Genomic DNA, 68088 nt, shown 5'->3' with positions numbered 1-68088 from the left:
CTTAGGAGGCACTTTCTGTTTACCAGACACCACGTCAGCCCTTAACATGCCTCTGCCCACTAATTGCACAACAATCCCATGAGGTAATTGCTACTATTAGGTTCATTTTATAGCTGGAGAAACAAGTTGGGAGCCGCGGGCTCATTTGCATGGGGCTCACTAGTAGAAGGCTGCCTGGTGGGCCAGGCCAGCCACATTCAGGCTCCTCCTGCAGCCAGCCAGGCCAAGAGGGAGAGGCAGGTCGGAAGACAGATGGGCAAGACAGTAGGAGAAAAGTCAGTGAGAGAATGAAGACTTGGAGAAGGGGAAAGGAGAGAGGTTTGAGGCATAGGGAAAAGCATACACGAAGACCTAGTGGCTGAAAACCTAGCACATGAGCCATCCTGCAACCTGAATGTGCATGCAAGCAGAGCACCACCACCACCCAAGCCATCAGCCCACAGCACAGCAGCCAGTGAGCACCACAGCTAAGCCTCTGCTGGGGATGAGCCCCAGACCAGGGTGCCAGGGTGGGCAGCCCAGTGACAGGTACAGGCAGCATCCCCTCCAATGAGGATGGGCTGAGAAAGCCCAGGGTGCTGGTGGTCGGGGGGAGAGGGGTATGCAGTGCGGAGGGGGATAGAGGGGGCACTGTGGGAACCAGGGGGAGAAAGCAGCAGTTTGGTGAGGGGAGGAAGAGAATATGTTCTGAAAGTACGGACGAACACACAAGGCCTCAAAAATGACCCTGATTGATTGTGCAGCTACTGTGTGCTGTATGCCGAACAGGAACAGGACCCAGAGTCTGGCCACCAGGGGCTCCCAGGGCACTGTCACCCCTGGCAGTGACAGTGCCAACCTCTGGGAGAAAGAGACAGCTGAACTCAATCCTGTAAGACCCAGAGGCACCAGCAGCAGATGAGGGCAGCACTGCCCATAGCCCAAGGGGAGGCCCACGTGGTTATAGGGTCACACAACAGATTGTGAAGGATATTTTTTTGTAAGATTTTTTTTTCTTTTTTAAAGATTTACTTTACTTGAGAGGCAGAGTTTATTTATTTTACCTGAGAGGCAGAGTTAGAGAAGAGGCAGAAGAATAGACAGAATTGAGAGAGAAACAGATCTTCCATCCTCTGGTTCACCCGCAGCCAGGGCTGAGCCCGGCCCAAGCCAGGAGCTCCATCGATGTCTCCCACAGAGGTGCAGGGGCCCATGCTCCTCTGCTTTGCAAGGCACATTAGCAGGAAGTTGGATTGGAAATAGAATGGCCAGGACTTGAACCAGTGTGCATATGTGATGCTGGTGTACAGAGCCAGCCCAAGATTTTTTTTTTTAATTAATGTAATTGAAAGGCAAAAACTGACAGGACACACACACACACACACACACACACACACACACACACACATGGTGGTGGGGAGATGAGATTCCAACTACTGATTCATTCCCCAGGTGACCACGACACACAGGGCTGACTAGGCCACAGCCAGGAGCCTAGACCTCCACCCAGGTCTCCCATATGGACACCAGCACTTGTGCCATCATCTGCTGCTTTCCCAGACACATTAGCAGGGAGCTAGATCATAAGTGGAGCAGCCAGGACTGCAAGTGGAGCTCATCTGGGATGCCAGCATGGCAGCTTGGTGGCTCAACCCACTGTGCCAGCCCCTACAATCAGATTTTTTAAAAAATCATCTTTCTGAGAGCTGGTGCCATGGTATAGCCAGTCAAGCCTCTGCCTGTGGACTGGTGCAATAGCTCAATGGCTAAATCCTCATCTTGCAAGCGCCAGGATCCCATATGGGGCTGGTTCGAATCCTGGCTGTTGGAATCCTGTCTATCCTCTCTCTGTAACTTCTGAACAAAAAGAAATCAATTTATATTTTAAAAATTTACTTTTATTGGAAAGGCAGATTTTACAGAGAAAGGACAGAGAGAAAGACCTTCCATCTGCTGGTTCACTCCCCAAGTGGGCACAATGCTCAGAGCTGATCCAAGGTAGGATCTAGGAGCTTCTTCTGGGTCTTCCATGCAGGTGCAGGGTTCCAAGGCTTTCCCAGGCCACAAGCAGGGAGCTGGATTGTAAATGGAGCAGCTGGGACACAAACCAGCATCTCTATGGGATGCCAGCTTGCAGGCAAAGGATTAGCTGCTAGTTGAGCCGTTGCACTAGCCGCCTCCCCCCCCACCCCCGCCACAAAAAAAAAAAAAATCTCTGGCTTTTGTGTGGAGACTGATGTGATGGATGATAGCAGCAAGAGGCAGGAAGTTGGTGAACCTTGGAAATTCTTGGAGGTACAGTTGGGAGGACTTGATGGACAAGGCAGGAGGAAGTTAGGGGAGAATGAGAAGTTATAGAAAGCTCTAGATTTCTGGCTTGAGCAGGCAGGTGAGGGTGATGTCATCCCCCGGAAGCTGGGGGAGGAGCCGGCTTGGGCTGCCGGGGACAGAGCCAGAAGGAAAAACGCAGGACTCCTGGTCCTAAGCCAGCACCTGTTTTCCCTGTGGGAAGGCACAGAAAATTCAGGAACAGAGGAAGAGGGAGGGAGCAGATGGGGCAGAAGCCATCAGGCACTAGGGACGGTTAGCTGTCCAGGGGTGTTCTGCGAACCTGGCCAAGGCAGCCAGCCACCTCCGACCCATCTGCCCCCACTTCCTGTTGTATTTTTGCTTTGCAGCGACCATCGTAACCAGAAAGAACAGCATCTGCCTGCTTGTTTTTTGTTTTGTTTTGTTTTTAAGATTTATTTTTACTACAAAGTCAGATATACAGAGAGGAGGAGAGACAGAGAGGAAGATCTTCCGTCCAATGATTCACTCCCCAAGTGAGCCGCAACGGCTGGTACTGCGCCAATCCGAAGCCCGGAACCAGGAACCTCTTCCAGGTCTCCCACGCGGGTGCAGGGTCCCAATGCATTGGGCCGTCCTCGACTGCTCTCCCAGGCCATAAGCAGGGAGCTGGATGGGAAGTGGAGCTGCCGGATTAGAACTGGCGCCCATATGGGATCCCGGTGCGTTCAAGGCGAAGACTTTAGCCGCTAGGCCACGCCGCCGGGCCCTGCCTGCTTGTTTACCAGCTGCCTCCGGCCCTCTCCCGGGGAAGAGGAGAGACCTTGCCTTGCCAGGTCCCAGTGCCCAGGACCAGGGCTTCCCCTGAGAGAGAAGTGTTAAACTTGCCTTGGGAAGAAGCTATTCCTCTTTCTTTCAGACCCGGGTCAGCTGGGGCCCAAATATCTCAAAAGTGTTCCCAGGGCAGGTATGAAGGGGGCTTTGGGCAGTCTGGAGAGCTGGTCAGAGCCTGCAGGCGGTGGGGAGGGATCTCCCAGGGCTGGGGTGAGGGTGGCGGTTTTCATCCTGCACCAGAAAGAGATGGGGCGTCTCACCGGTCCACCCCGCCCCACCCCCCATGCAGGATGTCTCACCAGTAGCCCCGACGCCAGGTAGGAGTCTGATGTGACGCCAGAAGCCATCTGAGTGGCAGTGTGGCGCCCTAGCTTGCAGGGGCCAGAAGCCCGGGAACCCAGGCTGGGGATGCTCCGGTCACTAGCCTGCATCGCCATCTGGTGGCCAAGTGTCAAAGCTGCGTTCCTTGGAACTTTGCCAGGCAAGAGGCGACCTCCTCAAGCAGCAGGCCTCCCTGCCCACCTCCCTCCCATGCTCTGCCTTCAGAGGGACCCCTGCTCATTCTTCTGGACTCTCTCATGTCCACCCCATCCAAGAAGCCTCCTCAGAATACACCAGTTTCAGCCATCCTTCTCTGAGCACACTCCAGCTGCCACTGTCCATCTCAGAGTCCTGGTCAAACAGCATTGGTATTGGGCTCTGCAGTCTCCTGGTGCCAAATGTGTGACCTAGAAAAGTTGCCTGACCTCTCTGGGCCTCAGGTCTCTCCTGCTAAGCAGAGCCAAGTGGCCAAAAGCATGCTCTAGTGGCACAATCGGTTAGCGTGCGGTACTTATACAGCAGAGGCAAGTGGCAGCTTGGCCGAGTTGCAGAGACAATGCAATGATACCAGGTTTGAAAAGGCCAAGGGAACAAAGTTAAATGCTGAGGTCCCCGAAACCCGTGTGGGATTCCCAGGTCCTGGCTTTGGCCTGGCTGCTGCAAGCATCTGGAAAAGGACACGAGGGGAGGACAGATCTCTGGCTAGTCTCTGCCTTTCGAAGAAAATAAAGCGATTTAAAACAGGGGACGAGAGGGCCCGGCAGTGTGGCCTAGCAGCTAAAGTCCTCGCCTTGAACGCACTGGGATCCCATATGGGCGCCGGTTCTAATCCCGGCAGCTCCACTTCCCATCCAGCTCCCTGCTTGTGGTCTGGGAAGGCAGTTGAGGACGACCCAGAGCATTGGGACCCTGTACCCGCGCGGGAGACCTGGAGGAGGTTCCTAGCTCCTGGCTTCAGATCAGCACAGCACCGGCCGTTGCAGTCATTTGGGGAGTGAATCATTGGATGGAAGATCTTCCTCTCTGTCTCTCCTCCTCTCTGTATATCTGACTTTGTAAATAAAATAAATAAATCTTTAAAAAAAAAAAAAAAACAGGAGACGAGAGCCTGGCACCAAACAGGCACGCAGGAAATAACTGCCATTTGCTGCCTCCTGACTTCCACTTCCGCTTCCAACAAGGGAAGCCAGAAGGGCAGGTGCAGGGCCCTGGGGCTCTGGCCTTGTCTGCTCTGTAACACGAGGTCAGCAGGTAACTGCGGAACTAGATATCCATCCAGCCATCCACTTGCTTACTCATTCGTTCACTTCTCTCCCTGCTCCGGTACGGCACACAGCTGAGTCTCTGACTAGTACCCAGCACAGCGCTGGGCATAGAGAGAGGGACCTGGAAAGAAATCCCTTCCTTCCTCACTTCCTTGCCCCCCAAGAGAACACCCAAGCCTGGCTGGCACCAGGTGCCCTCCCCCTCCCTCATCCCAGCCCACGAAACCAGAGCTGGCGCCACTGGGTGAGGAATCTGGGGACCAACTGTCACAGCTCCAGTATCAGCCGCCTCCTGGATGCCTGGGTGCAGCCCCGAGGCCCATAGGGGCCTTGGCAGCCAGCTGTCCTTAGGGTCTGGGGCCAGGAGGGGGAGTGGCAGGCTCCACCCTAGCCCCTGTGAACTGTTCTCCCCTGTGGGGAAAACCAGACAGTTGAGGGGGCGGGAATCGAGAGGAGGAGGAAGAGGACCAGGTGGTCCCAAAGGAAAAGCAGGGCTGTGTGTCCAGGTGCAGACGGGGCAGCGCCTGCAGATCCACATGCCAAATGGTGATTTCCCAGTCCCCAAGCCTGGGTTACCCGCACACGTCCTCCTTGGCTGGCCACGTTTCTCTGCACCACATGGGCCGGTTCCGTCTTGCTGAGTGCAGGGACCAAGTTGGAGGATTCTCTGGTAGCAGAATTGTACCCAGTGAATCCTCACTGGTTTAAATGAGTGAAGGAAGGAGGTACCAGGCAGCATACAACACTAGCTGGGCCCTGAAGATGACAGCAAGGTGGAATTCCCACCAGGAAGGGGTATTATAAAAGAGGCTGTGCCTCCATCTGTAGTACCAGCATCCCATATGGGCGCTGGTTCGTGTCCCGGCTGTTCTACTTTCCACCCAACTTCCTGAGTACGACCTGGGAAAGTGGTGGAAGATGGCCCAAGTCCTTGGGCCTCCGTACTTGTATGGGAGACTGGGAAGAAGCTCCTGATCAATTCAGCTCCGACCATGATGGCCATTAGGGGAGTGAACCAGCAGATGAAAGATCTGTTTCTGCTTCTCTACAAATCTGCCTTGCCAATAAAGAAAAAAAAAAATTACTACTCCTTTTCCTGAGAAGTGTTAAAGAGAGAAAGAGAAAGAAAGGAAGAAAAGAAATGAAAAGGAAAGAAAGAAAGGAAGGCAGGCAGGAAGAAAAAAAGAAAGAAAGAAAGAAAGAAAGACAGAAAGAAAGAAAGAAAGAAAGAAAGAAAGAAAGAAAGAAAGAAAGAAAGAAAGAAAGAAAAGGAAAAGAAAAGAAAAGAAAAGAAAAGAAAGGAAAGGCCTCACAAAGAAGCATGGAGCAGGAGGCTCAGTGAAGCCAGATGGGCAGATGGTGAGGGTGTCCTGTGGCAGGGAGATAGGCCCTGTCTCTGTCAGAGACGGGGTGGCTTCCCCCTGCCTCCCACCCTGGGGGGCTTTGAGAATGACACTGAGGAAGAGGGAGAAAGCAACAGGGGGAGACCAGCCCCTGGGACCTGCGGATTTACGTGACGCTAATAGGTGCAGGTGCTGGGGCTTACTCCCAGGAGACCCAGCACACAACGTGGTCCTCCCCTGGCGCCACTCCAGTCCCCCCACGCCGGCTCCACACGCAGCCTGCGGGCGTGCCCAGACACAGAGGCATACCTCACGGCTCTTCCACCGGTGCATGGAAAATGGAACCAGAACTTTATTTTTTCAGTGCAAGCATTCTGAAATCCACACATAGTTCTTACATATGGTGTGCCCTTTTGGTGAACATGTTGAAAACGGCGTCATTGAAGGCAGTGATTTCAGCCTTGTTTACACCAAAGCACCCTTTTCATGTCTCTCCCACAAACTTTCCCAAGTGCTTCCTGACAGTCTATGACTCGGAAACTGCAGGGTCCTTTGTCTCAGGTGTGACACCAGGTGAGGCTGCCCTGTGTATGTGTGTGTGTATGTGAGAGAGAGAGACCGGGTTCACTTGCAGCCCAGTATGTAAGAGGGATTATTTTTGGAAGCACCTGCTGTTCACTTGAGATGATCTTATTGCAGCAGGTCTAAGCCTAGAAATGACTCATGAAGGGTTAGAACTTCCCCCAGTGCCAGGCTGCATCCCAGGAGCTCCATGGGAAGTGGTTGGCTGAATGAATGAATGAGCGAACACCATCTGGCTAAAGTCAGCTGCAAAGGAGGAAAAAAAAAAACTACTGCCAGGAAACTGGCACTGATTAAAGACCAGCCATGAGCCAGGAACTTGGTGCTGGCAACTCGGCATACGACGTCCCCTTCCAGGTGAGGCCATCAATGACCATCCGAGTGGCAGAATGGACCAGAGACCTCTTGCTCCCTACTCCTCCACCCTAAAGTTTTGGAAATGCAGTTAGACCCACTGCAGCCTTCCTGAGCCTCATCGTCGCTGGGCAGGGCTTTGTGCTGAGAGCTGGGTGGCTGGCGGTGTCAGGACAACAGTTGAATCTCCTGAAGCGCCACCCACCCACGTTTCTGGCCACAGCGCAGAGCTTGTGCAGTAGTGGTATTCAAGGTCTTCTGTTCTCACAGTCCTCACTCAGGACCGAGCGGCCACAGGCAGGAGGCACAAATCCAGCCTGACCTGGAGGACTGCCAGTGTAGGAAGCGGAACGGGGTGGGGGTCCTGAACAAAGAAGGCCATCAGCCTTGGGGAGACAGAAGGATACCCTTGGGCACCAGCTGGGCACTGTGCATACCCGGTGTGCCCCCCCTCCAGGCGGCAGGCTCCCGTCTGTCTCAGAGAATGTTTGTCTGCAGTCGCTGTGGGACCCTGAGCGTGGACTTGAACGCACCCAGAGGGCTAACCGATCCCAGCTGTTGGTTGGGTCAGCTAAGTGGACGCAGCAGGAAGCTGCCTGGCCGGGTCCCCCTTCCCACAGCCTTGTTTCTGCCCTTGGTTTTCCGCGAGGGCCAAATCTCTGAGGCTTCTCTGGTCATTAACCTGCTACTTTAATTAGTTTGGAGGGGGCAGAGCCAAGGTAGGTTGGGATGTCTGAGGCGACAGCTCCAGCTCCACGACCTGACCTATCCTTTCAGTGGGAATAGAGCCCACAGCTCTCTCTGAAAACAGTCACAGGCACCACACAGTGGCGGGGGGGGGGGGGGGCGGGTCCCCCAGCAGGTTCCTTCCTTCCAAGGGGCTGGAGGCAGACAGCGCTGGGGGGCAAGGATCTTCCCTCTCCACACTCCTGGGCCCTCCTTTCCCACTCTGGCTCCACAGGAGGTGGTAGGGTAGCTGCCCACCAGGGTAAGGTTTGGAGTTATTTTTAGGCTCAATTTCCTATCCAGGGGGGGCACCACTCCCCTTCTAAGGGTTAGGACCAAGAGGCAACCCCCTCCACCCCACCCTAGCTAGCATCCACAGCACAGGTTTCCGCCCTCCGCTTCTTGTGCAAATTCACTCTTTCCAATCATCGGCTTAGGGAAGCGGTTTAGGGAAGCGGGGCTAAACCAGCTCAGCCTTCAGAGCGCCAGGGCGATGAGGTCACCCCATGACTATCCCTCCCGGCTCCAAGGACTCATCTAGGAATTGACAAGCTCGGGTTTTTTCATTTCCAAGGCACCCCACCAAAGGTCTCCTCCCCAACAGTGATTCACCCATCCCTCCTCCTAAAACTCCTGGGGGAAACTTGGCACCTAAAATCGGAATCCCAGCGCTCCGTGCCTTGGTAGGGGGACAACTAAGAAAGGTGACAAAGGAAGCGCTGAAGGTTCGGGCTGAGGCGGCCTGACAAAAGTGCACGACACACCCCAGACTCCCTCGCCAAAAGTGTCCAGCTGTCCAATGCAAGCCTTCAAACTTCTTTTCCACGCTCACGGAATGTGCAGAGCCAAGGGGGCTGGCTTCCCGGTGGCAAAGAGATCGGTGAAGGCGAGTGACCGGATGACCACCACCCCACTGCCATCTCCGCCCCAGCTGCATTCACAGTCCAAAGCCGGGAGAACAGCTTGGGTTCTCCCACCCAAGTCGAGGTCCCGTCTCTCCTCCCGTGACACCCAGAGCTCACACTGCCAAGCCGCACCTCGTCCCGCAGACTTCTCCCGCCTCCGCACGCGCGGGGAGCCCCCCACGCGCTCCTCTCCACGCGGCCTTCCCCGTTCCCCTTCCACCCCCCACCTCCGGCGATCGGAAGGACGGGAACTTAAACTCACCTCCTCCCAGGCGGCGCCTCTGAGATCTCTCCAAGACTGGGGGTGGATGGGGGAAGGGAGGAGGCTCGCGCCGCGGAGACGCGAGGGGACCCCCAGTCCTTTGCCCGGAGTCCCTTCCGGGCCCCCACAGTGCTCTCAGCCCGGCTCTCCACCCCCTCCCCATCCCATCACGGCTGCGGCTTTGTCTGCTTGTGCCGAGAACCCCTCTCCCTGCGGCCCGAAGCGGGGGGATCCACTCGGCGGGCGCGGGTGCGCGGGTGCGCGGCGGGCGCAGTGGAGTGAGTGGTGGTGTGTGGAGATGCGGGGGGGGGGGCGAGGGAGAGCCAAAGCCGCAGTGACCGAGCCGGGGACCGCCGCTCCCCGCCCCCTGCCCTCTCATTACCATAAGAAAGAGGGCCCCGGACCGGCCCGGCTAGGGTGGGAGCCGGTCTTGGAAACAGTGGGGGTTGGGAAGGGGTTGGGGGTGGCGCGCTGCAGGAGCCTTTTTCAAACGCGTTCCTTTTCTGCACACAGTTCCCTTCTTCCCGCCACCCGCCCCTCCAGAAATATTTGGGACCTCGACTTCCATCCCCTCCCCACACACCTCCCTCCCCCTCCAGCTGGGCCTCCGAGCCGCGGGGTAAAGAGCGAAGGGTAACAGCTCTATCCTTCTTCGGGTCAAGGAATTCGTCCCCGCGCCCCCGAGGGCGGGAAACTACAACTCCCGGCATGCCCCGGGCGCCCCCGGCGCGCCCCCCTCCCGTCAGTTCCATGCTGCTCCATCCAGTCCATTTAAAACAAAAGAGTTTGAGCGCTGGAAGGGGCTGGGCTCTATCGGGGGCCACTGAGCGCCGCTCCAGGACGGGGGCCCGGTGCGGGAGCCTGGAGCAGGGGGCGGGGGGGAGGTGGGGCGTCTGGACGGCCGAGGCTAGAGACTCCCGGGTAGCGAGGCGGGCAGGGGTGGGGGCAGAGATCCCGCAGCCCCCGCCCCCCGTCACCCCCGGAGAGGAGAGCAGAGAGATCTGCTTTCTTGGTTTTGCTTCGCTTTTCCCCCCCGCCCCCACCCCGGGGGCTGGGGCAAGGGGAGTCGGGTTACAGGGTGTTTGGGGAGGGGGGCTTAGGGGGAGGGTCTATCTTTCTATCTCGCTTTCTTCCCCCCTCCCCAGTTCTTTGTTCCCCCTCCCCACACACCCCCTCCTCTCCCCTCCCCTCCCCTCCTCTCTCCTCTTTTCCCTTCCACCACCTCTCTCTCTCTCCCTCTCTCTCTCTCCCCCAGCTTTTGTTTCGCCATGCCTAGTCTAGTGGTATCTGGAATAATGGAAAGAAATGGGGGCTTTGGAGAACTGGGATGTTTCGGGGGAAGCGCCAAGGACCGGGGGTTGCTGGAAGACGAGCGCGCCCTTCAGCTGGCTCTCGATCAACTCTGCCTCCTGGGTTTGGGGGAGCCCCCCGCCCCCACGGCGGGCGAGGACGGGGGAGGTGGGGGGGGCGGCGCCCCCTCGCAGCCGGCCGCCCCCCCGCAGCCGGCCCCGCCGCCGCCGCCACCGCCGCCGACTGCGCCCCCGGCCGCCCCGACGGCGGCCCCCGCGGCGCAGACGCCCCAGCCCCCCACCGCCCCCAAAGGGGCGAGCGACGCCAAGCTCTGCGCGCTCTACAAAGAGGCCGAGCTGCGTCTCAAGGGCAGCAGCAACACCACCGAGTGCGTCCCCGTGCCCACCTCCGAGCACGTGGCCGAGATCGTGGGCAGGCAAGGTAAGCCGGCGCCGGGACCGCGGAGAGGGACTGGAGTGGGGGCGGGGAGGGGGCGCCCGTCCCCGGGGCGCGCAAAGTTCATGTCTGCCCTCCGTGCCCACCGCGCACTCGCTCCTTTGCCCCCACAAAGGGGGACCCGCCCCCCTCCCCTGATTTCTGAGTGCCACAAAGTTCCCCGCTAGCCCCGAGTCGGGACGGTTCTCCGGAGCCTTCTCCACCCCCTCTTTCCCCCCACCAGGGCTCTGCCCTTAGACAAAGAAATATCCTCGCACTGGGAGAGGGAAAGGGGAGGGGGGAACTGGTTTCCCAATCCTGGGAGGCTGTCCGGAGGGGGTGTCCGCTCTTAGCTGGGGAAAAAAAAAACAAAAACGTGCGGAATGTGCAAAGAGTTACTTGGAAACCCCTAATCCGGAATCTGCGGGTGGGCTGGGGAGGGGGCACCCCGGGCACCCCACACACACGGTCGCCTGGAGTTAGCAGACTTTGAGGGGAGACCTGGCAGTGTTCGAAGCTGTGTCTCTTTGTTGGGCTGAGTGTTGGAATGGAAGGGGGTGTGGCTCAGGGGAGGGTCCCAGGCTGGCCTAGGAGGCAGCGCAGGGAATGGGGGGTGGGTGGGGGTCTTATGGTCACCCACACACCGAAGTTACACCATCTGGAAGGGGGGGTCTCCGAGGAGCTGCTGTATGCTGTTCTGGAGCTCTCCTCCTCCCGCTCTGGCTTTTGTTCTGGGCTGGCCAGGGCCTGGGGCCCAGAGGCCTAGAAAGGGATGTGTGGCCGTGGAGAGAGTGGGCTGGAGCTGAGCGGGCCAGCTGGGGCAGGGCGGGTGAGAAACCTGCACCTGGAAATTTGGTGGCTGGAGTGTATATCTGGTTGTGTACCGGGTGGTGGGGGGTGCAGAATGTAGAATGAATCCAGTCTGGGATCTGATACCACACCCTCTCATCTCCAGCATCCCTCGGCTGGTTGGCTGGGTAGGTAGGTGGGTGGGGGTGCTGGGGAGGGTCCAAATGAAGCAGACAGGATCTTGGGGGACCCTTCCCTCTCCTGCTTCCCAAAGGGGAGTGGAGGGGGGACTAGCGGGCTTTGGAAATTGTTGAAGGGGCTGGGCTGGGGAGCTGTAGGGTGGGGGAGGAGCTGTCCCACAGTGGGGAACAATAGAGGAGCTACATTCCGGCTGGGAGGGAGGGAGGAGGCTGGCTCCCAGCAGAGGGTAGGGGAGGCTGGCCTGGGGGGTGCCCTACTCCACAGCCCACCTCTCCCACTGGGAGTGCTGGGGGCTAAGGGACTTGTCTTTAGGAGAACCAGGGGCCCAAGGAGGGGACTTGCCATCTCCCTGCACTGCCCATGCTCCCACCCCTCCAACCCCACCAGGGCACTCAGTGTCTTAAGATTTCCCCTTTGGAAAGTTGGGTTTCCTCTTGTTGTCAGACACAGGGGGAGCAGGAGCCCGGGAACTGGGTGGGGGCAGCTGGTGTCTGCTTGGGCGTGGGGGTGGGTGGTCTCGGGAGGGATTCTCCTCTGATCTTCCTCTGCATCCTCTGGGCCTGGCCCTCAAAAGGATAGGTGGGGGTTCTCCCAGGCAGAGAAGAGCAGAGTCCCCTCAGCTCCCTGAAGTTCTGGGGTGGGGGAAGTTCTTCCTGTGTAGCCCCCACCCGCCCTTGCTGCTGTGGTGCCCCATGCTCCTCCATTCGACCTCTAGGAAAGTGAAGCCTAGTGAGCCTGCCCCACAAGAGTGACCCTTTTCAGGGTTCAGAACCAGGGCGAGGTGCACACTGGTCTCCAGCTATCCCTTTATTTGTCCAACCTGGCCTATCCTCACCCAGACACCCTGAACTTTATGTACCCCAAACTTAGCCAGAGGTCGAGCAGGATGCTCATGCTCATCAGACCACGCATGCGTAGTGTGGTAAGAGAGAGGGCTTCAGGGTCCTTATCCTCCTCCCCATCTCACTGCTGCGGACAATCGGAGACTGACACTAGAGCAACAAGGCTGCAGGCTGGACAACAGGTAGGGCTTCACCTGGGCCCAAGGAGCCTGGAGACAAAGGGGGTGGGGCAGATGCTCCCTGCTGGGGTCTCTCACCCCAGCGAGGCCCCACTCCCACCCCCCACATCTGCTAGGGTTGGAGAAGAAGCCAGCTGGAGGACAGGAAAAGGGACTCACCTGGGGCAGAGTTGGGAAAGTAGCACCCTTAGGTGCTAGGAGTGGTGCCTGAGAGGGGTGTGGGCTCAGTTGAAATGAGTGGGGGCAAAAGTTGTGGGTGTGCGTAAGAATGTGGTTGGTGTGTCCGGGAGGGTGGGTGGGGATGGAAGAGGCAGCTCCGAGGTGGCTGGTGCTTAGGAGAGGGTGGGTACCTCCCAGGCTCCAGCAAAGGGTGGGGAGGAGGGCATGGGGAAGGGAGAGGCCGGCTTGCGCACTGGACCGTCTCAGGTTGCATTTGGAAGTGGCCATCCCAGCCTTCCTCTCACTTCCCTCTACCCTTCTCCCTCTGTCTTTGTCTCGCTTTTCTTCTTTCTTTCTTTCTCTTCCCCTGTCCCAACTTGAACCACTTCTACTTCAAAGCCCAACAGTGGGTCCAGAATATAGTCTCTCCTTCCCCTGCTCAGTCCTCCTCCCCCTGCCAGCTCCTCTCTGTCCTTCCATCCCCCCAGGGACTGGAGGGGAAATGAGGGAGGTGTCTTCACACTCTTCCTTCCCCACCCCCCTTGGCTTTCTGGTCCTTAGATCCACTAGCTGCTGCAAACTTGGTATGAATCTGGAATCTGGAATGGTTGGGGAGAGGGACTGCTGGGTGGGAGACGGGGGCGGGGGTGTTGGTTTCGGTTCGCATGGATCCAGTGGCCATGGCCTGGGCAGGGCGCATTTCTGAATGGAGATAGACCCTGGGATTACCCAGTGTGCTAGGAAGAGAGCAGCTTGAGGGCTATTACAGAGAAGGGTAACTGGAAATTAGTGGGTAGCCAGGAAATCAAAAGCAATGGAGGGAACAGCACATTGGGGGGTGACTCGGGGTGCTCCAGGAGAGTCCGCAATTATTTGGGGGCTTCCTGGAGTGCTTGGATTGGGAGGGTCCTGAAGAGAGCACCAGGGGTAGGTAGCTGAGCTCCCTACAATGATTGTGGGGGCTGGAGGGGTGAGGGATGGTGTGTGTGTGTGTGTGTGTGTGTGTGTGTGTGTGTGTGTGTGTAGGTTCATCTTCTGAGCTTTGTATGTATGTCTCTCTATGCACCCCTTCCCACCCGAATCCAGGCTGCAAGATTAAGGCCCTGAGGGCAAAGACCAACACCTACATCAAGACTCCGGTGCGGGGTGAGGAACCGGTGTTTATGGTGACAGGTCGCAGGGAAGATGTGGCCACGGCCCGGCGGGAAATCATATCAGCTGCTGAACATTTCTCTATGATCCGCGCCTCACGCAACAAGTCAGGCGCCGCTTTTGGCGTGGCCCCGGCCCTGCCTGGCCAGGTGACCATCCGCGTACGAGTGCCCTACCGCGTGGTGGGGCTGGTGGTGGGTCCCAAGGGGGCGACCATCAAGCGCATCCAGCAGCAGACCAACACATACATCATCACACCGAGCCGTGACCGCGACCCTGTGTTTGAGATCACAGGCGCCCCGGGCAACGTGGAACGTGCGCGCGAGGAAATTGAGACTCACATCGCGGTGCGCACGGGCAAGATCCTCGAATACAACAATGAAAATGACTTTCTGGCGGGCAGCCCGGACGCGGCACTGGACAGTCGCTACTCAGATGCCTGGCGGGTGCACCCACCGGGCTGCAAGCCCCTCTCCACCTTCCGGCAGAACAGCCTGGGCTGCATCGGCGAGTGCGGAGTGGACTCCGGCTTTGAGGCCCCGCGCCTGGGCGAGCAAAGTGGAGACTTTGGCTACGGCGGCTACTTGTTTCCGGGCTATGGCGTGGGCAAGCAGGACGTATACTACAGCGTGGCCGAGACCAGTCCCCCGCTCTGGGCGGGCCAGGAAAACGCCACACCCACCTCGGTGCTCTTCTCATCCTCCTCATCCTCCTCCTCTTCTGCCAAGGCCCGCGCCACCGGACCTCCTGGTGCGCACCGCTCTCCAGCAGCCTCTGCCGCAGCAGCCGCCTCTTCCTCCTCGGCAGGGTCGGACCTGGCGGGACTCCCGAGGCGCCCGCCTGGAGAACCGCTGCAGGGATTCTCGAAGCTTGGGGGTGGTGGCCTGCGGAGCCCTGGTGGCGGACGGGATTGCATGGTGTGCTTTGAGAGCGAAGTGACTGCCGCCCTAGTGCCCTGTGGACACAACCTGTTCTGCATGGAGTGTGCAGTGCGCATCTGCGAGAGGACGGACCCGGAGTGTCCCGTCTGCCACATCACAGCCACGCAAGCCATCCGAATATTCTCCTAATCGCCCCGTGCCCCATACTTGCTGGGCCTACCTCCCAGGGGCCCCCACTCCCCTCCCCATCCCTGGCGCTGGACTGTTTTCCAGAAAGGCCTTTGGGGCAAGTGGTTATTTTTCTGGGACTAGGTGCTTAGAAATACTCGCTCACTTGGGCCCCGGGTGGGGTGGGGAGAGAGGGAGGCGGTGGTGGCCTGGGGATGTACCACTTCCAGAGCCTCTGGTCACCCTGTCCTGGAAAGATTGGAAGGGGCTAGGCCGGAAATATTACTAGAGTTACAACTCTGATACCTCAACACACCCTTCTATCTGGAAGCAGCTGAGAGAAAGTTTTGTGATTTTTTTTTTTTTTTTGTCTGTCAGAGGTGGCAGCTAGGGCATCCCAACAACCCCCCTGCCCACCTCCCCAGCAGTGTTCCCCTGCTGGAGAGCGAGGCTCACGATTGGCACCCAAAGGTGCTGTTTCCAGTCCCCTAGCCTTCTGGTCCTGATCTCTGACCTCCTCATTTGACCCTTTAGTCCCTGGCCCCTGGCCCCACCTTCCTGCATGGGAACCTGCTGTGGATTTTCCCAAAGGATAAGGGGGGGTGGGGCCCTCCTCAAAGTCTGGGGGGGGATGCAGAAGCATATCAATCAAGGGCTTAAAATCCCCTCCCTTGCCCCACAAAGCTGGGTTAGAGGAGCTGGAGGGTTCCCCCCACTTCCTTTGGGCTTTTCCTTCAGGTCCTTTTGCTGGTTCCCTTTTTCTTGCTGCCCCTTGGTGGCCATTACTTCCCTTGCTCTGTGGTGCTTGCTCCTTCATTTTTTTCCTCCTTTCTGCCTCCTCTCTTCCCAGCCCAGCTTTGGGGACCCCAATGTCCCTGGGAGAAAGTAAGCCCTCCTTCTCCCTCCCCACACCCCCCCGACACTTCTCCAAAGAAACACCTTGAATCCTTGATGGAATGTACCCCTGTTCTCAGTGCAGATTGGAGGCTGGGGCTACCACGGGAGTGCAGGAAGAGGCACCCCCACCTTCGTCAGCTATGGGCATTATGTGGAGGGAGGAGGCGTGGCTGTGTCTGCCACTTCTCCCCTCCCCTGCTCCCCCCTTCTCTCCAGACCCAGGCTGAATCCTCCTCAGCATGCAAATCATGAAATCTCTGCCCACCACCCATTGTGTGGGGGGAGTGAGGGAGCAAGGGCCCCACTGCTTCCCTTTTGCTCGCCAGCCTCCCACCTGCTCTGGTTCCGCTGGCCGGGCCAGGAGTGTGGGTTGGGGGTCCTGGAGCTGGGTGGGGGGGATAGGGTCCCAGGAGATTCTTGTATATAATGGAGTGAGGTTATTCTGAATCACCCTTAGGCGCTTCAGAGCTCCAGAGGGAGAAGGGTGCAGGGATGCTGAGGGGGCTCCCTGCTCTGAGTTCACTCCCCTCTCCTCAACCTCCCCCTCCAGCCCACCAGCCTAGGAGGGAAGAGGACGGAGGTCACAGCCAAGAGAAATGGCCTGTGGCAGTCTCCCTCCTCCCCGCCAACGTGAGCCATCCTAAGATGCTTGTACAATAGAAACCAAACCAAATGGGCACCCTCGGTCGCCGGGGGAGGGGGGCCGGAGGGGAGAGGTGTCCATCCCCTCCCCCCTCGCCACTCCTTACCCACAAAGGCAGAAGACTGTTACACTAGGGGCTCAGCAACTTCAATCCCACCCTTCCCCACGGAGCCAAACCTAGAAATGAAACAACACACGTCATAAAAGATGAAATAGAGGAAAGAGAGCTGGAGAGGGAGCAAGATAGGCGACCAACACAGAGGAGAGAAAACAAAAATAGCAAAAAAAAAAAAAAGCAGTTCTTTATAATTTAATATTCTATTTTAATAAAGGCGTTTATTACCGTATAAATGTAGCAAAGAACCTGGGCTAATATGAAAAAAAAAGACTTTTTATTAGGTAATTTATTATATGAAAAGGATATTTTATTTTATGATAAAGTGATCCTTAAAAAATAAAAAAACTTTAGAAGGTTTAGAATATATGTAGGGAGAGAAGAAGAAAAAAAATACATTTGTATTCAGAGTTAAATCTTAACAGAAAAACAAAGTGTTTTTAATATATGTTCGGGTTTACGTTCCTTTTTTCCCCCACTTTTTTTTGGGGAGGAATATCATTTTGCTTTTCTTGGGGGGAGTATCCTCGGAGGGATAGGAGAGGGGGAGGGGCTGGAGGAGCCAGGTCCCTTTTGGGGCCCCACAAGGAGATCGGATTTCCTCCAGGGGCTCCCCTCCCCCTCCCCGAGGGGACCCGGCAGAGCCAAACAAAGGGATTGAGGAGAAGAGTAGAAGCTGGAGGACCAGAAGGAGGATCCTGGGGTGCGTCCCCTTTCCTTTGCCCTTATCCGGGGCAAGTGAGGAGGGAAAAATCCAGAACAGGCCAGTAGGTCTCTTGGGAGCCCCCAGAGAAGTAGGAGATTTAAGAGAAATAGATTTTTTTTTTAACCAAAAATAAGAGAGTGGAAAAAGAAAAAAAGAAACCGAAGGGTTTAAAAGAAAAAGAGTACTACAAAAATAATTATTAATAATAATAATAATTCAAATCTATTTCATATAATCCTAGAGAGAGAAAGAAAGAGTTACTAGTTACTTAGATGATATTCAGATAGCTTAAAGTTTAGTAGCGTTGAGGGCCCCGGGCTCGGTAGAATGTATAAAAAAATCGTATTGAAAAGACAAATAGAGGAGGGAAATGGTGGGGTTCACCCTGAGCTGCCCAATCTGCAGGTTTCGGGGTCAACTTCGGTTGCTAGTTAAGGGAGCTAGGAGCTTCCACCCACCGGCCTGGGGTTGAGCTAAGGATCCCTGGACTTCGAGGAGTTGTAGGACAAACATGAGAGGGGCTCCCTTCCCAGGGGAAAGGATATATGGCCATTACCTCGATCAGGTGCTGCACAACTCTTCCTTGCCCCGAGTTGGGGAGCTAGGGGCCTGGCTGGGTCCCTCTCCTGATACTCTGGGGGAGGACGGGGGTGGCTGTGTGGTTCCAGATTGGCCAGCTTTGCTAGGGATAGACCTAGAAGCCTGGGAACTTGCCACACAAGCCCTCTTACCTCCTGGGGCTGGGGGCACATCAGGCCACACCTCTGTTTGCATGCAACCTTCCTCAGAGCTGTGGACCTCCGGTGGCATTGAGGGGGAGGGTGGGGATGGGTAACAATCTCAACAGCGGTTCTCCTTTAAAGCCATAAGGTGTTCTGCAGGTTTGCAAAGTGCTTCATTGTCTCTTAGCAATTGGATTGCAAGGACTTCCTGGGGTGGGGTGGAGACACTGTCCCTGAAGGCCTGGTAAAACGGGGTCCCTGAGCCCTCTGTTTTTGTCCACCTGTGAGTGTTCAAGTCAGAGTCATCCACTGGGCTCTTGTCTTGGGGGCACAGGGCCCTTCCCAGAGGGAACTGAGATGTCTGGCTTTCGTGTGAGAGAACTCGAGGTTTGTAAAGCACTTGGCCTCCTACCCACCCCAGCTTAGCATTTGTCCAAGGTGGTGAGGAGGTCCTGCCCTGACCCCAGCTCTTTTGGCAAGAGACACCTGCTACATTACACCAAGTGACTACCATGCCCTTCCCTGGTCCTGGACCCCAAACATACCTCCCTCTCCCCGGATGGACTAGTCACCCCACCCCTGCTCTTTTTGTCCTAGAAACCCCGCTAGTTTGGGATGGTAGCGTCTGGGGTGGGGAAGGCTTCCCCCACTCGAGGGTGCGGGTGGGGTCGGGTGGGTGGGTGGAGACAGCCCTGGGGCAGGGGGGATGGTCTCTCCACTGTAGAAAGTAGAGTAGGATTGTGGTCAGACTTAATTTGAGGCATCTAGTGAAGACACAGACAAATCCACCAAGGCAAAAGATTTCAAAAGCAAACTAAAGGCGGGAAACAAAACGGACCCATGAGTAATCAAAAGTGATGTTGCACAAAACGCAGAGAAACCAAGAAGGGGGAGGGTTAATGTATTAAATGTGCTATTAAGAACTTAATTTTATTAAAAGTATTATTACTTAAGGCTGTGGTTTTCTCTGTATCCGTCAGCTCGGGTGGGCGAGAGCAGGTGCGATGGGTCGGAATTGTGAGATTTTGTCTGGTGTGTTGGGGTGGGTGGTGGCTACACATGTGGGAAGAATTCCCTAGGCCCTGGGGGGCTCCCCCACTCTGCCCTCAAGCACCCTGCCCCATCATTGCTCCCCTTTGTTCCTTTCTCTTCCTCGGAGATGGGACTGTTTCCAGTAGGTTAGGTGATCACGACCTAACCCAGACAACCACCTCGGAGCTCCACGGGGGAGGACCAGACAGCCAGATACCCTCCCCCATTTAGCTGCCAGATTCAAACTGGCTGGAGGAGAGGGAATTGTGAAAACCCCTTCCTCACACTGGCTCCTCCTCTTTCCCTGTGCCCCACCCCCATCACCCCAGCCTCCTCCTCTTGCCCCTGGCATTGGAGTGACCTCAGTTCTTGGCACCAGGGCCCTGGGCACCAGATGGCGCCTGCCGATGGCTTTCTTTGTCTTGCCTTCCAGATACCCCTCCCCTCTACACCACCCTCCCTCCCCCACCTGCCCTGAGGGGGTTGGCAGAGGGAAGGGCGAGCACCTCCTGCCCCCTTGGCACTGTCCCCAGACCACAGAACTCCAGAGGCAGCTGGCTCTGCGGGGGGCGGGGAGTGGTGAGGATGGGTAGTGACAGGAAGGGGGTCAGGGATTCAGGGAGGGGGGAGCTGAAGCATAAGGGGAAGCCCTGAGGGACAGGCAGGCATCAATACAAAACAGCTTTATTCGAGGGCTCTGGTCTGTGGGGAGTAAGATCCTAAGGGCCCCTGAGGGAGGGGTGTGAGGATCTGAGGGTTCTGGGTTCTGTGGATAGGGTACTAGACATCCTGACTTCCAGAATCCAAGGGCAGGGAAATGTCCCGGAGCTGAGCTGGGGTGGCAAGCAGCAGAGAGCCCCACAAGGGGCAGGGGGTCAGAGGCCAAGGTCAGAGGTTGATGCAGCATGCCTTCTTCTGCTCAGGGCCAGGCTCCTGCCCAGTCTGGGCACTGCCCAGGGTGATGGCATTGCTCCGGGGGCTCTGCTGGTTCTGTTTGGACACCTTTGCAAAGATCTCTAGGAGGGGAGATGGCAGGGGTCAGGATGCCAGAAGAAGTTCCCACCCCATGCCGCTTGTCGCGTCTGAGCTCTGGAGGTGGCCCCTGCGGCAGGGAGTGGTGCAGGAAGGAAGTGGGAGTGTGGGCTGCCAGGTCCCCTCTGCTTCCCTGATTGGAGGGAAAAAACTTAGCGCACCCCTGTCCCGCACCCCTATCCCCATTTTAGCCCTAACCTTTGGGTTTCTTCCCTAAGCTCCAGGCTGAGTTAGGGGTCCTGGGGAGGATTCGGGATGGGGTAGAGTGGGCAGAGAGGGGCAGTCTGCCCATGGAAGCACCACTCCCCCTGGGATGCAGGGTAGGGGAGCCAGGGGAAGCAGGCTCTTACCCTTGAGGACAGTCTCAAAGGCCAGTTCAACGTTGGTGGAGTCCAGAGCTGAGGTCTCCAGGAAGAGTAGCCCATTGTTTTCTGCCAGGAAAGCAAACCCACTGTTAGAGCAGGGGATCAGAGATCATACGGACATTCACTGAGTGTTGACCACGCACGTGCGTGTCCTGTGGTCAGCCGTGACACCCAGTAGTTCCTTTAATTCTGAGAAGAACTAATGAGGGGGTTTGGTGACGGCCCTGCAGCCCACACACCCAAGGAACATACTCCATGTCCCACGAGGGGAGACCAGCCGTGGGGTGATGGGGCCCCAGCAGGGGGCGCTGTGCACCACAGGCTGGAGCAGGGAGGGCACTGTGGGCTCCCGCGGGAGATGCCAGCCTGGGCTCTCACCGGCAAACATGCGGGCCTCCTCCGTGGGCACTTCACGGGCCTGGCTGAGGTCGCTCTTGTTCCCCACAAGCATGACGACGATGGTGGCCTCGGCGTGGTCGTATAGCTCCTTCAGCCAGCGTTCCACCACGGCGTAGGTCTGGTGCTTGGTTAGATCAAACACCAGGAGGGCCCCCACCGCGCCCCGGTAGTACCTGGGTGGGAGTATAGGAAGGCTAGGATCGGGGCATGGGCCTCAGAGAAGGGGCAATAGTGTGCCAGACGCAGGAACAAGAGAACGGGAAGTCCGGGGGGCAGTCTATGGCTCCCACACCCTCCAGGAACCCTGGTCTTAGAAAGCATCTGAACGGGCCTTCCTGCTGTAAAGCCTGTCCTGGCTCCCTCATCAGGCCCCGTTCATCGTGACTGCAGTCCCTTCTATGCACCTGAAGCACATCTGGACTCCTGCTGCCAAGTCCTGGATGCCCTGCCTCCGACCCTTTCCCCACAGGATTCTGGGATCCTTACCGCCCTATTGACTCATTATGGCCGTTTTTCTGGGACCAGCCCAATGCCTGTGTTTTTGCAGCATACCACGCAGCCTTCCGCCTGCAGCTGGTGGAGCAAGGGCTGTGGATGCTGGTGGCATTCCCTTACTCCCAATGCACTCGATCACCAGAGTTTCCTCGTAAAAGATCAGCTGATGAAGCGATGAGGGTGAGTGTACCTGAGCAGTACACGTACTGAACCAAAGCCACTGCCTCTTCTTCCTGCCTCATAGCTCATATTGACCCCAAACACACACACACAAGTCTGTTGCTGACCAGGACACCCTTTGGACCTCCTGTGTATCTTCTGAGTCTTTATAAAAATGCACATGCCAGGTTCGGTGCGATGGCCTTGCAAGCGCCAGGATCCCCTCTGGGAACCGTTCACATCCTGCCTGTTTGTCCCCTGGGAAAGCAGTGGAGGATGGCCAAAGTCTTGGGACCCTGCACGTGTGTGAAAACCCAGAGGAAATTCCTGGCTCCTGATCAGCTCAACTCCTGCCGTTGCAGCCACTTAGGGAGTGAACTAGCGGACAGAAGATCTTCCTCTCTGTATCAACTCTCTGTAAATTTGCTTTTCCAATAGAAATAAATACATTTTAAAATAAATATATATTTTTAAAATTCATGTGCTGGGTTGGTGTTGTACTGCAGCCAGTTAAACTGCTGCCTGAGACCCCAGCATCCTGTATGGGTGCTGGTTACAGATCCAGCTGCTCCATTTCCCATCCAGCTCCTTGCTAATGTGCTTGGGAAAGCAACAGAAGATGTTCCAAGTCCTTGGGCCCTTGCACCCATGAGGGGGACCCAGAAGATGCTCGTGGCTTTGACATCCTGGCTTGAGCATGGCATAGCCCCAGTTGTTGAGAGTAAAGAGACCAATGGAAGATCTCTCTCTCTTTCTCTCTCTCTCGTACTTTCTGGTAGCTCTGCCTTTCAAAAAGATTAAAAAATAAATGAAAGGTTAAAAAAATAAATGAATATTTTAAAAATGTTTTTCAGTTGAGCACAATGTCTCAACTGGCTAATCCTCCCCTTTGAGTGCTAGAATTCCATAGGGGCACTGGTATGGTCTTGGCTGCTCCACTTCCCATCCAGGCCCTGCTTGTGGCCTGGGAAAGCAGTTGAGGATGGTCCAAAGCTTTGGGACCCTGCACCTGCGTGGGAGACCCGGAGGAGGCTCCAGGTTCCCGGCTTCGGATCAGCGTAGCGCCAGCCATTGCGGCTCACTTGGGGAATGAATCATCGGACGGAAGATCTTCCTCTCTCTCTCCTCTATGTATATCTGACTTTGTAATAAAAATAAAATAAATCTTTAAAACAAAACAAAACTATGCAGATGCTAGGACCTGCCTTTTGCCTTTTTTTAACTGCAGAGCACCATACTGACGTGAGGGGGCGCCCTATATCCAACCCACACGGCCTGTATTCACTCAGCGCTTGCATGAATCCCTGCTAACTCCTGACTGCTGGCAGGACTTTCAGAAAGTACCAAATATGCAATAATACCTTATGCTCTGGATGTAGCTCTGCTGGCTCATACAGGACTTTGCCTGCTGTGATTCCCACACCAGCCCCCTGGCTCACCCCATTCCCTTCAGCTAGCGTCTCCAGGGGGACACCCCCACCCTTCCAGTGCCCCTCTCCCCCTGGGGGCCCAGACTCACGCTGAGGTGATAGCTCGGTACCGCTCCAGGCCAGCCGTGTCCCAGATCTGAGCTTTGATGGTAGAGGTGCCCAGCATCACGGTGCGGGTGGAAAACTCCACCCCGATGGTGGTGCGGCTGTCATGGCTGAACTCGTTGCGTGTGAATCGGGACAGCAGATTGGTCTTCCCCACGCCCGACTCGCCAATGAGCACCACTGGAAGGGTGGACAGGTGAGGGGCTAAGCACAGGGGCCAGACCCACCTGAGTTTAGCTGAATTTAGAGGGTCTGCCCGTCAGAAAGCGGAGGCTGCACCGGGGAGGTAAGAGGAGCTGTGGGACCAGCTGGCAGAGACTAGAAGGGGGGCTCTGCAGCCTAGCTCCATGCGCCTGTCTGGATGAGCAGAGCTACGAGTTGAAAGTGAGTAATTCAGGCACCATGGCATATTAAGCTAAACTTCCTCCTGTGACACAGGCATCCCATATGTGCTCTGGTTTGTGTCCCAGCTGCTCCACTTCCTATGCAGCTCCCCTGCCTGTGGCCTGGAAAGAAAGACTGGGAGGAGGTTCCTGGCTCCTGTGTTCAAATGAACTCAGCTCTGGTTATTGTGACCATTTGTGGGGTGTGAACCAATGAATAAAAAACCTTTCTGTCTTCATTTCTATCTGTAAATGTGCTTCTCAAATAAAAATTAATACATCTGAAGAAGCAGGAGGAGGGAAGGAAGGAAGGAAGGAAGGAAGGAAGGAAGGAAGGAAGGAAGGAAGGAAGGAAGAAAGAAAGAAAGAGAAAGAGAAAAGAAAAGGGCCTGGAGAGTTAGAAGCCTGGTGCGCTGCTGCGAGTCAGTCAGAGGCTGGGTTTCTGATAGCCAAGGTCTCTCCCGGTACCACGTGGGCAGCTGCGGGGATGTGAGGACATGCTGATACCACTGGGACAGTAGGAACATGCAAACAGGTGCATGTCTATGTAAAGGAACTGGAGGGTAACTGCGCAGTGTTTTGTTTTCACACTTATTTTTATTTATTTTTGAAAGGCAGAGTTGTAGAGAGCAGGAGACAATGGGATAAGGAGAGAAATGGAAGGAGAGAGAAAGATATCTTCCATTGGGCCAGAACTGTGGCTGGCAAAGTGGGTTAAGCTGCCACCTACAGCACAGGCATCACATACGAGTGCCAGTTTGAGTCCTGACAGCTCCATTTTGGCCCAGCTCCCTATTAATAGCCCAGAAAAGCAACAGAAGGCGGCCTAAGTGTTTGGGCCCCCGACCTGACTGTTGTAGACATTTTAGCAAGTGAACCAGCAAATGGGAGATCTCTGTCTTTCTCATTCTGCCTTTCAAATAAACTTAAAAGCAAAGTAAAAGACCTACAGCAGAATATCAAATTTGATTCCTAGCTCCAGCTCTTCTTTCAAATTTATTTTATTTTATTTTATTTTTTATTGGAAAGGCAGATATACAAGAGAAGGAGAGACAAAGAGAAAGATCTACCCACTGATTCACTCCCCAAGTAGCTGCAATGGCCAGAGTGAGCTGATCCGGAGTCAGGAGCCAGGAGCTTCATCAGGGTCTTCCACGTGGGTACAGGGTCTTAAGACTTTGTGCCAGTCTCTACTGCTTTCCCAGGCCACAGGCAGGGAGCTGGATGGGAAGTGGGGCTGCTGGAATATGAACTGACACTCACAAGGATCACAGCACAGGCAAGGCAAGGATTTAGCCACTAGGCTATCCACCGGGCCCTAGCTCTTCCTTTTTAAATAAGATTTATTTACTTGAAAGGAGGAGTTACAGAGAGGGAGAGGCAGAGATGAGTTGGGGGGGGGAGAGGTCTTTCATCTGCTGGTTCACTCCACAAATGGCTGCAGTAGCCAGAGCTGGGACTTGAACCAGCACCCATATGTGAACCTGGCATTGCAGGCAGCAGCTTAACATACTCTGCCTTAGCACAGGCCCTAGCTCTAATTCTTGACTAATGTTTCCTGCTGGTTCAGACTCTGGAAGGTAGCTAGGATGTCTCAGATATTCAGGTTCCTGCTTTTCACATTGGAGTCCTGTGTAATGCTCTTGGCTCCTGGCTTTAGTCCTGGCTGTTGTGAACATCTGGGGAGTGGCCCAGTCTCTACTGCTTTCCCAGGCCACAGGCAGGGAGCTGGATGGGACGTGGGGCTGGATGGGAAGTGGACGAGGGCCCCCTTACTTTGTCCCTTTGTCTTTCCTGTAAATGAGCAAAAATGTTACAAAGTTAGGACCTAGACATCTCTAGGTAAGAAGCCCCTGGCTCTGAGTCCCTCAGCAAATTACTAATCCCCTAGAAATGCCCTTTTACACATGGAAAATGGAAATGACAATGGTCTCTATCCTAAGGGCAGAGAAGGACCTGATGTGTTGGGGTGCAGCTGGGCCCAGCTCTTCCCATGGGATCTGGAGAGCTGGGGTCAGTACAACTCACCAACTGGACCAGCACAGAGCCTGGCACTCAAGATTAGAAGGGATTTTCCAGTGTGGAAGGTTGACGCCCAAGGACTGGGCTCTGCTTAGCCTGGTAAACTTGACCAAGTGGCTCACCTTTTCTGGAGCTCAACTTCTTTGTTTACACAATCTCTAAAGGCCTCTGAAAAGGAGGCAAGAAAGAGCTGTGTGGGTAAGAGGATGTGTGTGTATGCACATGAGGGTACTTTAAAATTTGTGGAAAATGGGGCCTGGTGCAATAGCGTAATGGCTAAAGTCCTCGCCTTGAACGCGCTGGGATCCCATATGGGTGCCAGTTGTAATCCCAGCAGCTCCGCTTCCCATCCAGCTCCCTGCTTGTGGCCTGGGAAAGCAGTTGAGGATGGCCCAAATCTCTGGGACCCTGCACCCATGTGGGATTGGATTGGCTCAGCTCCAGCCGTTGCGGTCACTTGGGGAGGGAATCATTGGATGGAAGATCTTCTCCTCTCTGTATATCAGCCTTTCCAATAAAAATAAATAAATCTTTAAAAAATGTGGAAAATGAACTTAAAAGAAAAGATATGTTTATTCTGGTGCAAAATATTTTGGAACTCATGCATCATTTTTAAATAAGCCTTTCCATAAACTTTTCTCTAGCATACACCTTGTATATGTATTGTGTGTGTGTGTGTGTGCGGTGTGTGCACTCACCTGCCTCTTGCCTATCAGGAACCTCTTCCCCTTCCCCCCCTCCTCCCTGATGATCGGTTTCCAGTCCTGTCCTTGGGCTCCAGAGTGACCCACCGCAAGGACTTTGGTGTGCTGTGGCTTTGTGACCTCAAGGAAGCTAAGGACTGCCTCTAAGCCTCCATCTGTTCACCTGCCAAACGCAGAGTCCCTTGGTTGACACCGACTGAGTGCTGTTGCTGTGTGTGCCAGGCATTGTCCAGTACCCAAGTTATCAGAGCAATGCCACAGGACAAGCCTCACGATGATATCCTTCTTTTTAACAACAAGGAAGCCAGGCACTCAGAAAAACCGAGCCAGTGCAAAGGCAGGGCTGTGCTGTCTGGATCTATCACTGCCACACCTCAGGCAGTGCAGGCTGCCAGCAGCCTTCAGCCGCCGGCTCCCACCTGCACCTGAGCCTGCACCTGCCTCTGGTGCAGCAGCAGCTTCATCAGAGGCAGCCTCTTCCAGGAAGTCCGCAGCCTATACCTGAGCCAGGGGAGGCTATCATGGAGCTCCTGCCCTTGACCCTGACTGCACAAAGCCTGCCTTTAACATCTCCTTCTGCCCAACCCTATCTCCTCCCCAGCTTTTCACAGTGATTGGCCTCATCTGAAAAGTGACAGAGTTGAGATCTCAGCCCTGCCTGGGCCATGACCCTCTCATAATAAAAGAGAATGTTAGGGAGATGTTAGGGTGATCCATGCGATGGTGGCAGGTGCAGAGCAAAAACTAACCCTTACCCTGTCTCTGTCTTTCTTGGGAAAGATGCTGGGAGTACAGGTTTCCCAGCTTGAGGGAGGGTGGGGCTGAAGCTGGGAGAGGCCGTGGGGTGCGGTGGCTGGAGAGGAAAGCTGTACCAGTCCACCCAGCCCTGGAGGAGGCGTGTGGGTTGGGCTGGGAAACAGCAGAGAGCTAACCGCAGTGGCTGAGATAAAGCAACAGCAGGACACACACACCTTGCAGGGACAGTCAACAGAACCCAGTGCCTGGGATCCGAGTGCCTAGCTGAGGGAGAAGCAGACAAGGCCACAGCCTAAGAGCCGTCCCCTGGCGTCTACCAGAGCCCAACGACTGATTCAGAATGCTGCCCCTTCATGTTTATCTCCTAGTTCTGTGGTGGCATACTTCTCCCCTTTCCTTTTCTATAGACACCTGCCCAGAAAGTTGACTCTTCTTTTTTCCTGAAGTCGGCTTGCTTCCCCTGTTCACAGGAGGGAAGTTCTTTCTGAAGTCTGACCTCCATCTCTGTTGCTGCAGGCACTGACCCTGTCCAAGAATTCCAACACTTGGCACGTTCAGGTATGATCTACAGCCATGGGGGAGTGGCCCTCAGGCGTTTTGCCCTGTGTCCCTCCCACACTGACCCTACCGCTTCCTTTCTTAGTGGAAAGCAGCTCTAAGGGGCCTGGGACTGGAAGGCCCCTCTCTGGCTCTGCGCCTGTCTTTCCAGACTTTCCTCCCTTCCTGGACCCAAACTCACCTTTGAAGACAAAGTTATAATCGTCCTCGGTTCCATTCCCCATCTTGGCCCAGCATGGAGGGTGCAGGTGTCTTCAGGGTCACAAGTGACAAGATTGTGTGGTGGCTCTCAGGTATTCTCAGCCTTTGGCTCTCTTGGAAACCTGGGCCCACCCCTTCTCTCATTGGGGGAGACTCCTGCAGCCAGAGAGATTGTGGGCCCAGGGGAGGCTCCCAGCTCTGGCAGCCGCAGGTGCAGCGAGGAAGCGGAGAGGACGGAAGCTGAGAACAGGAAGAGCGGGGAGGCTGGAGACCTGGGGCTCAGGTGGGTGGAGAGATGGTGACGTCAGACAGGTTAGACAGGTTGGCTGTCGGCTCAGCGGGCTGGGCTCCTGTGAGCAGCAGAGCCCATTCTAGGAGGTGGTGGAGGGGTGAAGCCCAGACTGGAACAGGATCTGCAGACAGGACCTGCTGAGGGCTGAGTCTTTGGGAGCTGTGGTGAGGGGATCCAGCCACCTATCGTGAGAACTGCACCCTCTCCTGTCCCCTCAGCCGCCAAGGAGCATGAAGCCCCCTTCAGAATCCTGGGAGAGGTGGCTGCTCTGCTGGAAGCACCAGAAGGGTTGCTGCTGGCTTGGGGTGGGCAGGCTGCCAGGCAGCTGCTGTACATGGGAGCTGCACCTCAGCCACAGTGACTACTTCCTCCTCTGACATCCCAGAGCCCTGGTACAGCCAGAGGTTCTCCTCCCAGGTGGCACTGGGATTTGCATCCTAATGGATTCCCTGAAATGGGTCTACGCCCACAGCTCTAAAGAGCTATAGCATACCTTACACAGACATGCTTTAAAGGCACCAGGAAAGGGAGACATGGGGCAGGAAGAGTCTGATGGGGCAGGATCTGGAGGGGAAGGGCTCTGAGGGCCCTTTTGGTTGCTGTCACTTCCTGAACAGGAGTTGCACCCAGCAAATGCATATGTTTGAGGCTGCTGTTGGGCACAGAGGTTGTTTGGGATGATGTAGGCTCAGAGAGCCAACTGCTTCACTTCCTATTCTAACTTGTTGCTAACAAGCACCCTGGGAGGCAGCTCAGGTATTTGAGTCTCTACTGACCAAGCTGGGAGTGCCAGAGGAGGAAGGCATACAGGCTCCCTGCTTTGATCCACCCCAGCTGTGGCTGCAGCAGTCAATTTGAGATCACCTTCCAACAGATGGAAAATCTTTCTCCCTAAAAAAAAAAAAATTTTTAAAAGGCATTTTTTGGGCCAGCATTATCATGTATTGGGTTAAGCTTGCTGAATGCAATACCAGCATCCAGCGTGGACACTGCTGCTCCACTTCCAATCCAGTTCCCTGGTTATGTGCCTGGGAAAGCAGATGTTTCCACTGCTTACACCCATGTAGAGATCTGGTTGAAGTTGTTGGATTCAGCCTGGCTCAGGTTTAGCTATTGTGGCCTTTTTTGTTGTTGTTGTTAAAGATTTATTTCTTTTTATTGCAAAGTCAGATACACAGAGAGGAGAGACAGAGGAAGATCTTCCATCCAATGATTCATTCCCCAAGTGACTGCAACAGTCAGAGTTGCACCAGTCCAATCCAAAGCCAGGAGCTAGGAACCTCCTCTAAGTCTCCCATGTGGGTGAAGGGTCCCAAGGCTTTGGGCCATCCTTGACTGCTTTCCCAGGCTACAAGCAGGGAGCTGGATGGGAAGTGGGGCTGCCAGGATTAGAACCGGTGCCCATATATGGGATCCTGGCACATTTAAGGCAAGGACTTTAGCCACTAGGCCACCGCGCTGGGCCCTATTATGGCTATTTAAGGGAGTGAATTCAGATGAAGATCAGGGGCATCTTTCCAACCCCCAAAGTAAAAACATATCCTCTCCAACGAAGCCCAGAGAGACCACTGACCACTTAGAGTCTGACAGTCTCTCTCCGTCAGGATCCCTCCAGGCCTGTGCCAAGAGCTTATTCCTAACCAACATTGTAGGGGAAGATTCACGCATGAGTGGCGGGGTCAGTGAGGTCAGAGAGGCTACTGGCCAGAACCATTTGGCGGTGGGACATCACAGTGAAACTGTAAGCAGACATCTACTCTTGCAGAACACGATGTGCGTAGTTCCCTGTTCCTGACTATCTCCTGTGATTCTTTTCGTCCAAAAAAGCCAAGCCAAGAGCTGAAGTTTATTATTAAATAAACACCACCCCCCACCAAAAAACAAAGGTCCCAGCCTTCCCCCATAGTTTTGTCCTCCACAATGCACAATGTTCTTCTCTCTTCTGGGCTGCAACCAGTGGTGTCCACTACGACGCAGCTACTTGGGTGAGGGGCTCCTCCAGGTACTGCACCAAGGCCTGGGCCTGCAAGAGGTAGGGGAGAAGTCAATCTTGCATAAGGCCTGTAGCTAGAAGAACCCCGTTCTACTCTGAAGGCTATACCTCAACCACCCCTAGCCCCTCGCTGCTCTTGGGAGTTAGCCCCCACCAGACATGAACTGAGTCAGCACAAGGACTTGAGAACAATACTGGGGTGGGACACATACACACCTTTGCCTTGAGCATTCCAAAGCCCACGGTCTCCTTGGCATACATACACAGCAGAAGGTTGGCCACGCGGGTGATGGCTACACGGCCCTCCTGGTAAGGGGATAGGATATGGGATGGGATGTTCTATTTGATGCTTCCTCAGTCCCTCTCCTTCCCCAAGGGCTCTGCTGGACTCAAAGGGTCTTCACTGTCCTTCTATGTCCTGGACACAGCAGGGGATACAGCTGGAAGCTCTGGCCACAGCCACGGACATGGGGCTCTGGGCCTGGATGCCAGGCTTGGCACAGCCACTTATGAATCCAGGACCCCCCATTTCTCTTTCTGGAATCCCTACCTCACGCCAGACACATCTGCCAAGGACTGTGCAAACATGGGAACAGTGAATCAGCTGATTTTTCTCCTCCCAAGGTAGTGTTTTGAACTGCAAGTCTGACCCCTGGGTTATAAGATCGACTCAGAAGGCTGAACAGTACTTTAAATTGGTCTTATAAAGAAGAAAAAAAGAAATACAGTAAGAATAGGGCTATTTCAACCAGTTCTTTGCATCAGTGAGTTTCTGTTGGTACTGAGTCCCGACTTAAAGTATATATCTTGTCTAGGCTGCAGTCACAACATTCAAGAGCTAATGTCTCATAGCACCAGCTGTAGCTAGGCCCAAGGAATCATCCTTGGAATCAAAATAGTGATGGTGGCGGCAGCGGCTGCAGGAGAGGAGGCAGCTCCACTCCAGTGAAATCTTTCCTGGCGCATTCATCCTTGGAATCTGATCACTTTAGCCCTGTAAACCTTTCCCAGGCGTCCCCTATGAGCCCGGAGCCAGGCACTGCATTCCCTATCCTGCTGGCCTGCTCCCCTGTCCCCTTCCTGTTCAGGCCTCTCCAGCCAGGCCAGCCTTGTTGACCCTAGCCCAGGTTGGCCTCAAGACCTCTGTACTCATTGTGCTGCCAGATGGGCTTGTGCTGGAATCCCCACCTTGCTTGTGTTCTTTGATCAGACATTACCTTTCCAGGGAGTTGGTCCTAAACACCTGCTCTCTGCACGCTCTTATTTCCCTGCTATAATGTTTCTCCGCTGCATTATCAGTACCAATACAGACTATATTTTACTTATTTCAAATTGTATGTGCAACTGTAAGCTTCAGTAGAGCCTTATGTATTTATGTATTTATTTATTCTGGGGCTGTCCTGTTTGTCATTGTCCCCCTAATCCTTAAAGGCCCTGCAGAGATCCATGTTATCTGTTAACTGAACAGACTCAGAGAAGAAACCGTTGCTGTCCCCAGAAAGTTGACTTCTCCATTCTGGACTTCCTGGTTTTGAAAGAAAGGAGCTGGCCTAGAGGCTGGAGCCTCTGCGCTGGGCCAGGGGGTTCGTGAAGCCGAGTGGACAGCCCTTTGTGTATCTGCAAACTTTCGTTTATTTGTCACAACAACCCTGAGGTGAGGGAGTGTGGATCGTCATTTCCCCTCTGGGTGGTGAGATTAAGGAAGCACTCCACAGACAGAACTTGAAGTGACTTACCCAAGGTTCCACCTCGGGCAACTGGATGAGCAAAACCAGTCACTGCTCAGGGCTGGGGGTCCTGCCCATCACACAGACTGCCGCTGACCAACTCTTAGCCATCCCTCCGGTGATTCTGTCCCTGCCCTCTACCCCACCCCAGTGATCATCCAGGATCGGGTCCAAGTCACCCCCTGGGAATCCCCTTGCAGAGGGAAGAGGGGCGGGTTGGAGGAAGTCTGTCTCCCCGGCTCCATACCATGCAGTCCATGAGGATGAACTTAAGGTTGTCTTCATTAAATGCCTGGTTCCCATTCCGGTCGTAGGCGGCCCAGATGTTACTGGCGATGGCCGCGGTGACCCTGGCATCTGTGTCTCCGTATCCTGAATAGGCCAGCAGCGATCCCTCGTTATTCAGTAGCCTGAGAAGAAACAGGGAAGGACCGTGGACAGGTCGCGCCTCCGGGTGGGGTGCTGGCTAGCACCCCGACTCCCTAAGGCGGCAAGGGTCTGAGCTGAGTGGGTCCCGGAAAGCATCCCCAGTGCTTCCCTTTCCAGAGATGTTCCCTCGGCCGCCTCCTACCCCGCCCCACTCGGTCGTCAACGCTCGGGTCCAGCTCGCCACTCACAGGGTGCTCTGGACGCCTCCAGTGTTGGCTTGGCTGAGCACCTGGGTCAAAGCCTTGGGGCGCAGCATGCCTGCGGCTGCTCACCCTAACGTCCCGGCGCCGGGCCGCGTCCTGCGGCTTCCGGCAGCCCAGCCGCACCCTCAGGAACCTCCCGGGAGTTGTAGTTTTCCGACGCCGCGACAGTGGCTCTGGCCCCAGCCCCGCTCAGCCGCGGAGGAACTGGGACTTGTAGTTCCTGAGGCCTCGCGAGGCATCCTGGGAGCTGTAGTTCGCCTCCTCAGCAGGACCACGCGGTCGCGTGTGGGGGCAGGAAAGAGCGGGAGTGGCCGGGCAGTGTGGCAGGGGCGGGAGGGCATTTAACCCCTCCGCGGACAGGGGTCATCATGGCCGCCTGGCAACTGGCGATTCAGTAGCGATAATAATAAATCTTTGTATTGGTCAGGCTCCTCCTGGGTTACTTCTCAAAGCAGTTTGCTGTGATATGAACGAGAGATTCTGGAAATCACGCCCTCCGGGTCGGGCGTGCAGGCGACATCCAGTTCTCTGGAATCGTACTTAAATTGAAGTAGGCCATTCAGGTCTCGGCCATGGGGAGGCATAGAGGGTCCCTCATAGAGTTGAGGTTCTTCAGTGGATGTCCAGCGGGACGAAAATCCAGTCTCCGGGTAGAGAGAGAGGTGCCAGGCCTGAATGGAACTTGCGCCTTCTGAGAGAGAGAGAGACCAAGTTTATCGCCCTAGGGGACCGAGAGAAAGCGGTCGCGTACAAAGTCCTTTGTCCCGGAGCAGGGGTAACCGCGCAAGGGCGGGGGCGGTTTGGGGTCGCAGCGCACCAGGACTTTGGGGGGTGTGCCGCCCCGGGTCCCCGCCCAGCGCCCCACCCGGAGCCGCCCGACTCGGAGGGACCCCAGGCCCGGCCCTGGGCGGACCCCGCTGCAGTGGCCCCCCCAGTCCGCCCGGGGCGCTGTGGCTGCGGCGGGTCCGGAGGTGGGGGACGGCGGAGCCTGGGCGAGGGGAGGGCCGGGGAGGGGAGAGGGGAGTGTTGGAGGCGCCGAGCTGAGCCGGGCCGGCCGGCGGGCGGGGAGGAGGAGGAGGAGCCGGGAGGGCGGACTGGAAGGCCGGGTGGCGGCGGCGGCGGCGGCGGCGGCATGGCGGAGCCGAGCGGGGCCGAGACGAGGCCCCCCATTCGGGTCACCGTCAAGACCCCCAAGGACAAGGAGGAAATTGTAATCTGCGATCGAGCCTCGGTTAAGGAGGTAGTAGGGTCGAGGGTAGGGGGGGTCCGGAGAGGGAGTGCAGAGCAGGGGGTCTGCGAAGAGATAGGGGGTGGGAAGGCTCGGAGACGGCCTGGGCGTCCGGGACGGCCCGGGAGGGAGGAGGAATGGGGCCGGTGGGGACTCCCTAGAACCTCAAGGCAAGAGGGGCGGACCAGGGGGCGCCCTGCGCGGGCGGATCTGGTGGGCGAGCGTGGCGTGTGCTTGAGGAGGTGGGGGGCGGGTTTTGCCCTGGAGACCGGGCTGGGGGCGTGGTGGAGAACGGGTTGGGGGACACCTTGCGCCCGCCCCTGCGAAGCACCCTGCCCTGGGTAGCGGGGAAGTATGCGCTCCTGTTTACTGGTCTGGGTTCGAGCCACTGAGGCAGAGTGGTGACGGTCGAGGGGCAAGGTGCTGAACCCGGGGAGCGGGCGGCGCCTCCCTGGGGGAGAGCTGAGCGCGCCGGCGCCTGCTGTGCGCCCGGGAGAGAACGCCTGGTGTTCTCTGTGCGCCGGGGCGGTGGGGAGGGGCGGGTGCAGAGGGCTTTTCCTGCGCCCGGATCCTTGCTGTGCTTGGAGTCCGAGAGCGGGCGGGGGGGGGGGGGAGCGCGGAAGTCCCACTTGGTTTGCATCCACTTCTGAGATGCGCACGGTGTTCTGTAGGTGCTCTATCCGATTTTCTTGAATGAGGGACATTCGCCTGCTTTCGCCTCACCCTGTAGTTGGTCCCGAATTTCACATAGGCGGGGCTTCCAGATAGGCCATCTGGTTGGGAGAGCGGAATCTGGAAGCTGCCGAGGTTTAGCAAGTGCACGGTTCTGCGCGGAGTGTGTGTCTGTGTCAGCTTGCTTGGGTTAGGTAGAGACTGAGAATTTGGGGGCGTCTAGCTCTGCCTGGACCTTCAATTCCCTTACAAGTCCAACAGCATAACGTGCCTGAGAGCCACATTACTGTTCCCTACCACACTGACTTTGAAAACAGCATGGTTATCAGGCAGAGTGTGTGGCTAGGAGCCTGTGTTCTTGTATTAGAGACCCTGGGTTTCACTCTGCCCAAGATGTTACCTAATCTTTCTGCTCTCTTTTCTGATACATTTTTAAATTTAGTTATTTTTATATTGGAAGGCAGAGTTACAGAAAGAGAGGAGAGACACAGGGGCAGATCTGCCGTCCACTGCTGCTGGTTCATGCTCCAATTGATTTCAGTGTCCAGAGCTGATCCAATCTGAAGCCAGGAGCCAGGAGCTTCCTCTGGGTCTCCCATGTGGGTGCAGGGCCCCAAGCACTTGGGCCAGCCTTCTCTGCTTCCCCAGGCCATATGCAGGGAGATGAATCTGAAGTGGAGCAGCTGCGACTTGAACTGAAGCCCATAAGGGATGCTGACACACAGGGCAAAGGCTTAGTGTGCTGTGCCACTGCACTCTGTGTGTGCATGTGTGTGTGTGTATAGTGTTTTCTGATTTTGAAAATAGTTAATAGTGAATATGCTAGATCAGTAACTCACATGTAGTTGGTTCTCAATCCCAGGACCCATTTGTTGTTTGTTGCTTGGAGAGAATTGGAGGAAAAACAGAGGAGAGAGAGCATCTGGAGGGTTGAGAAAAGGCTGAAGCGTCAGGGCCTGAGGCCACAGCAGTAGGAGTTGAGATGGAAGAGGGTGCTCGACCAGAACCCTCATGAGTGGCAACTAAACCCAGGGTGTAGATAGCTGTGAGGGCAACTGGGGTGGAGCTGAGAAGAGCCTTTCATTGCCTGCTTGATTAAGAAGGGAGATGCCGGGCCAGGTGCGATGGCCTAGTGGCTAAAGTCCTCGCCTTGAACGCACCGGGATCCCATATGGGCGCCAGTTCTAATCCTGGCAGCCCCGGTTCCTATCCAGCTCTCTGCTTGTGGCCTGGGAAAGCAGTTCAGGACAGCCCAAGCCGTTCGGACACTGCACCCGTGTGGGAGACCTGGAGGAAGTTCCTGGCTCCTGGCTTTGGATTGGCACAACACCGGCCATTGCAGTCACTTGGGGAGTGAATCATCGGATGGAAGATTTTCCTCTCTGTCTCTCCTCCTCTCTGTGTATCTGACTTTGCAATAAAAAGAAATAAATCTTTAAAAAAACAAAAAAAAGAGATGCTTTGGGACCAGTGTGGTGGAATAACAGAATAATCCTCCACCTCCAAGTGGTGGCATCCCATATGAATGCTGGTTCTTGTCCCGCTGCTCCACTAGCCATCCAGCTCCCTGCTCATGGCCTGGGAAAGCAGTAGAGGATAGCCTAAAGCCTTGACACCCTGCACCCATGTGGGAGACCTGGAAGAAGCTCCTGGCTCCTGACTTCGCATCGGCTTAGCTACAGCCCTTGTGGCCATTTGGAGAGTGAACCAGTGTATGGAAGATCTTTCCCTGTTTCTCCTTCTCTGTGTAAATCTGCCTTTCTAAGAAAAATAAATAAATCTGGCATAGAGAAATGGAGCAGCTGGGATACAAACTGATGGCCATATGGGATCCTGTCACATGCAAGGTGAGGACTTTAGAGGCTAGGCTACTGCACAGGGCCCAATAAATAAATCTTGTAAGAAAGGAGCTCCCCGGGAGGTAGCAGGTGATAACTCAAGTCCTTAGATACGTGCCACTCATCGGGGTGACCTGGATGGAGTCTCCCACACCTGGCTTCAGCCTAAGCCAGCCTCAGCTGTTGCATGTGCTTGGAGAATGAATTCATGGTGGGAGCTTTTCCTGTCTGTCTGTCTCAAATAAAGAAGTTAAAGATAAAAGGAGGGCAGGCAGTTGGTACAGCAGTTAAGATGCCTCATGGGGTGTCCACATTTCATTTTGAAGTGCCTGGCCTTGCTCTGTTCCCAGCCCAACTCCCTTCTAATGTGCACCCTGGAATCCGGCAGGTGGCGACTCACATAGTTGGGTCCCTGCCTCCCACACGGGAGACCCATGTGGCATTTTCAGGCTCTCAGCTTGTGCCTGGCCCAGCCCTGGCTACTGGGACATGTGGGGAATGAACCAGTAGCTGGGAAATCCCTGTCTTTCAAATTTTTATTGGAAAGGCAGATCAGATTTACAGAAAGAAGGAAAGAGAGGAAGATCTCCCATTTGCTGGTTCACTCCCCAAATAGCCACAACAGCCGGAGCTGAGCTGATCAGGAGCCGGGAGCCAGGAGCTTCTTCTGGGCCTCTCACATGGGTGCAGGGCCCTAAGGCTTTGGGCCATCCTCTACTGCTTTCCCAGGCCATGAGCAGGAATCTGGATTGGAAGTGGAGCAGCCGGGACATGAACCGGCGCCCATAAGTGATCCCGGCACTTGTAAAGGTGAGGCTTTAGCTATTGAGCCATTGCACAGGGTCCATAAGATAATAATAATAATAAAGAGTAGTAATGGAGCTGCTTATTACAGCTTCAGGGATGGGGTTGAAACAGCAGAAAGGACTGCTCACAACCAAGGGGAGGAGTAGGAGAATGCAGAGGCTGTTGAGAAGCTAGGGTCCCTGATCAGAGAGAGAGAGATCTCCCATCTGCTAATTCTCTCCCCAGATGCCCATGACAGTTGGGGTTTGGCCAAGGCCAGGAGCCAGGAATTCAATCCCAGTTTCCCATGTGAGTGGCAGGAAACAATTATTTAAACCACTTTGGCATTTGGGGGAAGCTGGAATTAGGAACAAGAGCCAGGAATGAAATTCAGGTACTCTAATGGGGAGGAGGTGGGGCAGGGGGCGGTGTTTGCCCAGGCATCTTTCCTGCTAAACTAACTAGCCACCCGGCCCCTTTGGCTCTTGATCACAGTTCAAGGAGGAAATCTCCCGGCGGTTTAAGGCTCAGCAGGATCAGCTGGTCCTGATCTTCGCAGGCAAAATCCTCAAGGATGGAGACACCCTGAGCCAGCACGGGATCAAGGATGGGCTCACAGTCCACCTGGTTATTAAGACCCCTCAGAAGTAAGTTGGGGGAGGGAAGTAGGCCCAGTGCCTGCATGGGTCTGCCCAGATGATTCTTTGCTAGCCATTCCTTAACCATTCCCAGAGAGTATATCCTTGGAACTCAGGCTCTCATCTCCGGGGGTGGGGGTTTGCTGGGTGGGGCACTGGGAAGGGAACCAACCTACCCCTCCCAGAATGCCGAAAGCTGGGACACCTTCTCCCTCCTTTGGTCTTGGTTTATAAAACTGGCTCCGTCTATGGCCAGCTTCCCCTAGCCATAGCCACTGCGAAGCTCAGGGGGATGCAGCTCCTGGCCTAGGACCCAGGGAGCTTGTGGTACCGTTCCTCTCCCCTCTCGTTACGCTTACTGCATCTAAGATCCTCCCTTCTCCATCCTCAGGGCTCAAGATCCAGGCGCTCCCACTGCTTCTTCCCCCTCCACTCCTGACCCTGCCTCTGCACCCTCCACTACACCTGCTTCACCTGCTACCCCAGCCCAGCCCTCTACCTCTGGCAGTGCCGCTTCGGATGCTGGCAGTGGAAGCCGGAGAAGCAGTGGGGGGGGTCCCTCCCCAGGGGCTGGAGAGGGACCCCCCAGTGCTGCCGCCTCCATACTCTGTAAGCCCTGAGGGAGGAGAGCATGGGGGTGAGGAGTTGGGGAGCGGGGTAGAGAACCAAGAGGAAAGAAAAACATGGGTTCAACTCCCAAGCTGGTGGGGGACTCCTAGTCGTAAGGTTCTAGATGTCACAGCATGAGCCAAGCCTAGTGGTGGGGGTGGGGGAGGAGCAAGGCAATCCATGAGGGCTTCCTGGAGGCAGGGAGCATGGCTCAGCATGAGGACTAGAGGGAGAAATGGGACTAGGTTTGTGGGAAACCGTGGATGAGAAAAGTAAAAGACCACGTGAGTATGGGGGAAGGTGGGTCCCAAGGTACAGCAGCTAGGTGGGCAGTCTTGGAGTCTTGGTGGGTCATCTCCAGGTGCTTCCTCCCTGCCCAGTTCTGGGCTTGGCGCAGTGTCTGCTGCCACAGGACTCACCTGGTAGTGTGTTAGGGCCAGGGCTGTGAGAACCATTGGGAGAGAGATGGGAGCAACAGCTGGGGACTCACCCACCTAGTGGCTGGAATTTCATGGCTCTGGCTAGGTGGAGGGTGGGCTCCTGCAATGGACCATAATGCTGCCCCCCACCCCCTCCCTCCACAGCTGGCTTTGGGGGCATCCTGGGACTGGGTAGCCTGGGCCTGGGCTCTGCCAACTTTATGGAGCTGCAGCAGCAGATGCAGAGACAGCTCATGTCCAACCCCGAGATGCTATCCCAGATCATGGAGAACCCACTTGTCCAGGACATGATGTCCAACCCCGACCTGATGCGCCACATGATCATGGCCAACCCCCAGATGCAGCAGCTGATGGAACGCAACCCCGAGATCAGCCACATGCTCAACAACCCCGAACTCATGAGGCAGGTGGGTACAAGAGGCGGAGCCCTTGGTGGCTGGACCCTGCCCGGCCTTTCCCACCTAGTCCTCCATCCACTTGTTTGTTCCTTTAGTAGCTATGCTTTGAACCCTGCAAGTACAGTGATAAGAAGACACAAGGCCTGAGTTTTTGGAAACTCTGAGCCTTAAAGGGAAATGTGCAGTTATAACTACTGGTGGTACAGGGATACTCATAGAGAGAAGGGCCCCTGATCCTACCCTGAGGCTTGGAGAAAAAGTGTCACCAAGCTGAGGTCACAGAGGGACCAGGGGAAGGCTCGGAGAGCTAGGTGCGTGGCTGTCTGAGCTGGCCCCTGGGGTGGGAGGATGGGAGACACACAAGGTCAATATGGCATTGGTCTTTGGGTGCCCTTGCCTTGTGGGTCAAGTCTAAGAGGGAACAGGGATAAGAGCATTCCCGCAGGGCTGTGGGCAGCAGGGCTGGACTCACCAGAAAAGAATTCACAGTCAAACAAAGGTTTACAGGTGTTTTGCCCATTGTCTGTTATAGCACCTGGTTGCTGGATGAATACTTTCCGAATGGGTGAATTTTGGGACCAGAGTGAGGCTGGGTCTCCATCTAATCTGTAAAGAGATTCTAGAAGAGGCTGACGTGGGACAAATTTGGGAAAGAGGAGAGGGGAGGGGCAAGCTGCTGGATGGGGATCAGGAGACGCTTTACTCATACTCTCCCTGGGGGTTGACCCAGCCTTGTTGACAGGGAGCCAGTGGCCATGGAGGAAAAGGACTTCTGTCAGGCCACAGGCCAGGCATGAGGCTTCAAGGACAATGGGAGCCTTATTCCAGCTCAAATCTTTTTTTAACTCATCATCAATAACTAGAAATCCCCTATGACCTGAATCAGACAGACCACCACGACCTGCTGCAGACCCTGTGTCCCAGGGCAGCAGGACAGCTACTGGCCCTGAGCCTTTGGGACAGAAATACCCCTCTGTGGACAGCAGGGGAATTTGAGTTCTGTAGGTGACTTGGCCCTGGGCCAGTGTGGATTGGACAATTAATAGATGTTTATTTTCTCTCGTGCCTTCTATTCTCTTGTTGTTCTTTCTCATTCCATCTGCTTGTGCTCCCTGAAACTTTGTAGCTCTACTAGGGGGAAAAGTTGCTGCCCTTTTGGGACATTGTCCTTCATTAGAAAGGGATAGCCCCCAAGGGAGGCAGTCTAGCAGCCCAGGTTATAGTAGGAGAAAGAGGCACAGTGCATGCCACTGGCCTGTGTGGTGAGGCACTTACTGGGCCCTGAGGTCTGGTCCCAGACCCAGAGTCTGCCCCACAAGGCCCACTGTGTTCCTAGCTAGATCTCCTCTGGTTCCAGGGCCCATCCTGTCTCTCTCCCTTCACCAGACAATGGAGCTTGCTCGGAATCCTGCCATGATGCAAGAGATGATGCGGAACCAGGACCGGGCCCTGAGCAACCTCGAGAGCATCCCTGGAGGGTACAATGCCCTCCGGCGCATGTACACAGACATCCAGGAGCCCATGTTCAGTGCTGCCCGGGAACAGGTGGGGCCAGGGGCTGGGACAGCGGGAAGGGGGATCTAACCCAGGCAGGCCTGGGATGCTATCTGTGCCTGCTTGCTTCACAGTCTTCTGAGGGGTGGCCTTGACGTGGAGGCAGCTCTCAGGCGTGCTTAACCAAGAATAGATCAACTTGGCAATGACTGAGGCAGGAGGGTGGAACATAGGACAGGTCCCTAGGAAAGTGGTAAGGCACAATGTCCAAGAGATGCAAGGCTTTTCTGGAAGACTCCTTGCCCTAAGTGCTCAGAGGCAATGGGGCAGACGTGAGGTCAAATGGCAACCCTAGAATAGCATCTCAAGTGTGGTCCCGTAGGTTGCCCGTGTTGGAATTACAAGGGACTTGTTAATGATGCTTTCTGCTCTCTACCTTTGAACCGGATAATGAATCCATTTTTTAGGCTGGGCCTAGATTTATGTGTGTTTGATTCCTTTATAAATTTGTTTGCTGTGCACATTTTTATCCAAGTATAGATAAAAACACAGCATCATCTTGTGTCTATGTTGCCCTAACACGTTGCCATATGTCCTTTCAGTACCTTTCTTGCTTTTTTTAAACTTTAAATTTACATTAGACATACATCTGTGTGTTTCAAAAATTCAAACTTTATGCAAAATAAATTTCCAAAAGCATAGAAACGTATACAAGCTTTAAAAAATATACAAAAGGATTCCTTTTTTAAAAGATTATATATTTATTTGAAAGGTAGAGCATCAGAGAGAGGAGGGGGCGAGAGCCTCCATCTACTGGTTCACTGCCAAAATGGCTGCAGCACTAGGCCAGCCTGGGCCAGGCTGGTGCCAGGGGCCAAGGACTCCATTCTGGTCTCCCATATGAGTGGCCAGGGCCCAAACACTGGGCCATACTCATCTGCCTTCCCAAATGCATTAGCAGGGAGCTGGATCGGAAGTCGAGCAGCCAGCATCCTGTGACAGGAGATAACTGTCTTCGCAAGCAATGGCTTACCTTGCTGCACTATGTCACCAGCCCCACAAAAAGGATCCTTTTTAAATTTTTTTTTGAATTTTAAAAATTTTGTTGGAAAGGCAGATTTACAAAGAGAAGGGGAGATAGAGAAAAAGTTCTTCCACCCACTGGTTCACTTCCCAAATGGCTGCAATGGCCAGAGCTGAGTCAGTCCGAAGGCAGGAGCCAGGAGCTTCTTTCAGGTCTCCCATGTAGGTGCAGGGTCCCAAGACTTTGGGCCATCTTCAGCTGCTTTCCCAGGCCACAAACAGGGAGCTGGATGGGATGCGGAGCAGCCAGGACATGACTCGGCATCCAAATCGGATACTGGCGCTTGCAAGGTGAGGATTTAGCCATTGAACTAATGCACCAACCCCCAAGGATCCTTCTTTCTGTCTTCTCGCCACTGCTTTTCTTCTCCAGCAATGACTAATGTTGGTGTTTTGTGTGGTTTCACAGACATAGGTAGTTTTTGTAAAGAAGACATTCTAAATAGAGTTGTTGCCTCTGTGCATCCCTCCCCATTCAGAGATAACCACTGCTCTGAGGACTTCAAGTTCATGGCAAATGAAATTCAGAGAAGTTTCAGGGTGAGCATTTAGCATATCATGACATCCATATCTGTAACTCCAGCTTCCTGCTCACGTGTGCCCTGGTGGGCAGTGGAGATGGCTCAAGCTGTTGGGTCACTGCCATTCACGGCAGAGACCTGGATTGAGTTCCTGGCCCAGCTTCAATCCACCCCAGCCCTGGCCATTGTAGCTACCTGGAGAGTAAATCAGTATATGGGAGCTCTCAATGTGTGTGCATATCTGTCTGTCTCTGTCGCTCCAACTCTCAAATAAATAAATAGCTTAAGGAATGAGTTTCTTTTGGTGTAAAAACTGTTCAAATCCGTGCATAGTTTTTCCCACCTTTTTTGGTAATACACATTTCTCATCATCACAGTTTTAGAAGTTGGATGTTCTGGTATAATGGAGTAAACTGCCCCCTGGGACATTCACCACCCATATCAGGGTACCTGGGGTAAGTCCCAGGTGTACCTCTGCTTCTGATCCAGCTTCTGCTGTTGCATTTGGGAGACAGCAGATGATGGCTTTACGAAGGGTAGGTTAATCCACTGCACCACAATGCCTGCTCCTTTTTTTCTTAAAAGTTGTATATGGGGATTGGTGATGTGGTGTCGTGGATGAAGCCAACCCCGACAACACTGCCATCCCATGTGGGCACTGGTCCAGTCCCCTGCTGGTGCACTTGAGAAAGCTGTGGAGGATGGCCCAAGTGCTTGGGTTCTTGCACCTCCAAGGCTGATTGGAAAAAACACCTGACTCCTAGCTTTGGATCAGCCCAACTCTGGCTGTTGTACCCATTTAAGGACTAAACCAGCAGATGCAAGCTCTTTCTTTGTCTCTGTCTCTTTTTCTCAATGACTCTGACTTTCAAATAAATGAATCTTAAAAAAAATGCGTATGATCCTAAAGAGCTTTGGTTTTATGGGTTTTATCTATTAATACTTCCAAAATCAAAGATTAAAATTGCAAAAAGTAAAGAAATTCTGGGCCTGGCGGCATGGCCTAGTGGCTAAAGTCCTCGCCTTGAATGCGCCGGGATCCCATATGGGCGCCGGTTCTAATCCCGGCAGCTCCACTTCCCATCCAGCTCTCTGCTTGTGGCCTGGGAAAGCAGTTGAGGACGGCCCAAAGCTTTGGGATCCTGCACCCACGTGGGAGACCCGGAAGAGGTTCCAGGTTCCTGGCTTCGGATCAGCGCAGCACTGGCCGTTGCGGCTCACTTGGAGAGCGAATCATCGGACGGAAGATCTTCCTCTCTGTCTCTCCTCTCTGTATATCTGACTTTGTAATTAAAATGAATAAATCTTTAAAAAAAAAAAAAAGAAAGAAATGCTGAATGCACTTAAAAGCTATTCATTACAATTTTAAAAAAATTGTTTTGGAAAATCACTGTATTCTTCCAAACAAATGAAACATTAACAGCAACAACGGCCTTGCCTGCACTTTGTTTTCCATTTATTTATTTGTATTGGAAAGACAGATATACAGAGAGGAGGAGAGACAGCGAGGAAGATCTTCCATCTGCTGGTTCACTTCCCAGGTAACCACAATGGCTGGAGCTGAGCCAATCTGGAGCCAGGAGCCAGGAGCTTCTTCCGGGTCTCCTACACAGGTGCAGGGTCCAAAGTCTTTGGGCATCCTCGAATGCTTTCACAGGCCACCAAAAGGGAGCTGGGTGGGAAGTGGGGCCACTGGGACACAAACCAGTGTCCATATGGGATCCCAGAGCTTGCAAGGCGAGGACTTTAGCCACTAGGCTACCATGCCGGGCCCAGGCCCAGACCTGCTGGGAGTGGGCTGGCTTCTCAGATCCGACTGTAGTGTCATGTGTTGAAGTAGCCTTTGGGGAACTCTGCTGTGTCCTCCTGAGAGAACACAAATGAAGAAGGCCAATTAACATCTCAGATCTAGGAATACAATTGTCAGCCTCGTGGGCATCCTAGGACCACACTTGAAGGGCTGATGTATCTGAGAGGTGTTGTCCACATTAGAAGAAATGTGTCAGGTGTATAGTAAGTGCTCAGTGAATGGCAGCTGTTGTTACCATTGGTAGTTCAGGAAAAGAGAGTCATCACCTGGGGTGACCCAGGGAGATGAGGGCTCAGAGCCAGGCACATCAACACAGCAGGCAATGGAACTAACAGCGTGGGACACAGCCGCTGGCCTGGAGCCCTGTTCTCTGAGTGGCCAAGGAGCCACAGCTCAGAGGAGGAGTAGGTCTTATGACCAGCCCTGGGCCCCTTGACTCCCTTTGAATAGATAAACCAACTGGTTATTAGGCCTTCTGATGGCAAGGGGTTGAGGTCCCCTTACCCCTAGATCTTTTCTACATGGGTTGAGACCACCTAACAGCTCCTGGGTGCTGAAGGCTGCTGAGTAAGGAGGTGACAAGGCCTAGAACAGAGCTATGTCCTGGCTGGCAGAATCCAGAGGGCATGAGTTCAGGAATTGTGGAGGCCAAGCAGCAGCATCCCATGGGTGCAGAGCTGAGGTGACCCCTGGTGGGGGTGAACATGGAGAGGAGCCATAGGCTTGGGCTAGAGCGGGAAGACTTAGGGTATGCATCCTCCTACAGAAGTGTGCTCCGCTAGGGGATGGTATTTCATTCAGAAGATCTGGGGAGGGTCAGGCAGAGGATGCTGGGAAATTTAGGTTGGACCAAGATGGCAGGGGGAGTGGAGGCAGATGGGGGTTGAAGTAGACAGCCAGGTCAGAGAGTCTTCCCATCAAACCAGGAGTTCCTTATTGGGTACCTGCTGGTGTCGGGCTGAGGGTGCAAAGGTAAATGGGAAACAAGTCTCCTGCCACACCACGGGAAGGCTGTGCCGAGCACTAGGGGCTACAGGAGGGGTCTGGGGACCAGGTATTTGGAGCCAGCAGGAGAAGGATTCTCATGCAGCCTTTCCACGTGGGTCAGCTGACACCCTATAAGGGGAAGGGAAAGCTGGCCGTGATGGGGGTGGATCCCAAGCTGAGGACCCCCCCCCACCAATGTGATGGATCTCCCTTTCCTGGGGAAGGGGAGGCTGGTGGGTGAGAGGAGACAAAGGGCTTGGCCTTTATCTTGGTTTGTTTCAGTCCCTAACCCGAAACCTTTCCCTCCTCCCAGTTTGGCAACAATCCCTTCTCCTCCCTGACCGGGAACTCCGAGAGCTCGTCCTCCCAGCCTCTGCGGACTGAGAACCGAGAGCCCCTCCCTAACCCCTGGAGCCCCTCGCCCCCCACCTCCCAGGCCCCCGGGTCTGGTGGGGAGGGCACCGGAGGATCGGGGACCAGCCAGGTGCACCCGACAGTCTCCAACCCCTTTGGGATCAATGCTGCTAGCCTGGGGTCAGGTATGTCCTGGGGTGGAAGGAGCTTAGTGGGGTATCTGCCACAGGACTGATTGGGGTACACACTCTCCAGCCAGTTGAAATCTGAGGTGAGGCTGTACTGAAGCTACTGAGGACTCTCCAGCTAGTGAGAGGGGCACAATTGGAGGAGAGCATAGGTTCTGGCCATGTCCTGGTACCTGCCCCCACCACCACCCCTAAGAATGTCCTAAGTAATGACTCCTAAGTAAACCAGGAATCACCATGGGTACCTCTGGTTCTATCTCATGTAAATGAGTCAAACTGGAAATGTAGGCTGGAGCGGAATCAGGGCCAACCTTGACGTATGGGAGGCTGGGGGAGACGGAGATGCAGGGCTGTCATGTACCGAGGTGTAGGTTGTGCACTGCACAGTCCTGGGTGAGGGAGGGGTGCTCCAGGGGCACATTTGTCTAGCTGATGGCCATGCATATGGCCCTGGGTAGACCTTTAAGTCAGTGCCCTGATTTCTCTGCACCCTGGGGGACATCTTGACTAGGAAAGTCCCATCTCTGTTTGCTCCCGTTTTCTTATTAATGACATCAGGACTGGAAACTGGATCGTGGCTTTAACACTGTGCTCCTGAGTCCTAGAATGGGGACATTTGGGGATCGGTGGGGTCTGGACCATCCCCAGCAAGAGGGGAGGACCAAATAACTCAGGCATAACCTGACTTGGTGGCAGGGACATTCCAGAGGGGTGTAAGTCAACCCATTTGCTACCCAGCTTCTCCTTGACAGCATAGACAGGAGAGGGGCCAGGCCAAAGCAGGAGTAGATGGCCTTGGAGTCAGGGAACCCAGGCTGCAAGTTTCTAGTGCCTGTTGGGCAGTGCCATTTTTTTGTGACCACTCAATGTCAGACGTGAGGCGAGTGATTTCCGTCTGCACCCCCTACCTTTCCTCTATACCCAACCCGCACCAGGGATGTTCAACAGCCCAGAGATGCAGGCACTGCTGCAACAGATCTCCGAAAACCCGCAGCTGATGCAGACCGTCATCTCGGCCCCCTACATGCGCAGCATGATGCAGACACTCGCCCAGAACCCTGACTTTGCTGCCCAGGTATCAGGCTGGCTTTGGGGAGCAGTGGCAGCCAGGGTGGGAGTAGGGAGGGGAGAAGTAGCGAAATTGAGCTTTCCTCTGGGTCTAGGGTAGTTTTCATGCTGGGCAACTGCCTGGCTTTGTAGCCCAGGCTCTCCTGCCTCCTAGCCCAGTGCGTGGTTTCATCTCCCACTTTCCTCACCTGTGAAGAATCCAGTCTAGTCGTGTCCGCCTGGTAGAGCTGTGAAGCTGAACACGCTAAGACATGTCAAGCGCATAGAGCGTGGTACAGCACACAGTCCTGACCAAGGGTGTAGTCGTGGTCATGTGATCTTAATCTCATCAGCCTGACCCCTGGTAGTTCCATTTCCTCTTCCTGACCCACTGAGGCCTTCAGGAGACTTTGAGGTCCTTGGAAAAAGCTGGCCCAGTTTCCTACAGTCATTGGGAGGTGGGTTGAAGGCCGAGGCCTCCCCTGCCACTCTCACCCTGGCAGATGATGGTGAATGTGCCGCTCTTCGCGGGGAACCCCCAGCTGCAGGAGCAGCTCCGCCTGCAGCTCCCCGTCTTCCTGCAGCAGGTGAGGGAGCACCTATGGTGGGTGGACATCAAGGGAGGAATCAGAGCTTGCTTGTGGACTCAGGCATCCTCCCTTCCTTCCATGCCCTCTTCTCTGCTTGTGTCCCACCAGATGCAGAACCCGGAGTCATTGTCCATCCTCACCAATCCCCGCGCCATGCAGGCCTTGCTACAGATCCAGCAGGGTCTGCAAACCTTGCAGACTGAGGCCCCCGGCCTGGTACCCAGGTGAGGGAGAGGGCAGGCAAACAGCAAGGTCTGGCTCCCCATCTGCTTCCCTCCGCCCACCTCTCTGCCTCTCATTGCGCAGCCTCCGTGTCTCCAAGCCATATCCTCTGTTCCTGCATGCCCTCCAGCCTCTGATGTTTTCTCCCTTTAACATCTCCTCCCATCTCTTGGGCCCTCCTGCCTGCAGCCTTGGGTCCTTCGGGATGTCCAGGACCACAGCACCCGCCACAGGCAGCAACACAGGGTCTGTACCCGAAGCCCCTGCCTCCTCACCAGCCCCTGCACCTGCCGCATCCTCTCCCACGGGGACATCCAGTACCCAGCAGCAGCTCATGCAGCAGATGATCCAGATTTTGGCAGGAAGTGGAAACTCACAGGTACGCAGCCATTGACACTGGGATTGGGAAGGTAGGTTGCAGGTAGCTGGGCAGGCTTTGGGGTCCTGGTCTACCACTTACTAGCCTGGGCAGATTATGGATAATCTGAGGTTAGGGTCTGTGACTAGAAGAGGGACTGTGGTGAAGTCCAGCTGGAGGTTTCCTGCCTGCTTCCCCACTACAGCTCGGTGGGAGGGCTACTATTGTTGCTGTTGTACACTGGGGCCTGGGAGATTCTGGGGCTAGCCTATTCCCAGAGCCAATAGGTCATAGAGCCAAGAGCCACACCAGCACTGGACCTGTTAGGTCATGCCTCTGCCTCTTGTGTCATAGGACTTCAATGGGAACTAAAGCAGCCTCAGGGGCTTCAGAGGAAAGATGCTGGGAGATGGGGTGGAGAGAGCCCTGAGCCACAGGGCCAAGGCTTGTACCAGGAGGAAGAGAGGAGACCTTCGGGGAGCCGCCTCACTTTCCTCTGGCCTCCAGGATTCATCTGCAAAGGCAAAAGTGTATGTAGCCAGGGCCCGGCGGTGGCCTAGCAGCTAAGTCTTCGCCTTGAACATACTGGCATTCCATATGGGCGCTGGTTCTAACCCCGGCAGTTCCACTTCCCATCCAGCTCCCTGCCTGGGGCCTGGGAAAGCAGTTGAGGATGGCCCAAAGCTTTGGGATCCTGCACCCACGTGGGAGACCTGGAAGAAGTTCCTGGTTCCCGGCATCGGATCAGCATAGCACCGGCCGTTGCGGCTCACTTGGGGAGTGAAACATCGGACGGAAGATCTTCCTCTCTGTCTCTCCTCCTCTCTATCTGACTTTGTAATAAAAAAATAAATAAATCTTTAAAAAAAAAAAGTGTATAGCCAGCTCGGTGAGGTAGTGAGAGGGCTGGCCCAGGTGGTCCCCAAGGTCCATCTTCTGGCCTTAACTTTGTGGAGGCACGTGGAGCACTGCATGAGGCTTTTGCCTTGCAGATCAGGGGGCCCTGGTGGCTGCCCTGCTGTGACCTAGGCGAATCCTTCCTTTCTCTCGCTATTATTATTATTATTATTATTAGAAAGTCAAATATGTAGAGAGGAGAGACAGAGAGGAAGATCTTCCATCTGATGGTTCACTCCCCAAGTGGCCACAATGGCTGGAGCTGAGCCAATCCAAAGTCAGGAGCCAGGAGTTTCTTCTGGGTCTCCCACGCGGGTGCTGGTTCCCTAGGCCTTGGGCCTTCCTTGACTGCTTTCCCAGGCCCCAGGCAGGGAGCTGGATGGGAAGTGGGGCTGCCAGGACACAAACCAATGCCCATATGGGATCCCAGCACATGCAAGATGAGGACTAATCAATTGCACTGGGCTCTCTTGCTCTTTTTTTTTTTTTTTTTATTTGCTTTTTATTGGGGCCGGGGCCATGGTCTAATAGGCTAATCTTCCACCTTTGAGCACCAGCATCCCATATTGGTGCCAGTTCAAGTCCTGGAAGAAGCTCCTGGCTTTGGATCAGCTCAGCTCTGTCCGTTGCAGTCGCTTGGGGGAGTGAACCTGTAGATGTTAGATCTTTCTCTCTGTCTCTCCTCTCTGCACATCTGTCTTTCCAGTAAAAATAAAATATATATATATTTTTTTTTAAAGATTTATTCATTTTATTACAGCCAGATATACACAGAGGAGGAGAGACAGAGAGGAAGATCTTCCGTCCGATGATTTACTCCCCAAGTGAGCCGCAACAGGCCGATCGGAAGCCAGGAACCTGGAACCTCTTCCGGGTCTCCCACGCGGGTGCAGTGTCCCAATGCATTGGGCCGTCCTCAACTGCTTTCCCAGGCCACAAGCAGGGAGCTGGATGGGAAGTGGAGCTGCCGGGATTAGAACCGGCGCCCATATGGGATCCCAGGGCTTTCAAGGCGAGGACTTTAGCCACTAGGCCACGCCACCGGGCCCAGAAAATATATTTTTAAAAAAATTTATTTTTCTATTTATTTGAAAGGCAGAGTCACAGAAAAAAAAGAAAAATCTTCCATCTGCTGGCTCACTCCCCAAATGGCCACAACAGCCACAGCTAGACTTGTCTCAGCATATAGTATGGAGTAGCTGAGATTTTAACCGGCACCAGGTGGGATGCCAACCCTGCAGACTGCTGCTGTACCCACTTCCTTTCTCTAGAAGACTTGACTCTATAGCCAGGTCGGCTCTCACTATTGCGCCCCTCCTGGCTTCCTGGCTCCCAGTCTTTTGTTTCTTTGCTTGTTTTGTTTTTTACTTAGAAGTTACAGAGTGAGATCTTTCACCTGCTGTGTTATTCCCCAAATGGCTGCAATTCTTTGGGGCTCTACTATCCTGAAGCCAGGAGCGCCATCTGGATCTCCCATGTGCTTGGCAGGGGCTCAAATTCTTAGGTCCTGTTTCGCTACTTACTTTGGAAGTGGAGCAGTGAAGACTCGAACTAGTGTCCATATGGGATGCCCAGACTGCAGGTGGTGGCTTGACTTACTATGCCATACTACCATGTGTTTTGCTCATGAACTAAATCAGTGTTTCCCAAAAACACCTCCAAGAGATGTTTATTAGTATCCAAAATGGAAAGCCTTCGCTTTGTAAATCTCTGTGTACACTGAGCAGTTAGACACAATTAAGCAGCTTTTTCCCTTCCCTGGCCCTCAGTGTGACTATGTGACTTGAGGGGACATCTTGTTGAACCACAGAGCACTTGGTTTTGAGAATGCTGGGTGATATCTCCCAAGAGTCTGTGGAAGGTAGTTAGGAACATAAACCGAGGTAGGTCTATCAGTTAACTTAAAAAAAATTATTTTGAGATTTTTTTATTTATTTGAAAGGCAGACTAACAGAGTAGTAGAGAGAGAAAGGAACGAGCTGTTCATGGGTTTGCTCCCTATGTGGTCACAGCAGCCGGGGCTGGAGCCCATGATCTCATGCAGATCTCCCATGTGGGTACAGGGGCCCAGGTACTTGGGCCATCCTCTGCTACTTCCCCAGGCACATTGGCAGGGAAATAGATAAGAAACAGGGCAGCTGGGACAGGGCACCTGTGACAGTCTGTGTCACAAGTGGCTTCACCTGATGCTCCCCCCATTGGCCAGGCTTTGAAATGTTCAAGCTATTTCCCTGCGTTGTTATCACACCCACTCCTCTGCCATGGGGTGCCAGGCTCACACCCGCTCTTACCTACCATGTGACTCAGAACACGAGAGACCTGCAGGTGGACACCCTTGGGGTTCTGGTCCTGCACCCCCATCAAGAGACCCGTCTCCTTTCAGGTGCAGACGCCAGAAGTGAGATTCCAGCAGCAACTGGAGCAGCTTAACTCCATGGGCTTCATCAACCGGGAGGCCAACCTGCAGGCCCTGATTGCCACAGGAGGGGACATCAATGCCGCTATTGAAAGACTCCTGGGCTCCCAGCTCTCCTAACCCCTGGCTCCAGGCTGCCTGCCTCTCCCCCGTTCTGATGCCAGCGTCTGCTTCTCCATGGCTCTGTCCCTCTGTCTTCTCCCAGTGTGACTCGAAGCAGGGAGGGGCTCCCCACCTGGGACTGTCTGCATCTTCAATGGATTGTTCTGTCCTGGAGCTGAACTGTTGGAAAGCATCTCCCAGTCTGGCCCATTGTCCTTACCCCTTGCCCTACAGCTCCTTCTGGAACCTTCTAATTCTCAGAAGGTGCAGAGGCAAGGGGGGACCCAGTTGCCTGGTTCACAGTCACAGTCTGCCATGGATCGGTCTCTCTAAGACCTGGTCTTCCGTTCACCTTTGCTAACTCGTCCTCTCTATGTCCCGCCTCTCCCAGCCAGTGGTAGAATTTCCCGGTGATTCTGCCTTCTCCACCCTTGTTCTTGTCCGTTCTTCACCCAGCACTTTTTCATGAACTCCACTGGGGCCTCCGGGGAGAGGAGAAAGACACGCTCTCTCCCTCTCTGAAGGGAGAGATGGACCAGGCAGAGCCCTTGGGCTAGGGACTCCCAAATCCTGGAGCAGCCCGTGGGAGACTGCACGAAGCAGTGGCAAAGGCGGGTGTCTTGGAGGAGGGACATGAGAGCAGCAGCCTGGGAAAGGTCTGGAAGCTGGGGCAGACTGTTGGCAAAGAGGACTCTGGAGAGAGCAGGCCCCGGCCTGGCAGGGGGACATGGGAGGTACTAGTGGAATCCGGATGGATTCCTGAGGGGATGGTGTTGGCTCTGTCAGAACTCTGTCCCACCAGATAGAAGTGAGCAACCAGCAATGCTAGGTACTCAAGCCTGGGGATATTGTGCCACCCCAGAGTCTCCCCAAGCGGTCAGGGCTATGCCTAGCACCCTCATCACCCATCGCCTAGTATTATAGAGGAGTGGCAGAGGGATTCCCCTTCAGAGCCAGTGGCCTCTGGCATCTTGATCCCTGCCCTTCTAATTCTTGCATCTCTTCCCCAGCCCAGAAAGTTCTGTTGGATAGAGGGGAGGGTGGCGTTGATGCCTTTGATCCAGAATTGGACACTGCTCTCCTGTGGGCTGTGGATGAGACTGCTGTCACCTCCCCGCCGTGCCCCTTGGCCCCCTGTGCTTGAAGGACCCTGTGGCAGAGAATATGGAAGCGGGAGGAAGCCGGGCTTGGCTCCAAGTAGGCATGGGTCCCAGGCAGTGCTGGAGGAGACCTTTCTGTGGCTTTCCCTCCCTCCCTTCCCTGCGCCCACACTGGCCTTTGTAAATAAATCGTGTGGTCTTTATGCGCGTGCCTTGGTGTTTGTCATCTGAGGTGGGGCGGGGGAGGGGGGGTTGAGTGCAGGCTGCTTCCTGCTGTGAGGAGGGCTGAGAGGGACCTAGAAGCCACTGAAGACAGGTACATGCAGGTGTTAGGAATCAACTGTGGATGGCTCAAGTGTGACTCATGGCAGGGGAACCTTTAGGACCTGCTTTTGGCTGGGGAGCACTGATGGCTTTCATTCCCCTGGGTTGGGTCCCATCAGCCCATATCTCCTGCTTGCCCCAGAGTTCAGGGCTAGGAGAGGAATGTATGTCTGGGAAAGGAATGCACAAAGTACGGATTGAAGGCTGAGTCATTTCCTCCACCCGCTGACCATTTGGCAAGGCTTCCTTCTTCAGTAAACAAAAGTAAACCCTTGGGGCGCTGGAGTTGTGGCAAGTAGGCTGAGCTGCCACCTGATTCCAGCATCCCCTAGGAGTGTTGGAGTCCTGGATGCTCCACTTCTAGACTGCACTTCTAGACCCGTTCCCTGCTAATGCTCCTGGGAAAACAAGGAAGATGCCCGAAATGCTTGGGGCCCTGCTGCCCACATGGGAGCTCCAGGGGGAGTACTTGACTCCCAGCTTTGTCCTGACCAAGCCCCGACTGTTGCAGCTGCGTGGGGAATGATCCAATGCCTGGAAGATTCTGTCTCCCTCCCTCTCTACAGCTGGCCTTTCCAATAAGTAATAATAAGTTGTTTTGTTACAAAGTAACAGAGAGAGCTTCATCTGGTTCACTCCTCCAATAGCTGGAATAGCCGAAATAAAGCCAGAAACCGGGAGTTGTGAGTTTCTGCCAGGGCTCCCACATGGGAAGCAGGCGCTCAGGCACTTGGGCCATCTGCTGCTTTTCCAGGGTCATTAGCAGGGAACTGAATCCAGAGGAGAGCAGCTGGGACACAAACTGATGCCAAAATGGGATATTAGGAGTATAGGCAGCAATTTACCTGCTATTCCACAATGCTGGCCCCGTAAGTTAATCTAAAAAAAAAAAAAAGCCCTTACAGCCAGCTCTTACACGGGTGTAGTCACTAGCTAGCAATCTTGAGGTCCAAGACTCAGTCTGGCTATACCACCAACAGTGGGGATGCGAGCTATCATTCCACATCAAGGAGGCTTCACAAACTTGCATGAGGGAAGTGATGGGCTTGAGGGTGTCCTGCGTGGGAGTTTCTGCTTCCAAACACAGTGGTCCACATGCGTCTGGCCAATATTATCATGGGAAACTTCAAAAACTGGGTGAAATACAAGAAAAATCCAAAAAGCCTCAAAGGGCCAGTGAGGCTGGGACCCCAGACAGGAAGGAAAAGCCCCGAAGGCCGTCATCGGCGTCATCGACGGTCAGCTGGGGAACCATGGCAGAGAAGCAGCTGTGTTTCTGAGAACCTGGGAACACAAGGATCTGCAGAAGGAGAAAGTGGGCTGGCACTGTGGCATGGTGGGTTGAGCAAATGCCTGTGATGCTGACATCCCATATAGGCCCAGTTTGTATTCTAGATTGTATTTGTTCCTGCAATCTCAGGGAAATGAGGTTTGCAGAAAGATTTGGCTGGGCCTCTTTGATGCTCGGACATCTTTTATACCAGACTCCAGGGACCCTCAGAAGGTGAAGGAGTTTCTCCAGGAGAAGTATGAGAAGAAGAGATGGTACATCCCGCCAGACCAAGTCAAAGGGCCCACTTACACCAAAGGCAGTGCCTCCACCCCGGTCCAGGGTACCTGCCCGGAGGGGAAAGCCTCATGCTTCCTCCTGGGAGATCCTGTGCCATCCTTCTCAGCTGCCACCTCCGCCTCGGGCCAGGTCGTCAGCCAGTCTCAGGCCGGGAGCTCCCAGCCGTCGACCCACTCTGCTGTCAAGAAAACCAGCATGGACGTGCTGGCTGACATTGAGGGGACCCCTTTGCTGCTCCCCAGGCTACACCCACCTTTGGTCCATTTCCGGCCTTTGGGGCAGGCCAGACGCCTTCCCCTGCGGGCTTTGCCAACTTTGATGCCTTTGGTAGTAGCCCAGCTGCATTTGGAAGTGTCCCTCCCATCAGCCAGACCCCCTTCCAGACCCAGCCCACACCCTCAGCCAGCCGGATGCTAACTGGAAGTTACAGCTTTGGGAGCAGCCAGGTGACTCCATTCGGGACCACAGCTCTTGCCCTGGCAGTCATCCAAACAACCTCACAGATGTGGGCAGCCTCCTGGGCTCTGGAGCATCAACTGGGGGTCTCCCTGGCAGCATCTTTGGGATGCGTGGCCAGGTCCCCACATTCCAGTCAGCCACAACTGGTGGTGGCAGCAGCCCAGGGCTTGCCTTTGGGGGCGTCACCAACCCGTTTGCCACCCCTGCTGTTCAACCCCAGCTGCCTTCCACCAACCCATTCCAGCCCAATGGCCTGGTCCCAGGACCCAGCTTTGGGATGGGCAGCATGGGGCCTGGCCTCCCCCAGACAGTGCCTCCAATGGGCGCCTTTGCCAGCCCCTTACCACCCCTGCTGTTCCCCAGCAAAGCTTGCTGGCCCAGCAGGAGAATGGCTCTTCTTTTGGGGACTTGGGATCTGCCAAGCTTGGGTCCCAGCTGACTGGGATCTCCACCAATCCCTCCATGACTGGACCTGCATCAAGCCCATTTGCCTCCAAGCCTCCAACCACCAACCCATTCTTGTAGCACTGTGTCCTGGAGGCAGTGGAGAGGGACAGCTCCTCCCACTTTCTGGGCTTCCCTGTTCCCTAAGAGCTGGGGACTACTTACCTGTGGGCCTCTCTGTGGCTCTGAGGAATGGGGATCTCAGGATGGTGGTGGTGCTGGTGCTTCATTTGGGATTCACAGATGGGAAGGGCAGCCCTCGGGCAGGACATCCAAGAGGAGTGAGGCAGAGCCCTGCCCAGGAGAGCAAGGACAATCTGCCTCGTCATGAGTAAGGATGATGCCAACCTTTCCCCACTGCCTGGCCTAATGGGCAGAAGTGACAGGCACACCAAGCTTGCCCCCATGTCCAGCTTTACAGCACCGTGCAGTGGGGGACAACAGGATAAGGATGAGGTGTGGTGCTGACGTGAGATGGTGGCCAGGCAGCTCCCTGGCACCTGGCGCAGCTGGCACCTGCTTATTCTCTGCCTCTCCATTGTTTTAGTTTCCTAGTGCTGCTGCCCCCACCCCTGCCCCCATCCTGGCACTCAGGATAAATGGTTTCACCTGCTACTTACACAGTTCCGCTCCTGACAAGCACTTTAGTTAGCCACTGGCATCAGGTTTGGATATCAGTGTTTTATATTTATACATAGAGAGTCTTTTCTAATATAGCCTATTATATATATATAGAGAGAAATATATCCATTCATCCCCATACACACACTCATTTACACACACCCAGACCCCCGCCATTCTCCCTTTCCCAGATAGGGGACATGGGACAGAGCCTCCACCTCACTGGAGCTTGAGATAAGGCAGGGAGGGCAGCTGTGTGTCCCCAGCCACCAGCCCCCCAAGCCAGAGCTTTTGTTCTAGAGAGCTTTGGCTGGGTGTTGTGTCTTTCTTTTTCTCCCTTTTGTCCATGTGCCTCCACTGCTCTGATTCTCGGCACCAAAGCTCATGGCAGGTGACACTGGAAAAAAACAAAAACAAAAACAAACAAACCAAAAAACTCCATTTCCAATCTAGCTCCACTAATGTCGTGGGAGAAGTAGTGGAGGATAGCCTGAACCAGCATGGGAGACCCAGAAGAAGCTCCTGGCTCCTGCATTCAGCCTGACCCAACCCCCATTGTTATAAACCTTTTGGGGAGTGAACCATCAATGAAAGCACTCTGTCTCTCCCTCTTTCTTTGAAATATATTTTCTTTGGAAAATATGTATGTATGGGCTTGGCGGCCCGGCGGTGTGGCCTAGCGGCTAAATCCTCGCCTTGAATGCACCAGTTTCCATATGGGCACCAGTTCTAACCCCAGCAGCCCTGCTTCCCATCCAGCTCTCTGCTTGTGGCCTGGGAAAGCAGTCGAGGACGGCCCAGAGCTTTGGGACCCTGCACCCGTGTGGAAGACCTGGAAGAAGTTCCAGGTTCCTGGCTTCAGATCGGCATAGCACCGGCCTTTACGCTCACTTGGGGAATGAATCATCGGACGGAGGATCTTCCTCTCTGTCTCTCCTCCTCTCTGTATATCTGACTTTCCAATAAAAATAAAATAAATCTTTTTTTAAAAAAAAGAAAAATATGTATGCATGTATTTTTAAAAATTTAAAAAAATAAATTTATTGGAAAGTCAGATATACAGAAAGGAGCAGGGTCGCAAGGCCTTAGGCCATATTCTACTACTTTCCCAGGCCACAAGGAGGGAACTTGATGGGAAGCAGTGCGGCTGGGATACAAACTGGCAACAATATGGGATCCCAGGTGTGCAAGGTGAGGATTTTAGCCATGGAGCCATCATGCCAAACCCACCCACTCCCTCCTTTTTATAAATATATACAGATTTTTTAAAATTTTATTTTCATTGGAAGGGCAGATTTATACAGAGATGGAGATAGAAAGATTTTCCATCTGCTGATTCACTCCCCAAACATACACAGTAGCCATACTGAGCTCATAACTGAGCTGATTCAAAACCAGGAGCTTTTTTTATTATTATTTTGATAATCTAATAGTTGATTAAGGCACGAAGGGTCAAGGGTTATAGGAAAGTGGGTAAAACCATTGTTTCCACACTAATACAATTTGTTTCTGTACCTGGGGTAGGGGGAGAAACAAAGGGAGAAGCCCCACCCAGCCTCCCACCCATCCCAGGTCCCCGATGTGGGGCACGCTCCAAGCTTCCTGCTCAAGCAGTTTTGATAGTACAACACTGAATTGCTGCCCATCTTGGCGTTCCAAGCACAATGAAATCTATTCAGAATCCACTGTCTGACATAGTTTCTTCATGGTTGGGGTTCTGAGATCAGCAATTCAGTTGGAGGGTTCTCCAGAGCATCAGATGGTGCTAAAGTCTAGCCCGGCTAGGTAAAATCAGCCCCAGTTAACACTTGTGCCAAGGGAGATTGCAGCCATATCCAGACTAGCATCCCCTCCGGCCCCCGCACTCATTGCACTCATTTGTGGGAACTCCAACCCAGCAAGAGTGTACTCTCACAGTTCCCCAGCCGGACCTATTCCCAGCCCTAGATTACATGTGTGCGAGTGGATGCTCTGACCCGGTTGGCATGACCTCTTACCTATCTCAGATATACAGAGAGGAGGAGAGACAGAGAGGAAGATCTTCCGTTCGATGATTCACTCCCCAAGTGAGCCGCAACAGCCAGTGCTGTGCCGATCCGAAGTCAGGAGCCAGAAGCCAGGAGGTTCCTCCAGGTCTCCCACACAGGTGCAGGATCCCAAAGCATTGCCCTCTGCTGTCCCAGGCCACAAGCAGGGAGCTGGATGGGACGTGGAGCCACCGGGATTAGAACCAGCACCCATATGGGATTTAGGTACGTTCAAGGCGAGGACTTTAGCCGCTAGGCGACGCTGCTGGGCACAGCCTTTGGCTTTGATGCTGTGGCCTAGTATCCCTGCCTCAAGCAGACCAGTTAGTGTAAGAGCCTAGCTCAGCATGACCTGTGCTCCATCCTGATTTCTGTTCTTCCTTTTGAGTTGAGGTTTCTCAGCCCTGCCCAGTCTGTCCCCTTCCAGTTGCAGCTCGGCTCACCCCACATGCTGTTTAAAATGCACATTCGGCTGCTGCTGCCTTGACCTACCTAGACTGTTGGTGGTTCCTTTACCCGTAAGTGATGGCAGGTTCCATGGTCACACCTAGCTCAGCCCATCACCATCCCAACTTGTGAGATAACTAGCGGGACTTGCATTTCCACATGGTTTGGCTCACATTACCCCCACAGACTCTACCCCCAGACCTGGTTCTCTTGCATGCTGGTTTAGTGTCGACCCTGCCAAGTGTGACCCATTCCCTGTTCCACCACTCAGTCAGGTATTGGTACCTAGCCCTGCCAGACAGGCCCCTATCCATAGCTTTTGTGTGGACTGGTGTGTGGCAGTCAGTGATGCTCTATGCTAACAGCCCATCTCAGGATTCCCATGTGGGTTGGTCAATCAGCCTGGCCCAAATAGATCATATGGACTCTTGCCTCCAAATCACCAGGTCTCAGTCTCCATGCTTGCCAGAAAGTTCTGTGACCCTGTTGCTGGGAATCTCCCAGCATCCCTCAACCACGCTGTCTGGGCTTATCCCTGGATGTCCCTAGGCAGCAGTCACATACCTTAAACACCCCAGAGCTTGCCGCCAGGTGGCCGGCAGGTGGAGCCTCGCGCCACTTGGCGTGTTGGTGTCCCGAAGCCTAGGTCTCAGTCACCGCGTGGCAGTCACTATAGCCTGTGTCCCCAGCATTGGGTCCGACCTGGCTGGGGCACCCTCTGCAGCAGCCAGCTGCAGGAGGCTCCTTTCACCCCAGCCCCACAATCGAACCAAACTCAGGAGCTTCTTCTGGGCCTCCCACATGGGTTCAGGGTTCCAAGAACTTGGGCCATCCTCCACTGCTTTCCCAGGCCATAAGCAGGGAGCTAGATGGCAAGTGGAGCCGATGGGACATGAACCTGTGCCCATATGGAATTCCAGGGCTTGGAAGTGGAGGATTAGCCAGTTAGGCCATTGCACCAGCCCCTTGGAAGTGGTTGTCAGGGATCACCCCGACTAGGCTACACCACCCACCAGTAAGAGTAAATGATGGTCAAGGAGTGGGTTGGGCTAGGCCTAGCACCCATGGATGTATGGGAGAGCCAGATCTGAGGTTGGATCAGGCCAGATCACAGGAATTTTCTGGTTCACACGGGAACCAGGACTGGGCGTGGGCTGGTCCTTGCTGAGTTGCAGCACTTGCTGGCATACTTGAGAGCTGGTTCTGTGAATGGGCCTGGAAGGGGTCTTCAGGGTCTTCCAACGAAGTTATAGCACCTTCCAGTACAAGTAAGGATTGGATCTGGGCATGGGCTTGGCTGGGCTAAAGTAACTGCTGGCATTCACAGGGCTAGGGCTGGGCACTGGCCTGATTGGTGTTGTTGGGGTCCTCCCTGACCAGACTGTAGCATCTGCTGGTGCACGTGAGGAGGTATCTAGAGGTGGCCTGGGCTAGGCTGAAGCACCCTATACACAATAGCCAGGTCTGGGGATCAGGCCAATAGGGACTCTTAGGAGTCGAACCAGTGGATCCACTCTGCCCAGTCCCTGTCAGGAAACACCACATGAAAGTCTGGCCTCAGGCACATGTTGTGGGACTTGCCTGCTCCCATTGCTTTGTGTAAGGAAAGACAACATACCAGGATGCAACAAGACAGGACAGCTGATCTGTCTGATCCAACAGAGAAACTTGAATGCCTCACCAAAAGATGGAAAGAGTAGGCTGAATAATGCTCCAGGCCAATCATCCAGCAAGATCTAAGACTATGGACATAAGAAAACACAAACAGCTAGCAAGTATGGGACATGGTATCTCACACCTGGTGCAGTGAAGTCATACCATCTCAGAACCATCAAGGCTGTTCAGGTAACACCCTCAGGACATTCTTTGCCCAGTCAGGGTCCTTGGGATGATTCCTGGGACCATCTCTGCCCTTGGTGCTGATGTGATGGGCAGCAAGGAGCAGAGTATCATCTTTCCCACCCCAGGGAGGACGAGGTCTTTCCCCTCACCCACCTTTCCCCTTCCCCATTCCTTCCCTTCTTACCCAGAGACTTGCATGATCTGAAGTCCCCTCACCTATGTAACAGACATTTAAAAATAAACAATTTTTTGGGGCTGGCACGATAGCGTAATGGTTAAGTCTTCGCTTTGCACGCCCGGGATCCCATATATGGGCACTGGTTCTAATCCTGGCAGCCCTGCTTCCCATCCAGCTCCCTGCTTGTGGCCTGGGAAAGCAGCTGAGGATGGCTCAAAGCTTTGGGACCCTTCACCCATGTGGGAGATCCGGAAAAAGCTCCTGACTCCTGGCTTTGGATTGGCTCAGCTCCAGCCATTGCGGCCGCTTGGGGATTGAACCATCGGAGAGAAAATCTTCCTCTGTATCTCTCCTCCTCTCTATATTTCTGCCTTTCCAATAAAAATAAATAAATCTTTTCAAAAAATAACAGTTTTTTAAAGAGAAAAAAATCTGAATACATAATAAAAATTAATAATCCGGACCAGTATTATGGCATAATGGATTAAGCTACCACATGTAATACCAGTATCTCATTTGGGTGCTAGTTTGAGTCCTGGCTGCTCCATTTGTGATCCAGTTAATGTATCTGGGAAAGCAGCTGAGGATGACTCAAGTTCTTGGGCCCCTGCCACCCATATGGGAGACCGGATGCAGCTTCTAGCTCATGGCTTCTGCCCGGCCCATCTTCGGCCATTGTGGACATCTGGGGAGTGAATTAAGAGATGGAAAATCTCTTTTCTTTCTCTCTTTAACTCTGCCTTTCAAATAAATAAAGTAAGAGTTTTGTTTTTTTTTTTTTTTAATTACAAAGCACAAGGGAAGAAAAAAAGTCAATCAGGATTTTTTTAGGCTGATGAAGTTCTTCTTGATGATACTACAATAACTTCATGTCGTAGGGTGAACCTTAACACATGCAATCTGAAGACACATTTAGGATGTCAGAAGGCCAGGTGAACCTGGAGCAGAACAAAGAACAAGATCAGAGAATGTATTACAAATAAGCAGGACGAGGAGAAGCTGGGAGAGAAGGCAGTGTTGGCTTGAGAATGAAAAGAATCTGTAAATCAAAGGCACAAGGGCCCTTCCATGAGTGATGTGATTGTTTCTCATGAATAGACCGCTCATACTGGTGCTGCTCCACTGTGCCTGCATCCTGGGAATGAACAGTTAGGTGCAGGTTGATGGTGGGAGCCCAGTGATCTGGTGTTGGAGTGAGGATTTACAGAGAAGCAAGGGAGTAGGCAAAAGTGACTCCTACAGTAAAAGATCCAAGCAAGAGACATCTGTGTGAACGCGTGCTGAGGTTAACATGGATATTTACATATCGCAGCATGTGTACACACGGATGTGGGCTGGTGTGGGCACACATGCATTGCCTTGCTTTGTCTACTACAGTCTAGAGGAGGTGACACCTAGTGGCCACACCCAAGTACCCAGTTCTTTCTTTTCTCTTTTTCTTTTTCTTTTTCTTCCTTCTTTTCTTTCTTTCTTTCATTTCCTTCCTTCCTTCCTTCTTTCTTTCTTTCTTTCTTTCTTTCTTTTTCTTCCTCCCTTCCTTCCTTCCTTTCTTCATTCTTTTTTATGTTTTTTTAAAAATATTTATTTATTTTATTACAGATATACAGAGAGGAGGAAAGACAGAGAGGAAGATCTTCCGTCCGATGATTCACTCCCCAAGTGAGCCGCAACGGCCGGTGCGCACCGATCCGATGCCCGGAACCAGGAGCCTCTTCCGGGTCTCTTGCACAGGTGCAGGGTCCCAAATCATTGGGCCCTCCTCGACTGCTTTCCCAGGCCACAAGCAGGGAGCTGAATGGGAAGTGGAGCTGCCGGGATTAGAACCGGCGCCCATATGGGATCCTGGAGCATTCAAGGCGAGGACTTTAGCCACTAGGCCATGCCACCGGGCCCCATTCTTTTTTTTAAATCAAACACTTTTGCACTTTATTTTATTTTTTAAAAGATTCATTTATTTTTGTTGGAAAGTCAGATATACAGCGAAGAGAAAAGACAGAGAGGAAGATATTCCACCTGCTGATTCACTCCTCAAGCAACCACAATGGCTGGAACTGAGTCAATCTGAAGCCAGGAGCCAAGAGCTTCTTCCAGGCACACAGGGAGGGAGCTGGATGGGAACTGGGGTGGCTGAGACTTGAACTGACAGCCATATGGGAACCTGGTGCATGCAAGGTGAGGACTGCAACAACTAGGCAACTGTGTTTTGTTTGTTTGTTCATTTGTTTAAGATTTATTTATTTTAGTTTGACTTCAGGGCTTGGTTGGAGGGAGTGTGGGGGCTGCTAGAGGTACCTAAGCCAGGTTGGACTCAAAGCTTCGGGCCCTAGCCCCAGCCACCACTACCAAGTGGTGAACGAGTCCTGGGCTTGCCTAGGTCTGAGAGTTTTCTTCCTTCGTGGTAAGTACACTGTGAAGGGATATCTCAGGAACTCTGGTTGGTCCCTGGCTCTACCTACCACCGCCATCTTGGGCTTGTGGGAGGCCAGAGCGCCACCTGGAATGGGCTCTGTTGGCTGGCTGCCCAGTGGCAAGCTCTGAGGTCTTGGGGATGTGGAATTACTGCCTAGGGACATCCATGGATAAGGCCACTGCGTGTAGGCGAGGAATGAATCCTGAGGGACTCCAACTACCGGATCATTGTACTTGCAGGTAAGTATTTCGTGGTTTGGAGGGGAAGACCAGAAGATCTGTATGCATCAGACTGATGCACCAGCCCACACTGGAGTCCTGAGTAGGGCTTGTTAGCATGGAACATGGATGACTACCACACACCATTCCATGAGAAAGCTAGGGCAGGGGATTTGTCTAGCAGGGTTAGATCCAAGTACCTGACCGAATATTGGAACAGGGGATGGGTCACACTTGGCAAGGCCATGACACCAGCATGTGAGAGAATCAGGTCTGGGAGTAGATTCTGTGGGGGGATATGTGGGCCCAACTCTATGAAAATACAAGTCTTGCTGGTTAGCTCGAGAGTTGGAATGTGGATGGGCTGAGCCTGCCAACACTCATGGGTACAGGGACCGAGAACAATCCGGGCAGATCCAGGCTGCAGTATCTGCATCTGCATTCTAAAACAGGGTGTGGGGCAGGCCAGGCCGCAACATTCATCAGCTCTTACAAGGTCAAGATGGAGGAGCTGCCTATGCCAGGCAAGGGCCTAGCACCTGCTGGCATGCATGAGATCTGGGTCTGGGAGAAGGCCAAGTGGGGGAATGTGGGAAACTTCACTAATGGGTCATAGCTCCCACTGGTGAGCACATGTCCAGCCCTGGGTGTTGGGCATGCTGGACAGGGTAGCTCCATCCAGCAAGAGTTGGGACTGAGGGCAGGCTGGGTCAGTCCAGGCTACAGCATCCAAAGGCATAGGCCATGACAGGTGATGGACTATGCGAAGCTGGGTCAGAGCAACCACTAGCACACACAAGTTCTATGGCTGGGAATAGACCTGGTTGGGGAGCTAAGGTGATGCCCTGGCTGGGTTGTGGTTCCCACTGGTGAATGTGAGGTTTGGAGTGAGGGCTGTGTTCAGGTTTGGATATGGCTTCAGTGTCCATCGACACAAGTGTGGACTGGGTCTGGGGTGTGCCAGACTGGACTAGACTCCAGTACCCACTGGTGCTCATGAGAACCAGGATGGGTGTAAGACAGGCTGGGCTATCTCTTTGTCCCTGATGAGCCAGGTGTGAGCTGTGTCTGGGTGTGGAGGAGGCTTGGCTGGGCTGTAATAACCAACAATAAAAATCAGAATGGGTTGAAGGCTGGTCAGGAAAGGCCATGATTTTTGCTAGGACAGGAGGTGGATTAAGTAGGTGTGGCCCATGGACACACTGATGGGTGCAATATCTGGCATTGGGAGAAGATCTGATGGAGGAGCTTGGGAAACTCCTCTGTTGGGACACAGTCCCTGCAGGTAAGCACAAGAACCATAATAGGGAACAGCCTAGACTAGGCCAGGGAGTGGTACCCACTGGCATGCATATGGCACAGGCTGGGGTGAACCAGGCAAGGTGAGTTCAGATCGCCTGCTAGTGAATCCAAGCACGAGAACAGAGTGTGGGTCAGGCTGGGTTCAGTAGCAACACATGCTAGTTCACATGAGGGCTTGGACTGCAGACTGGCTGGGCTGGGCTAGGCTGTAACTCCCACCAGCATGAGCTGGAATTGGGGGTGGGCCAGGCCAGGCTACAGCACTGGCAAATGCCAAGATGAGGCAGGCCATGCCAGACCAGACCACAGCACCCAATCAGCATACGTGGGACGCAGAGGGGCAAGGGGTGAAGTCGGTAAGGGGGCTAGTGGCACTCCAATGCTGGACACCACTCCTACTGGAGAGCGTGAGTTGGGGTAGGGGTAGACCAGACCAGGCAGGATACAACACCTGTGGGCCTCATATGAGCTGGATCAGGGAAAAGCCAGGCTTTTCGACTGGTGCATGCAAAAGCCATAGTGGGTGTGGGTTGGTTGGGCTTTACCGCAGCATCAGCTGGCAAATGTTGGCACTTGGGAGCTAAATCTGTCAAGTTAACCTGCAGAACCAACTGGAGAGAGTGCATAATCCTGGAATGGGAGTGGGCCCATTAGGGAAGCAGTGGGCACCTCCCTCTTGGGTTGCCACTCCCACTGGAGAGCATGAAAACCAGGACTGGGGGTAGGCATGGCTAGACAGAGAATGGCATCCATCAGCAACAAATACCAGGTTCTTGAAGAGACTGGCATTTAAACCAAATTGCATTGATTTGTTTCCTGTGATGTTCGCGGAAGGAACTGTTGTGCCCCCTGGGCCGGGGACAGCCAAGGTGTGGCAGTGACCAGGGGCCAGGCCTGTGGCAAGGATGGGCTGACCCTGGCTCGCTGCTCCTGGCTGCATGGCCCAGTGTGGCCTGGTGACGCACAGCTCTGTTCTTGTCTACCATGATTGGAATTATAAATATATATTCTATTTTAATTGTTTGAAAAAAAATTTTTTTTTCAAAATCAATTATTTTTAATCATGAGACACATAGCAACAAAGTTTAGGATCAGCCAAAAGCTACTGGTACACTGCAAGCAAACTGCAAGCTGTATACTAAAATGCGAAGGTCGCTTTAGGGAAAATCCAAATAAAAATTACTTTCAAAATACTCTGTCCATTAATATTTGCTTATGAATGGAAATGTAAATTTAATGAAATGAACTTTCTTGAGCTAGAATCTCATAATCAGAAAAAAACGGCAACTTTAACATGAATTCTTATGGTCCTGTTAGAACGTTAACTATAGATTTGAAGAATTTTGATGAAACAATGCATGAAGACAGCTATGGGGTGACAGACTCGTGGCTATAATGAAACACCATTTCCTTTCCATTGTTTCCTATGGACAAATAACAAAATAGCATTTGCTATTTTGTGTGGGCTGGATAGTGAAGCTGGTTGGATTGAAGTAGACTTCAATGCCCATTGACATGTATGAGAGCTAAATGGGATGTGGGACAGACTGGACCTGTCTGCTGTACATACTGACAGGCGTGGGGACCAGGACACGGGGCAGGCCTGGTGGAGGTAATTGTGGGTTGCTCTGACTAGGCTGCAGCTCCCATTGGTTTGTGTGAGGGCCAAGTGTGTGGTGTGCAGGATCAGGCTGGGCTCCAACACCCATTAGCTTGCATAGCAGACAAGGCTAGAGGCAGAACTGACCAGCAATTGCAACCACCAGCGTATGCACAAGCTGATTGGGGTGATGGCCTGTGCCGGATCCTGTGGGCAAGTACACACAAGAGTCAGGCCTGGGATCACCTCAGATAGTTTCTTTGGGGATCCCCCCAAATGAACCCATGGGCTCAGAACCCCAACCATGAAGAGAATTGCAGATTCCATGGTCTGACCGTGGAGTGCATGAGTCAGAATTAAGTCTCCTCAGAGACTCAGATGGAGCAGTAAACAGCATATCCAGGTGTACATGGAGGATATGGCAGTCCATTGGAGCCTTCAGAGGATACCCGGTACTGTAACAGGACAGAACAAATTGATCAACTACCCCAGCCAAGTGTTGGCAGTGAATATCTGGGCAAATGGAGACTCTAAGGTGGACTGCATCAACCAGTGGCCTCTGGAGTGATTTCATCGTGCTTAGAGTGCAAAATTGGCAGTAATTTGGAACTGTTGAATTATCGAAATCTCTAGAGCAGGACCCTAAGAGCATGCCCTACACTGGGGACCCTGGGGTGGTGTCGGGTAGCTGTCCTCCATCCCAGGATGCAGAGGCATTTGGGAGGCTGGGTGTGGCTTGTGTCTCTCTTCCCCCAGATACAGGAAGGAAAAAAAAAGAGAATGTGGAAATGGTGATCTCACCCACCTTCCTGTAGCCCTTGGCCCTTATCACCTTAATCAACTAGCATCAAAAATAAATCTAATTGATATAAAAAAGATGTCTTTGTTTTACTTGAAAGGTAGAGTTACAGAAAGAAAAAGGAGCAACACAGAAAGATTTTCCATCTATTGATCACCCTCCAAATGGCTGCAAAAGGCTGGAGCGCTGATCCGAAGCCAGGAGCAAGAAGCTTCATCCAGGTCTCCCACATGGGTGCAGGATCCAAAGCTTTGGGCCGTCCGCGACTGCTTTCCCAGGCCACAAGCAGGGAGCTGGATGGGAAGTTTAGCAACCGGGACAGGAACTGATATCCATATAGGATGCTAGCGTTTGAAAGTGGAGGCTTAGCCTGCTATGCCAGGGCACCGGCCCTGAGGTTTTGGTCTCTAATACTACACCTTAATAAAATGGATCAGGACACATTGAAGAAATGGGTGGAAGTAGGGCTGTTGCAGGAATTACCCAAGATGAATGTGGAGCATCTTGTAAGCCAAAACAAGAAAATGCTGTTAGCAACAGCACCAAGTGCCCCGTGTGATGATAACCTAGTGGCTAAAGTCCTTGTTTTTTAAGTGCCAGGATCCCATATGGGCACCGATTTAAGTCCCAGCTGCTGCACTTCCCTTCCAGTTCCTTGCTTGCTGGCCCAAAGTCTCTTGGGAAATGGAAAGAAGTTCCTGACTTTCGGCTTTGTATTACCTCAGCTCTGACCACTCTCCGGCCATTGCAGTCACTTGGGGAGTGAAACCAGTGGATGGAAGATTTTGCTCTCTGTCTCTCCTCTCTGTGAATCTGACTTTGCAATAAAAATAAATAAATCTCTTCAGTTATTTAGTGGCTATTCAGTGGCACATTTTTTCAACTCCATGGTGCTATAAATTTTTTGTTTTAACTTCATGCCTGTTGTTGACTTTTGTTCATGGCTTCTCATTTAAGGGAACGTGTAGTGATGGCGTAATAGAGACTACCATATCCAGATGTGAAGATACAAAGCAATATGCATCCCTCCTTCCAAATTAAAGGTAGGCTCCAATGAAACTGTTAGACATATCTAAACAGTGGGATGCTGATGCTGGACTGTCTGACATTGTCTGTACCAGCAATGTCAGGGCACACTTAAATAACAGACTAATGGACTTATGATTGCTTATGAAGGACTATACTATTGTAATAATATGGGGAAAATCAGTTGGGGGTGAGAAATGGGGGCAGGAATCCCAGACCCTATGTAATTGTACCACAAAATTCAAATCAATCAATCAATCTTAAAAAAAATACACACACATGGTCTAGTGTGGTAACCTAGCAGTTAAAGTGTTTGACTTCCATGCACCTAGATCCCATATGGATGCCGGTTCAAGTTCTGGCTGTCCCTCTTCCCATCCAGCTCCCTGCTTGTGGCCTGGGAAAGCAGTCAAGGACAGCCCAAAGCCTTAGGACCGTGTACCCGCGTGGGAGACCTGGAAGAGGTTTCTGGTTCCTGGCTTCGGATCAGCTCAGCACCGGCCGTTGCACTCACTTGAGGAGTGAATCATCGGACAGAAGATCTTTCTCTTTGTCTCTTCTGTTCTCTGTATATCTGACTTTGTAATAAAAATAAATGAATCTTTAAAAATAAAATAAAAGGGCCCGGCGGCGTGGCCTAGCGGCTAAAGTCCTCGCCTTGAACACACCGGGATCCCATGTGGGCACCGATTCTAGTCCCGGCTGCTCCACTTCCCATC

General features: G+C 53.8%; 4 protein-coding genes and 1 pseudogene across 5 annotated transcripts; 3 read left to right on the top strand and 2 right to left on the bottom strand.

The window, feature by feature from the left end:
• The first annotated feature begins 9390 nt into the window (after positions 1–9390).
• MEX3A (mex-3 RNA binding family member A) lies at positions 9391–15101 on the top strand. Its single transcript, XM_058660426.1, has 2 exons — positions 9391–10591; positions 13842–15101. The coding sequence occupies exons 1-2, from the start codon at positions 10129–10131 to the stop codon at positions 14975–14977; spliced, it is 1599 nt and encodes a 532-aa protein (XP_058516409.1). The 5' UTR covers positions 9391–10128; the 3' UTR covers positions 14978–15101.
• A 4127-nt stretch (positions 15102–19228) lies between these two features.
• RAB25 (RAB25, member RAS oncogene family) lies at positions 19229–27955 on the bottom strand. The gene is made up of 5 exons (XM_058660433.1): positions 27661–27955; positions 23041–23236; positions 20847–21040; positions 20454–20534; positions 19229–20087 (listed from the first exon to the last, which is right to left on the bottom strand). Exons 1-5 carry the CDS (start codon positions 27701–27703, stop codon positions 19960–19962), a joined length of 642 nt encoding a protein of 213 aa, XP_058516416.1. The 5' UTR covers positions 27704–27955; the 3' UTR covers positions 19229–19959.
• A 1850-nt stretch (positions 27956–29805) lies between these two features.
• LAMTOR2 (late endosomal/lysosomal adaptor, MAPK and MTOR activator 2) lies at positions 29806–32500 on the bottom strand. The gene is made up of 4 exons (XM_004589025.4): positions 32310–32500; positions 31940–32102; positions 30182–30271; positions 29806–29995 (listed from the first exon to the last, which is right to left on the bottom strand). The coding sequence occupies exons 1-4, from the start codon at positions 32375–32377 to the stop codon at positions 29939–29941; spliced, it is 378 nt and encodes a 125-aa protein (XP_004589082.1). The 5' UTR covers positions 32378–32500; the 3' UTR covers positions 29806–29938.
• An 879-nt stretch (positions 32501–33379) lies between these two features.
• Positions 33380–52307, top strand: UBQLN4 (ubiquilin 4). Of its 2 annotated transcripts, XM_058660425.1 has the most exons (12): positions 33380–33564; positions 37095–37157; positions 37344–37495; positions 37878–38095; positions 38680–38942; positions 40320–40478; positions 45142–45367; positions 46306–46445; positions 46921–47004; positions 47116–47231; positions 47419–47608; positions 50868–52307. In XM_058660425.1, the coding sequence occupies exons 1-12, from the start codon at positions 33457–33459 to the stop codon at positions 51018–51020; spliced, it is 1872 nt and encodes a 623-aa protein (XP_058516408.1). In that variant the 5' UTR covers positions 33380–33456; the 3' UTR covers positions 51021–52307. The 2 variants fall into 2 exon arrangements, with proteins under 2 accessions (XP_058516408.1, XP_004589081.1); XM_004589024.4 differs by lacking the exon at positions 37095–37157 and having other exon boundaries at positions 33382–33564.
• A 1214-nt stretch (positions 52308–53521) lies between these two features.
• LOC101524808 (arf-GAP domain and FG repeat-containing protein 2-like) lies at positions 53522–55154 on the top strand (annotated as a pseudogene).
• Positions 55155–68088: the final 12934 nt, after the last annotated feature.

Source organism: Ochotona princeps, chromosome 2 (assembly GCF_030435755.1).
Source record: "Ochotona princeps isolate mOchPri1 chromosome 2, mOchPri1.hap1, whole genome shotgun sequence".
NCBI classification, from domain to species: domain Eukaryota; kingdom Metazoa; phylum Chordata; class Mammalia; order Lagomorpha; family Ochotonidae; genus Ochotona; species Ochotona princeps.
This window is presented reverse-complemented; position numbering and strand designations above follow the sequence as displayed.

Bases quoted from the DNA above. Each gene is read 5' to 3' on its own strand.
- LAMTOR2 (XM_004589025.4), bottom strand. From the start codon at position 32,377: ATGCTGCGCCCCAAGGCTTTGACCCAGGTGCTCAGCCAAGCCAACACT. The intron at 30,272-31,939 runs GTATGGAGCCGG...TCCCCTTACCAG, and splicing joins TCATCCTCATGGACTGCATG to GAGGGCCGTGTAGCCATCAC. The intron at 29,996-30,181 runs GTGTGTATGTGT...TACCTCTTGCAG, and splicing joins TTGGAATGCTCAAGGCAAAG to GCCCAGGCCTTGGTGCAGTA.
- MEX3A (XM_058660426.1), top strand. From the start codon at position 10,129: ATGCCTAGTCTAGTGGTATCTGGAATAATGGAAAGAAATGGGGGCTTT. The intron at 10,592-13,841 runs GTAAGCCGGCGC...ACCCGAATCCAG, and splicing joins CGAGATCGTGGGCAGGCAAG to GCTGCAAGATTAAGGCCCTG.
- RAB25 (XM_058660433.1), bottom strand. From the start codon at position 27,703: ATGGGGAATGGAACCGAGGACGATTATAACTTTGTCTTCAAAG. The intron at 23,237-27,660 runs GTGAGTTTGGGT...CCACCCTTCCAG, and splicing joins TTATAACTTTGTCTTCAAAG to TGGTGCTCATTGGCGAGTCG. The intron at 20,535-20,846 runs GTGAGAGCCCAG...CTTTCCTGGCAG, and splicing joins GGAGGCCCGCATGTTTGCCG to AAAACAATGGGCTACTCTTC.
- UBQLN4 (XM_058660425.1), top strand. From the start codon at position 33,457: ATGGCGGAGCCGAGCGGGGCCGAGACGAGGCCCCCCATTCGGGTCACC. The intron at 37,496-37,877 runs GTAAGTTGGGGG...CTCCATCCTCAG, and splicing joins GTTATTAAGACCCCTCAGAA to GGCTCAAGATCCAGGCGCTC. The intron at 46,446-46,920 runs GTATCAGGCTGG...TCACCCTGGCAG, and splicing joins ACCCTGACTTTGCTGCCCAG to ATGATGGTGAATGTGCCGCT.